Source organism: Benincasa hispida, chromosome 1, assembly GCF_009727055.1.
Source record: "Benincasa hispida cultivar B227 chromosome 1, ASM972705v1, whole genome shotgun sequence".
Classification (NCBI taxonomy): domain Eukaryota; kingdom Viridiplantae; phylum Streptophyta; class Magnoliopsida; order Cucurbitales; family Cucurbitaceae; genus Benincasa; species Benincasa hispida.
In genome coordinates this window covers 4,978,447-5,050,535 of record NC_052349.1, presented here as the reverse complement: position 1 = coordinate 5,050,535, position 72,089 = coordinate 4,978,447, and the positions used below count along the sequence as shown (strand labels likewise).

General features: G+C 32.8%; 4 protein-coding genes and 2 non-coding genes across 8 annotated transcripts; all 6 read left to right on the top strand.

Annotated features, from left to right (window-relative positions):
* Window positions 1-35,200: 35,200 nt before the first annotated feature.
* On the top strand, window positions 35,201-40,812 carry LOC120069560 (AT-hook motif nuclear-localized protein 7-like). Its single transcript, XM_039021352.1, has 6 exons — window positions 35,201-35,531; window positions 36,021-36,444; window positions 38,262-38,329; window positions 39,631-39,762; window positions 39,958-40,119; window positions 40,211-40,812. Exons 2-6 carry the CDS (start codon window positions 36,087-36,089, stop codon window positions 40,520-40,522), a joined length of 1,032 nt encoding a protein of 343 aa, XP_038877280.1. The 5' UTR covers window positions 35,201-35,531; window positions 36,021-36,086; the 3' UTR covers window positions 40,523-40,812.
* A 4,389-nt stretch (window positions 40,813-45,201) lies between these two features.
* On the top strand, window positions 45,202-49,153 carry LOC120086158 (proteasome subunit beta type-1). The gene is made up of 7 exons (XM_039042639.1): window positions 45,202-45,362; window positions 45,454-45,561; window positions 46,516-46,597; window positions 47,452-47,581; window positions 47,656-47,798; window positions 48,574-48,660; window positions 48,749-49,153. Exons 1-7 carry the CDS (start codon window positions 45,316-45,318, stop codon window positions 48,821-48,823), a joined length of 672 nt encoding a protein of 223 aa, XP_038898567.1. The 5' UTR covers window positions 45,202-45,315; the 3' UTR covers window positions 48,824-49,153.
* Window positions 49,154-50,163: 1,010 nt separating this feature from the next.
* On the top strand, window positions 50,164-56,222 carry LOC120086149 (ATP-dependent DNA helicase 2 subunit KU80). Its single transcript, XM_039042626.1, has 12 exons — window positions 50,164-50,349; window positions 51,378-51,470; window positions 51,643-51,694; window positions 51,823-51,954; window positions 52,899-53,302; window positions 53,453-53,739; window positions 53,847-54,042; window positions 54,159-54,365; window positions 55,103-55,270; window positions 55,369-55,692; window positions 55,759-55,889; window positions 55,989-56,222. The coding sequence occupies exons 1-12, from the start codon at window positions 50,335-50,337 to the stop codon at window positions 56,065-56,067; spliced, it is 2,088 nt and encodes a 695-aa protein (XP_038898554.1). The 5' UTR covers window positions 50,164-50,334; the 3' UTR covers window positions 56,068-56,222.
* An 11,126-nt stretch (window positions 56,223-67,348) lies between these two features.
* LOC120071259 (glutathione S-transferase zeta class-like) lies at window positions 67,349-70,514 on the top strand. 3 transcript variants are annotated; one of them, XM_039023440.1, is made up of 10 exons: window positions 67,349-67,530; window positions 67,688-67,787; window positions 68,093-68,173; window positions 68,256-68,341; window positions 68,580-68,651; window positions 69,138-69,191; window positions 69,287-69,362; window positions 69,459-69,520; window positions 69,616-69,675; window positions 70,252-70,514. In XM_039023440.1, exons 1-10 carry the CDS (start codon window positions 67,507-67,509, stop codon window positions 70,273-70,275), a joined length of 639 nt encoding a protein of 212 aa, XP_038879368.1. In that variant the 5' UTR covers window positions 67,349-67,506; the 3' UTR covers window positions 70,276-70,514. The 3 variants fall into 3 exon arrangements, with proteins under 3 accessions (XP_038879368.1, XP_038879350.1, XP_038879359.1); XM_039023422.1 differs by having other exon boundaries at window positions 67,352-67,530; window positions 70,257-70,514; XM_039023431.1 differs by having other exon boundaries at window positions 67,366-67,530; window positions 68,117-68,173; window positions 70,257-70,514.
* A 305-nt stretch (window positions 70,515-70,819) lies between these two features.
* TRNAK-CUU lies at window positions 70,820-70,892 on the top strand. Its single transcript has one exon. It is a non-coding gene; the product is annotated as a tRNA-Lys (tRNA).
* Window positions 70,893-71,006: 114 nt separating this feature from the next.
* TRNAK-CUU lies at window positions 71,007-71,079 on the top strand. The gene has a single exon. It is a non-coding gene; the product is annotated as a tRNA-Lys (tRNA).
* Window positions 71,080-72,089: the final 1,010 nt, after the last annotated feature.

Here is a 72,089-nt window from a genome sequence, read left to right as displayed (position 1 = left end):
ATGGAAAATGGACGTTAAGACTGCCTTTCTTAATGGTAATCTTGAGGAGACCATCTACGTGGCTCAACCAGAGGAGTTCGTAGTTTCAGATCAAAATCAAAAAGTTTGCAAGCTTAATAGGTCCATTTATGGGCTGAAACAAGCATCTCGATCATGGAACATTAGATTTGACAGTGCGGTCAAGTTGTTTGACTTTGATTAGAATGTTGATGTGCCTTGTCTTTACAAGAAGATCATCAACAACTCAGTAGCTTTCCTGGTACTGTATGTGGATGATATCCTACCCATTGGGAATGATGTAGGATTTGTGACCGACGTTAAAACGTGGCTAGCTGTCCAATTCTAAATGAAAGATTTGGGTGAGGCATAGTACGTTCTAAGGATCCTGATTATTCGATATCGTAAGAACAAGAGGTTAGTCTTGTGTCAGGCATCGTACATCGATCAAATATTGATCAGGTACAAGATGCAAGATACCAAAAGGGGTTTGTTACCCTTCAGGGATGGAATCATTTTATCTAAGGATCAATGTCCTAAGACACTTCAAAAGGTTGAGGAGATAAGACGGATTCCTTATGATTCAGCTGTTGGAAGCTTAATGTATGCAATGTTGTGTACCAGACCTAACATTTTCTATGCAGTAGGGATTGTCTGTCGTTATCAGTCTGCGGTCAAGATGATCTTTGAGTATCTTCAGAGAACGAGAGAGTACATGCTCGTGTATGGAGATAAGGATCTAATCCTTATAGGATACACAGACTCTGACTTTCAGACTGATATAGATTCTTGTAAATCGACATCGGGGTCAGTGTTCACTTTGAATAGAGAGGCTGTACTATGGTGAAGCATCAAGGAATGATGCATCGCATATTCCACTATGGAAGCCGAATACGTAGCCGTTTGTGAAACAGCTAAGAAGGTTGTTTGGCTGAGGAAATTCCTTGTAGATTTGGAAGTTGTTCCAAATATGGATTTGCCGATCACTTTTTATTGTGATAACAATGGGGCTGTGGGAAATTCGAAGGAGCCTCAGAGTCATCGTCGAGGCAAACATATCAAATGAAAATACCACTTGATTAGGGAGATTGTGCATCACGGTGATGTGATAGTCACGAAGATCGCGTCGGAGCATAACGTTGTTAATCCATTTACAAAGGCTCTTACGGCTAAAGTGTTTGAGGGTCACTTGGAGAGTCTGGGTCTGCGAGACATGTGGCATCTTGTCTAGGGCATGTGGGAGATGATACTGGGATATGCCCTAGTTTATTGTATATTGTACTTCTATTTATCTTGTATTGTACGTTAGTTTCCCAAGGCATTAGGACAAGTGGGAGATTTTTGGGATTGGTGTCCTAATTCTCCTGAAGTCTCATAGTTTGTAATCTATACAAATTATTATGAATAAAATAAGAGTTATTTTATTTGACATTTATTCATATCCAATAAATAAAGCTCCATGGTTATTGTATGTAAACTTAAGTATGTATATGAGATATACAAGTGGATCATGCCTTAAGTGATAAACTAAATAGGTCTGTAGTATAAGGATTAAGGAGGGATATCTTATCTTGGTGACACTACAGATACGACCCTTTTTTTTAGGTTTGCAAGTGTTGTAAACTACTAGAGATGGTAGATCCTGACCATTCATGTGGAGACATGTGAGCGGAGGTGTCATATACAAAGAGTTTGTATAAGACCGAACCACGAGATGACTAGTCTTTGTACATAACGCCATTGATACTGGAGACTTACATCTCATCTAAACGACCATAGGTGACATGACCTCAATCCTGAGTATTTTGGGAACTTCTACCTTTGAGGGCAATCATTTGATTAGTATGGGTGAGATTGGCCAGATTGCCAACTCAACATGCCTACCTTTTTGGGACTTGTCTAATTTGAGAGTTGGGAACTCAGTTACACAAGATGAAATTCACTCCTTCTCCGAAGCAGGGGTGAGTAGATAGATAGCACCCTTAAGGGCTGATTCCGGGTCTTGAACATAGTGGTCACAGTTTCTCTTTGGAAGAGAAGACTCGGCCACAGTAGGACTATGACTTATGTTCATTAGAGGGATTATTGGCACTTAAGGAGTTAGATGTAACTACATGGGCATAACGGTTATTGGCCCAACTGTACTTATGAGTGATCTGTGAAGGGTTATCACACTGTTAATTGGTTGATATGGACACATAATATATCTGTGTTAAGGAGAGTTCAACTGTCTGTCTTTAGTGGAGTGTTTGGCAGTTAACGGATGGTAGATCCCATGACTAAAGAGTTTAGTCAGTTATTCATGTACCATTAGGGCTTCAAGCTACAGGTCCATAAGGTACTCTTGGTAGCTCAATGGATTCAAGCTGAGAACCAGTTCTTGGTGTTGATTTGAAATGTTCAAATTGACAAGAGGAAATTCGATTATATATGATACAATCGGTATGATGTATGAGATACATCAAGTGAAGGATTAATGTAAATAAGATTTACATTAAGTACCATGAAATAGAAAAAGAGCTATGATTTATATGTTTCATGAGATGGAATATTAAAACTATAGGTTATAAACATACTAGGGTAAGTTGGTTATCATATATATTTATAATAATATTAATTATTGGATAATTATCTCTTTTCCTCTAATAACCCATTGAGTGGGAGGTTATTGGTGGTTTAATGGTAACCATGAGATAAAAGGAAAAATGTTTTCCTAAATTTAGTAGATTGGCTAAAGTTGTTGAAAGGGTTTCCATTCTTGGAATTACTCACAATTGGCTGTCAAGTGGATTAGAATCACTAAACGATAGCTAAAGAGAGACTAAACGATCGTGGAGTGACACTACACGATAGTTCACTCAGCTGGTCATAGCTAAACGATCATATAACATTTGTTAAACGATTGGACATTGTCTATACGATAGACCTCTGTCATCTTCTACTTGCTCAACCGTTTACACGATTGTTCTTCCTCCGATCTCGTCCTCTAACCAAGTCCACACAGAGCCCACACTTCTGGATTCTCACACTGAGAATACCATGGTAGCCATTGTGGTGGTGTCATACTCAACTCAACATAGTTCGAGGTTTGTGGAGGTCGTCCGTTGAGTTTGCAGTGTTCGTGTGGTGATTGTTGTGATCGCGCTATGTTGCAATTGAAGTGTTCGAGTGTTTGTGATTGCTGTCTTGCTAGTTGAACAAGCGTTCATGATCAAGGGAGATTGAAGTTGAGTCTTCAAAGGAATGTATAATTCTATCCATTGATCTTTTATAAAGCATGCTGTAATTTCGTTTTATGCATGACCGGTTAGTTTCCATTTGTTGATTGTAATTATATATGTTCAAATACGAATGGAATTTGGAATGATCATTCCGCTGCTCATAGAATTCCCCATGTTTGATTACCTTCTCAAACTTAATAAACATCCATAAATACACAAAAAGTCTAAGTTCAACGGCAAAACGAGCATAACCAAACTCTACCCACCCCCCATGACATGCCCAACGCTAATAGACAAACAGACAATAAAAACAAAAAATACATCAAAATCCAATTGATGTCGCTCCACAATATCTAATTTTTCCTAAATTGAATTCAATTCTTGCATGGACATCTTATTCGTCCAGAATCATTAATACGAAACTTTTCCACATCTAAAAACTTAGATACTCTTTCTCTATACTCCACTGATAACTTGTTCCTTAGTTTGATCTATTCTTTATTCATCCTTAAAAATAAATCTTTTCTAACTAACTCGTAATTCAAAACAATAACTGGCATTAGAGGACAAAGGACAAAGACTACTCTTAAATCTTCGAGGGCCCTTAAATTAATTAAAACAAAATATTGAAATGCCTTCTCAACTCTCTCTCTTCATCCACAACATTCCATTGTGTTTTCAATTCCCTCATACTACTAATCAGTAGAAATGCATCATAAAATAGCCAAAAAAAAAAACTATTGACATTCAGGTTTAAACTATTGAATGTTAAAAGGGCAAAATAGTAAGTAAAATTGAAAACCAATGTCTAATATTTTATTTATCCAACAAAACAACAAGGTTCAAAGATGTCTTTTACAAGAAGTTGGGTCCACTATCTATTGAAAATATTGATTGTTGAATAGTAGGAGATAGGAGGTGAATCGAAATTCAAATTGCTAAGCAAAATCCATTGGTATAGGTGCAGAGAAGCTTTGTTTTGAATAATGTAGTAATAATTTTTAAATGGAGAGAAATCATACATAAAATTAAATTCATTGGAGAGAAACCATACATAAATTTAAAATGAACAGTTGCAAATACAGACATTAGACCCAAAGTATTAGCAGATATAACGTAATATAAAAAAACATTGCAATTATGGCCAAATTTAAATAGTCTGTCAGTGATAAACCATATTACTGGTAGGAGTCTATCAACGATAGACCATATCACTGGTAAGAGTCTATCAACGATAGAAGTCTATCGCTGATAGACTTGTCTATATTTGTAATTTTTTTAAATGATATTATACACTTGGTTATTATTCCTAAAAATGTTGTCAATTTCAATTACCCAATTTTTTTTTTAAAAAAAAAATAAATGATTTATTAGACAAAACGAAACATTGTTCGACGATTTTTTAAATGTGTTATACTGAAAACAAAATTGAAAGAACCAATTTGTCTAATTTTATACTGAAAGAACCAAAATAAACCATTAGATCGGCTTGAATAGATTTTGTTTTTCGGTTTTTGACCTTTTTGTTGCACTCATCTTCTGGAACGATCATTTTTCATGAAACCAAAACCAAAATCCACGCCAAATGTATCGTATACACTACATCATTGTGAAAATGTTGAGGTTCAATTATTAAGCCAAACTTTAGACTTAGCCATGCTCGGGTATGTAATGCTCTAAGTTGTGAGAATAGGTCGTGAAAGTCTTGATAACTAGTCATGTGTGATTTATAATTGAACTGATCTATTGGACAAGCAAGCAGTATATATTTTAAACAAGACGAGTTTGCAGAGAGTGATAAGTAAATGATGTGCGATACAAATTCTATATTAGTTAGGAAAGAAGAAAATTATGATAGTTGATGAAAGATCATCGTTATTGACATGAGATTAATATTTTAAACCAAATTATAAGCAAAATCCTAAAGACTTATGTCAGGGATGAACAAGATCACAATCTAATACTGCCATCGTAAAAATATAGATGTCACTTGCATGTAAGCATAAGAAATAAGCATGTTGTTCCTTCAACTAATTTATTTATTATATTTTCTTGTTTGTCCCTTTCCCTTTAACAAATATTTTTGAATTTCTCTTCTTCCATGAATTGTAGAAAGGAACTAAAATGTTTATCGGTGAGAGATTTATGCAATATATTCATGCAGGCCATTTTGGGGTTTGTACAATTAATTACAAAGTAGTTTCTATTATTTCAAAAAACTGAAAAACAAAATCAATTCAAGCCGATCTGATGGTTTAATTTGGTTCTTTTAGTATAAAATTCGATATAGATTTTGAAAAATATCATTATAAGTAAATAACAAAAAAAAATTCATAAGGGTAAGAACAGTATAAGAACGATCAAAATCACAAGAAATTATAGAAATTGGAGAGAAGAGAACTCAAAAAAATATGGAAACGATGATGAACTTTCCAGCGGTGAATGAACTTTACGAACGAAGGACGATGGCGAACTTTCCTACCACATCTCTCTCACTATCTCTCTTTCTCTCACACACACACACAACAGACCAGCTTTGCCTTCTAACCACCAGAACTTTTCGACCGACGGGCCAACTCTCTCTCTCTATCGACGGCGAACTACAACAATCCTATCTCTCTCGCGCTTAGGATTTCAAATTGGGGGAAGAATAAGGCAGACGATCTGCCTTCTGCTCGATCTTCTTTTTATATCAGATCTCCTGACGACTATCGAAGGTCGTCCATAACTCCCGACAGGTAATGTCCCACCATCGGGAGATAATTCTAATCTCTCGATGAATTGTATACGTAGTCGACAGTTATTTCTAACTCCCGACGTGCCCCTTACGTCATCCGGGGATACCCTATCTCTTGACGGCAGATTTAAGCGTTGTGAGAGCCTCTTTTTCCTTTAGTGAACAAAAGCGCAAAATGGTGGGGTGTGTGTGAGCTTTTTAGTCATTTACCCATATAGTTATTACTGGTAACTACTATTAGTGATATTTGGCACTAATTTTGTGCCATATCCTTAATATATTTATCCTTGTTCTACATCTTTTATTATTTTAGGTTTGATTGTTATTTATGCAACCAACCCTTCACAATGACAAAACGAGTATGACTCAACTGACATAATGCTTATACTATCAATCTTGAGAATCGATTCCCTACCCATACATTTGATCTAATACTTTTGAAAAAAAAAACAATAACAAATGAGCATTATGGACTAAATTCTGAATTATGGAACGTTTATGGAATAAAATTAGATTTTGAAAGGTTTTACATTTCAATTTTCATAAAAGGAGAGTACTTCAAACAATTTACAAATTATAGTTTTATGTTTTGGATAGTACAATGAAGGTTGATATAATTAGTTCAACCAATTAAAATTTTGATCACCCTTTAATCGATGACATATGTGGTTAACTCCATAAACTCAATATTTATGAATGTATATGACTCGAAATGATTAGGAATTTTTATAGAATATGCCAACTACTATAATATAATAACCTTCAAATATTGCAATATTTATCATTTAAAAGATTTCTAAAAATATTGAAAAGAATTATTTTTCCTATCAAGTAACTTCCATGCATGCAACTAGTTGCCAAAAATTTTTTAAAAAAAAAACGAAAGAAAAAAAATCTATGTATATGATTGATGGTTTAAAAACAAAGTATGAAAAAGAAATAACGTGGAAATATATATATGTGTATGTATGCATGCCAAACCTTTTCTGAAAAACGAAAAATGGAAGGAAAAAAAACTCACTATGCAATGAAAAGTTTATTTTATTGTTTTTATTTATTTTAAAAACAATAATTTTTTAAAAAAAAAATCTATCCGTTAGAGCAGAAAATAGAAATGGAAAAGGGAAAGCAAAGGTGGAAGAAGAAGGAGGTGAGTCACCACCATTCTATTAAGAATTGGTTTGCTCTCCACCTATCATTCAGTGCCATGTGTAATATTCTTATTCCTTGTATTATTATTATTTTATAACAATATTAGGACAAGATGTGTATAAAGGAAATAGGGTTGTAGGTATTCCTTATTCATTCAATACAAGAAGAAACAAAAGGAAAAAGTCCAAAGGACTAAGAAAATTCCCAAAACTCTTCATCTTCAACATGGTATCAGGCCTCATGGTCGACGCCACACTCACCGAAAATTGCTCCTCCGCTGAATCGGTAAAATTCTTCACACTACCTCTCAACCAGCTCTTGAATCAACTCACCACCAAGAAACTCGAACGCGGAAATTTTATGTTGTGGAAGATACTTGCACTGTCGATCCTCCGAAGCTACAAGCTCGAAGGACACCTTTCAGGTTAGATACTCTGCCCACCGATGTTCATCCAGACGACCTCTGAAGTAACGTCCAGCTCTCAAATGGTAAGTGATGACAGAATCAGCTCATCTATTGAACGATAACTCAATCCGCAATATGAGGCATGGCTTACTGTTGATCAATTTCTGCTAGGATAGCTATACAATTCCATGGCTCCAGATGTAGCAGTTCAACTCAGGGATATGAGAATGCCAAGGAACTGTGGCAAGCTATTCAGGAACTATTCGGTGTTCAATCACGAGCTGAAGAAGACTATTTAAGGCAGTTGTTCCAATAGACAACAAAATGTAGCCAGAAGATGAGTGAGTACCTCAAATTGATGAAGATGCACTCCGAAAACCTTGCACATGTAGGTAGCCTAGTGTCGACTAGAGCTCTAATCTCACAAGTCCTCCTTGGCCTTGATGAAGAATACAATCCTGTTGTCGTAGGCATCCAAGGTAAACTAGGTATTTATTGGTTAGATATGCAATCTGAACTACTATCTTATGAAAAACGACTTGAGCACCAAAATTCTATCAAAATACATAGCTCCTTTGCACAACAACCTTCTGTCAATGTAGCATTTAACAGGAATATAAATGGAGGGAAGCCACATTTCAATCCTTCATTCAATGGTAATAGGTAGCAGGGGAACAACTCCAAAGGCAGCAACACTAATCATAATCCATTCAGTGGACAAGGGGGTGGTCGTGGTCGAGGAAGAGGTCGAAATAACAACTCAAACAGACCAACATATCATGTTTGTGGGAAGTATGGTCACTCAGCCCTGGTATGCTATCATCGGTTTGACAAGGAATACTCTTAGAATGCTGGAAAAGGCAGAGGGAATCATAGGTCAGTCGACCTCAACAGTAATACTATCGCCCTGTTCACATCAACTTAGCCCTCTAATCTCTTTATAGCCACACCAGAGACATTAATTGATCCGAACTGGTACATTGACGGTGGAGCTACTAACCATGTCACTCCAGATTATAACAACATCAACAATTCAACCGAGTATGGAGGTAATGAACTGGTCAATGTAGGTAATGGTGAACAATTACACATATCTCACACTGGTCAATCTTGCTTATTTGATGGAAGGAAGGGATTTATATTAAATGATGTCTTGTGTGTGCCTAACATAGCAAATAATCTGATTAATATATCAAAGTTAGCTCATGATAATGTTGTAGTTGTTGAATTTCCCACTGATTGTTGTGTCATTAAGGACAAGGATACGGGCAGAACACTGCTGAAATGGGAGCTTGACAGAGGGTTATATCGACTACAATGGGTTGAAGTGCTACAAGACAACATCAAGAGCCGAGGAACTGCTCTGTACAAAAATAAGAACTCGACTTCCTTAATTCTATCAGGAGTTAGGATCAATGTAGTTGAATCAAAAGTTGTCTGACATAGGAGACTAGGACATCCATCAGTGAAAACTTTAGATTATGTTATTAGAGAATGTAAATTACCAGTAAAATCGAATGAAGGAAAAGAATTTTTTCATTCATGTCAATTGGGAAAATCCTGTGCCTTACCATTTCTTGACTCTCAATCTCGGGCTTCCAATAAGTTTGAATTAATACATACTAATTTATGGGGACCAGCCTCTATTGAATCTACTGATGGATACCGATATTACATATCATTCTTGGATGATCATAGTAGATATGTGTGGCCATATCCTCAGAAATAGAAAAGTGAGACATTGGCAGCATTCCATCATTTCACTCAACTAATACAAACTCAATTCAATTATGGAATAAAGATACTACAATCAGATAATGGGAGAGAGTATGACAAATACACAATCTCTGTGAGTCCAAAGGTATTTTAATCAGAAAGTCCTGTCCCTATACTTCTACACAGAATGGCAGAACTGAGCACAAGCATCGGCACATCATAGAAACTGGACTCACGCTCCTTGCACAGGCATCCATGCCTCTGTCCTTTTGGTGGAAGGCATTTTCAACAGCTGCCTATCTTGTTAATGGCATGCCTACCACAGTACTATAAGGTAAATCACCCGTCACCATAATGTTTGGTTATAATCTTGATTTTCTTAATCTCAGGAAATTTGGGTCTGCCTGCTACCCATACCTACGGCCATATCACAGTAAAAAATTCCAATTACACTCGGAGAAATGTGTGTATATTGGTCCCGACTCATATCACAAAGGGTATAGATATCTCAGTCCATCAGGCCGGATTTATATAAGCAGACATGTAAAGTTTAATGAAAGAAAGTTTCCATTTGCATCCCAGTCGTGCACCACGATCCCCAGACGACAGGTCAAGCAATCGCTAAACAACCATCGTTTAGCACGGTCGCCCAGACAACAGGTCACGCAAAAAACACCATGATTGCTGAGACAACACGATTGCTTAGAACGATCGCCCAAACGACAGACAATGCGATCGTTCAGTCCCCATTGTTTAGAACGATCGTCCAAACGACAGACAATGTGATCGTTCAGTCTCCATCGTTTAGAACGATCACCTAGCCGATAGACAATACGATCGTTCAGCACCCATCGTATAGAACGATCGCACAAACAAAAGACAAAACGATCACCCAGTCTTCATCGTTTAGACCGATTGTGAAGGCCAAAGACAAAATGATCACAGTGAATCGATCATGGACATTCCATCGTCCAACACGATCGTCCAGGCGACAACCCCTCCCATATCTACTCCTATCACTGAGTCATTAATCCCGAGCTCCAACTGATACTCAATACCCTGGCTCAGTCACCGTTCCTCCTTCAAGTAAATCCATACCAACCTACCATCCAGACCATACTTCAAACTCCACAAACCAAACAACCTCACCCAAATATGCGTCTCACCACAGCCCATTGGAGTCCCTGCTTCAAACCAACTCAGAACGACATACCAGTCCAACTATACCACACATATCACATCCTACCAATACCTCAACCTCTACTAGCCCACCACAGCCCACCATCTCCACCCGCCCCCACCTGCTCCCACTCATCCAATGATCACCCGAGCGAAAGCCGGCATTTTTAAACCAAAAGCCTGGATAACAAGCAAAGCCTCAGATTGGTCCCAAACAGAGCCCAGCAGAATTATAGCAGAACTTGCAACCCCTCAATGGAAAAAAACGATGGATGTGAAATAAGACCTGGACACTGGTTCCTCCATTTCCATCTCAGAATATTGTTGGGAACAAATGAATATTTCGACTCAAGCGGGACATGGATGGCACAATGAAGAGGTATAAGGCTCAACTAGTAGAAAAGGGCTTTCATTAACATCATGGAGTCGACTTCTTTGAAACCTTCAGTCAAATAGTGAAGTCTTCAACAATCTGAGTAGTCATCAGTGCTGCTATGTCACACGGCTGGACTCTGAGGCAACTTGACTTCAATAATGCGTTCTTAAATGGAAAACTAGCTGAGGATGTATATATGAGTCAACCACTCGGGTATGTCGGCTCTCATTACCCGAATCACGTCTGTAAGTTAGAAAAAGCAATATATGGTCTGAAACAAGCACCACAAGCCTCGAATACAGCCCTCAGCTTAGTTCTCACCAAATGGGGATTCTATCAGTCTAGATCAGATACCTTCCTGTTCATCTACCGTACGAAGGGCTCTGTCATATACCTCATTGTTTATGTTGACGATGTCATTATCACAGGTAACAATACTCAACTAACAGAACAACTCATACAAACACTTGATGTACAATTTGCATTGAAAGATTTGGGCCAACTTTGGTATGTTCTGGGAATCCAAGTTCACTATCTTGACTCAGGTTTACTGATAAACCAATCGAAATATGTGGATGATTTACTACATAAACTTCAAATGTCTGATGTGAAACCGATGCTCTCGCCAACTATCCAAGGTAGGAAATTGTCAAAAACTGATGGACAGACCCTCTCTGAACCATATATATATCGCAGCACTATCGGAGCCGTTCAGTACTTAATGCATACACGGTCGGACAACACCTATGCTGTCAATCAACTAAGTCAATTTCTTAAAACTCCAACTGATATTCATTGGCAGGCAGCTAAAAGAGTACTTAGATCTATCAGTGGCATAAAACACTATGGACTCTACTTTCAACCAAGCCTGAATCTACATATATCTACCTATTCAGATGCTGATTGGGCATCCAATCTTGATGACAGGAAATCAGTGGCTGCCTACTATACATTTGTAGGGAGTAACATCGTCTCATGGTCCTTGAGGAAGTAAGCGGTGGTCGCAAGGTCAAGTACAAAATTTGAAGATAGGCACTTGCCCATGCCACATCCAAGGTCCTCTGGCTTCAACAACTACTAAGTGAGATGGGGTTACAGTCAAACACTCGACCGACCATATGGTGTGATAATTTAGGAGTAGGAGCCTTAGCTGCCAATCCGGTGTTTCCTTCTAGAACCAAACATGTTGAAATTAATCTTCACTTCATCAAAGACCATATTCTAAAAGGTAACATCAACATTCGTTATGTGCCCTTGGCCGACCAATTTGCTGACTGCCTCACAAAACCACTCAACAACACACACTTCTATACATTACAAGCCAAACTAGGAGTACTTGAAGTACCCTCCAGTTTGAGGGGGGATGTTAGAGCAGAAAATAGAAATGGAAAAGGGAAAGCAAAGGTGGAAGAAGAAGGAGGTGAGTCACCACCATTCTGTTAAGAATTGGTTTGCTCTCCACCTATCATATAGTGCCATGTGTGATATTCTTATTCCTTGTATTATTATTATTTTGTAACAATATTAGGGCAAGATGTGTATAAAGGGAATAGGGCTGTAGGTATTCATTATTCATTCAATACAAGAAGAAACAAAAGGCAGAAGTCCAAAGGACTAAGAAAATTCTCAAAACTCTTCATCTTCAACTCTAACAAATGGTTTTGTAATTTTCCAACCAACAAATAAAATATAAAAAGAAAATAATGTGTTTGAAATTTTAAAATAAAAAAAACATCTAAATTAATAATTAAAAAACAGTAATAACTATAATAAAGATATTTTACCCCGTTCGGTAACTATTTAGTTTTTAGTTTTATTTTTTAAAATTAAGTTTATTTCATCTACATTTCTTGCAATGATTTGCATTTTTTTAAGTATGGTGGTTGAATTTTTAATCATATTCAAAAAACAAAATCAACTTTTTGAAAATTACTTTTTTTTTTTTTTAATTCTCAAAAATTGACTTGATTTTTTAAATCATTGGTGGAAAGTAGATAACAAATGAAAAAAATTTGAAGGTAAAATTAGTGTCCATAAATTTAATTTAAAAAAAACATAAAAAATAAAATGATTACCAAACGAAACCAAAGTTATTTTAGACATTTTAAAAACATACTTTAATTGAGTTCATTTGTCACAAATCTTCACTTAAGTTTTAAGTTTTCATAGAGACTAGATCGAATTGGTTCGAGTTAGCTATGCCCATAAGTCAAGTGACCAACTAACCCTTCCTCGAACAAACAAAATCGTTACAATAATAATACCACTAAAATTAACCATTTTTCAACTTCGAATGAATCTACTTTTAGCTTTTATTTTACTTTTTTCTAAATATTATTATCAATATTATTTTTAATCATTTCCCACCAAGCACATGATATCTAATAATTATCTTGCCTTCAGATTGGTTATCTTGGAGAATTCAAAATCTTAGTAAAAGGTAGGGATACAAAACTATAATCACGATTAAAATAAAGTTCGATTTTTCATTTTTCTAATTGTTGTATTAAAAAACTATACTCAATACCTTTTAGAATTAATATTATTGTCTAAAGTTTCAAGGTATGTTTCAATAATGTTCTTTAATTTTTAAAACCTTCAAATTTACTATTGAATTTTAAACTTGTTTCAAAATAGGTTTTTTTTTTTTTTTATCAACTTTTATGTGAAAACGAAAAAAGAAAAATGAAATGATTATGACTTGTAAAATAGTGGTACTGTGGCATTAGTCATATGTTTTTTTCTTTCGTTTTTTAATTATCGAACTAAGCTCACTTTGATGGTAGAAATGTAACAAAAATTGAGAAGTCAAACCAATCCAAATTGATCTAATGTTTTGGTTTGGTTTTTTAGTATAGAATTGGACATCTTTATTTGCATTTGGAAAAAACCAAAAAGTATTGGTTTGGATCGATTTTTTATTAAAAAAAAAAAAAATTAAAATCGAACCGATCCAATTGTATATATATACACTTAAAAAAAACTATCTTTTAGTATTATGATGCATGTATATTTGTTGTTTAGAAAAAGTACCAATTATTATGAAAGTGTATATGTTTTTTATTTAGAAAAGTGCCAAGAAAAAAAACAAAAATGTTAAATTTCAAAATATTATATATATAAAGAAATATACCCAATTTTAATTTTAAATTAGCAAAAATGATCCATTGAAAATAAAGTGATAATAAAAAAATAAAAGAAAATACAAAAAATCGAGAATCAGACCGATAATAAACTGATCCAAATAAAACCAATTCAATGGTTTTGTTCTTTATTAGACATTGGTTTGGATTTCTTCCTTATAAAATCAATTGGTTTGATTTAGTTCTTGATTGATCTCAAAAACGATAAAATCGAACCGACTATCATCTCTATTTAATAGCTGTTTTAATTATATCACTAAACTTTTTAATATATATTTAAATTATATCAATTCATTCACTTATTCAAATTGAGAGTGAAAACTACTCCATTTGTTAGTTAATTGTTTTTTTATTTGTTATGCAATTAACTTCTAGAGACTGTTGCTTTCAATTGTCCCACTCTCCCACTTTTTATTCTTATTAATTTATTTTCCTCACTAAGTTTGTTTTTTATTGACTCATTTTTCCTTCGAATTTTTCAATACGTTTTTTTTTTAATTATTATTATTATTTTTTACGGTGCGGGACTTTTCTTACACTATGTGGCTTGTGTAAATTAAAGTCCCCACCATATCATTGAAACTCTTCTCCCATATTTGTTTGTCCCTCTAATCGATACCATGTTTTTAACTATGATTAAAATGCTTTTTTATTATTATTATTTTTTATTATTTTATAGCTCACCACGAAAATACACTCAAGAAGCATTTATTTTTCGATTAATCTTCACACCATTTATCTTTTTTTTTTAAAACTAAAAAGCTAATGGAAATATTTCATATGTGGAATGTTTGAAGCAACAAAAATCTAATTCAAAATTAAAACTATTACTTATATCATATGTACCATTATTTTACAAGTCATCATCGTGTCATTTAACTATCTTTATTTTTAATCGAAACATTGACAAGATAATAATTCTAAAACAAATTTAAAATTTAAGGATAGAATACACTTTTCAAAATTCAATAGCATTATTAAAAACCTACATTGAAGATGAAATATAATTGGGTATACTTTAGCCATGCTCATACACCTAATTTAACCTAACAAATATAAAATACTTACAATCTCAATCGAACAGTCTGGCTCGACCATGTGAATAAAAGTGAAAGTGTATTATTTACAGTTTACTATTTATATTATTATTATATATATATATAAAAAAAAAAAAAATCTTAGTTGGGTCATTTATTATTATGATTTACCAGCTGTATTTGCTTTAACGAAAGAAATAAAAAAAAAATACAGAAATATATAATAAAGAAAGAGAGAAGGAAAGGATTGAATAAATGGGAATTTTAAGAATAATAATGGAAAAGATAAATGTGAGACAAAATGGGTGCCTAAAAAGAAGCGCCGAAATTAAAAATAAAAAAAGAAATTATAGGGGTTGGGTTTGGGTATTGTGAGATGCGAGGCAAATGTAAAGCGGAGGGCGGGGAAAGTATGTCACGCCCGCTGCGCCACCCGCACCTCCCGCTTTATTTAATTTTAATTTTATTTATTATAATTTTTTAATTTATTTTATTTTTGAATATATATATATATATAATAATAATATTATTATATTTGGCCCAAAGGGAAGAAAAGGCGGGAGCGGAAGGAGGGAATATTTAAAAGTTCCAGTCCTCGTTTAGACGTATACACGCGCCAAAGCCCCATGAGACGACGCCTACGGCTTCGACCTCCAAAATAATAATAATTTATAAATTTAGTCCATTAAAAATAATAATAATAAATTTTAGGAAATTTTCACACTTTATCGGTGGTAGACTTTTATTAGTTTCTATTACTAACTATCCGTCTCTATTAAAGAAAATTAAAATGTTATTATTTTGTGTAAATAATTTCTCTAACTTTTCTAATTTTGAAAATCTTCCTAAATTTTAGTTTTTTTAATATTTAAAAATCTAACATTTTCATTTTATGTAAGGTAATTATGTATATTTTAAAAAATCAAGTTGAATGATTAATTTTTTAAACAATGCCATTAAATTGCACTTATCTTCATATACACCTTCAATTGTGAAGAAAAAATATATATACATGTCTAAATGCACAAAAAAGGGATGCACCTAATTATTTTTAAAAAAAAATCTAAAAAAAACGTGTATAAAAAATCCAAGTTCTTTTTTTTTTTGTTCTTTTTCATTTTTTTTTTTACATTTTTATTGTTTAATGATTTATTGCACACACCAAGAAATTTATAAAGTAAGCTTTGTAATTTTATTGTGTGTGCTATGTGGATAAAATTGAAACTATATTGTAGTTTTTCAAAATATTTATGAAATATGATATTTAAAAAATGTATAAAAAAATATTGTGATTTTATAATAATTATATTATCTCTCTTCTCTTCTTTCCATTCTCACGAATTCCGATAATCTTTACTCATGATTCACATTTTTCTCTTTCTTCTTTTTATTTCTATTCTCCTTCTTTTTTTCATCTAATCAATTTAATCAATTATAAAATCCAATTATTATGGATCAATCGACTTTGGATTTATTTTGTTAATTTCTTTTTTTTTTTGGAAGTTCTAATTTCAATTTGATTTTATGATAGGGAATGATAGTCCGTTTTAAATTTCATTCGTTTTTTGTGGGAAAAAAAAAAAGAAGAGAGGAAAACAAAAAAGAAAAATAAAAGATTTTGGTGTCAAAATGCTCTTGAATCAATTGGTTAATTTAGAACATTCAAATTGAACCATTTCATTTATATATATTTTTTGAGAAATATCACTTATATACCTTTAAACATGATGTAAACCCAATTAAACATTATGGAAAAATCTAAAAGTGATCAAATATTGTAAATAAAGCAAACTTTATGGTTCGGTACAATTAGAAACAAATGCTAATATATGATTCAATAATTACCAATTACTTAATTAAATTTGTAACATTTATAAACATAAAAGCTCAAATTCGTATTATTACAATTTTACACCTCAATTTGAGTTTTGTTTCAATTGGTAACACTTATTACTTTTTTATTTTAATTTCATGATAATCTCCTCTATGAATTAAAAGAAAACACAATTTTTTTTACCTACAAAATCTTTATTAGATAATTTGATTAAGAATCAATAATAATTTTAATTATAAATATTTCGAATTTGAGTATCGTCTTTCATCATAGAGATCGATTAACAATGGCGGTTGAAGGGGTCGAATCCCCAGTGGAAATATCATATTATATACAAAATGGAAAGTTCATGGATATGTTAGACAATTGTATCTTATTAGATACAAAACTAAAATTTAAAGGTTCATTAGATACAATTTTGAAGTTTTAGAGACTAAACTTGTAATTTAATATTTATATATTAAATACATCAATTAAAGTCTATAAGTAATATTAATTATAAAATTACAACAAAAATTCATAAAATTATTCAATCTAATATATAAGGACATAGAAAATTTTGAAAATATTCATTAAAGTTACTTAAAATATACACTATTCGGTATATCTATTGCACCTCCACCTACTCCTAGGTGTAGAAAATGTTCGAATAGAATCAGCTAAATTTGATGGACCAACATCTAAATCATAATATCCTGAATCAAATGTTGGCATCATCATCATCATCGCACTAACATAACTAGTCTGACTACTTGTCCATGTCATAAGAGGCAATTCTTCCACATTGTGGTCAACCTCGTCAAACTCATATTCTTCTACTCAAGCACGTCCCCCTACGCCTAGGTGGAGGTGCAATAGCTATTTCGCACATATAGTGTATTTCCTCCATGCAACTCTCATACCAAAAATAGTATTTAATTATTAGATTTTGTGTGGGAATAAAATGGATGTTTAACCAAACTCGATAGATTGTTGAAACTAAGTCCACGTGAATGATAAAGTAAAGTATTTAAAATGAGATTTTTTAATTGATCTAATTGTTAAATTACCAAATGTAACCTTATAACCATCATCTAAAAAGGGTAAAAGGGGAAAACAAATATTTCTCCCCATAGCCTTTTTTGAATAAATGTCAATCTCACACAAGCGTTAAAAAAACACAATTTTATAGATAAAATGTGATTTTTTTTAAAAAAATAAATTATTTATTAATGATCAAAATCTAATTATTTAAATGTGAAATTATGTAAGATATTCCAATGATCGTCAACTAAAAGAGGAAAAAAAAGGAGAAATCAAATGTTTCTTCTCCATAACCTCTTTTAGATAGTATTAATAAATAGATATCAAATAGACATAGATAGATATAGATATAAAAAAAAGGTATATTTTAGATAATAATAATAATAATAGACTCATTAAACACAAAAGTGAAATTGTATAAATTTTTTAGATACTTTATAAAAGGTTAAAAAACAATTTAGGTCCCTAAACTTTCATGAAAATAACAAAACAACCATGTCAAACACGCTCCATCCAAGAATACCGTCTCGCTTCATGAAGATTGGCTAACAATGGCATTAACACCAAGTGTAGTGTCTCGATTTGTCAGATAATAAAGATTAACTTATATTTTAATTTTTTTAAGGGATCTTTTAAATATAAACAAATTTTAAAAATATTTATATTTTATAACAAAAAGTTCCAAAATTACAAGCACTTTTGAAACTCTTTGTTATAAAGTCTAAATATTTTTAGAATTTTTCTATTTATAAGAATTTTTCTTTTTTTTAATCTTATAGACAAGTTAAAATTTATTAAAGAAATGAAAATATTATTTATTAAAGTAATCACCATAAAAATTTTAAATAGAAACATATAAATCAATTTTTAATCTAAGTTTTTTAGGGTTTTTAAATATAATAAAAGTTGGAAGATTCAAATCATAAATGTTTAGCACGTAATTTATGTTAATATTATACTAAAATCTATTTAATGTCATATGTAATTTTATTCTTTAAAATTAAAACTCCATAAACAAAATTTAGGTTTTTTGAAGTTTTAAAATAGAAAACAATTTACTTTCTAAAAAAATGAAAATAAAAGTCGCATCCCCACGAGTCCAACCAAGGATCAGGAGGAGGATGCAACTCTGAATTGAAGGCCCGACCAACGGGCCAAAACAGCAAAACTAATATATTTTTCTAGTCGAAATTTGAACTCTCGACCTTCTTTCTCTTCTTTTAGTTTTACTCTTCTGCCATACTATCATATTTTTCTAAATATTTTTAAAATTATTATATTTTTTTAATAATTTTTTCAATGTACAATATTAAAATAAAATATCTATATTGTGTGTGTTTTTTTAGTTTAAAAGATTGTTGAGCTCAACTTTAACCAAATTAAGATTAAACTTATAAGTTAATATTTTTTTTCCGTAGATTTGTTGGGTATGACATTACAAGTTTGACAATTGTGCAATTTGATCCCGAAAAATGCGATGGTGGATTAAATGGTTTAGAGCAAGGTTATAAGTGTCCAATTGAATATGATACCTTTTGCTTTCTATGAATATTGGCTTATGTGCGTTGATGCCATAGTTTGGAGGAAAAACTTATTTGACATTCTGGTGACAACAACGATAAATTTGTAAGTTAGGGAAAGACATAACTTACAAGATGCAAATATTTGTATACCAGTGTGGTGCTTGCCACATAGGCTCTAGTGATTAAGTCGGTCGGTGATGTAACCGTGTAACAAGCAAAGAGTTTGAGTATAAGAGGAACTTACTTTACCTAAAACTATCTTGACGAATTTATAGGTGTAGTTGAACTGTAAACACTCCTTATAGTATCTTTGAGTTGCTTTAGGTTTATTCTTTGACTCATTTGCCTTGTTTGGCATTTTGCAAGGATCAGCCTTTGCAAAGGTCGAGGCTGAGCGCCTTACTTTAACTCTATTTTGGGCCTACATTGGTCACCTTAGGTTAAGGTATGCATGAGGCATGCCCATTAGGTAACTGGCGAGACTTGGCCTCGCATCGTCGCTAGATGTCGTTTATGTCATTTAATCCAAAATCACCCATAATAATGTGATTTGAGCATTTTATTAATTTGGTCCTTATAATGATGGAGGTTTCATATTTAGTTTTGTGGGTTCGGTTTAGTTTTAACTTGATTCAAATTGTTTCAAGAGTTTCAATTTAGTCAAACGTAACCTCGCCAACTATCGTGTTATCATTATTATATTCTATATGTGACCTGTGTTTTCTAGTTGGGTGGCAACGAGTTGATGTTTTCAATATTAGCTAACTATATTATGAGTGTCCATCTAAGTATAGATCAACTAGTTAAGACATTTTATTATCAAACAAAAAATAAAATATTTGAACTCACACTCCATCACACACTGGAATCATATCAATGGGGTATATATTAGCATTTGGGATCGAGTAAAGAGATGGGAGACTTGTGTTGGTTAGTCCAATCATATATGAACCACATGAAAATAGTTATATATAAATTTAAAACCATGTAAATTGAATAGAAACCAGCGTCATTTAAGTAATTACACGTGAGCTAATATTTCATTCAAACCTCTTTAACTTCTATAATTATTTTAATATGGTTTTGAACTTTTAAAGTAACTTATACTTTGGTCTTAAAATTCCGATTTAATAAGTTAGCAAATAAAAGTATTTTAATAAATACAAACATTAGCGACTAAATTATTTGATTTGTATAGTTTTTTTTTTTGTTTTTTTTTTAAGTAATATACTCGATAGTCGATATCGACATTTTTTTTAGTATTTCTAGATGCATGAATATTTTAATTTGCAATTTTACATTATATTCGTCTTATCCTCACATATCTTTTAATTTGTTAGTTTTTGTCGATGCATTATTATAATTGTATAAAAAAGATATTGTTATTTATAAAATTTAAAATAGTATATTTAACCACGTGGAAGAACATCAAATTAAAGCAAATGTATACTTTTTAAACTTTTAAAAAGTATATGATTAAAGTGACCACATTTTGAACACCCAAAATTAAAAAGAAAAAAAAAGAAAAACAAGTAAATATTAGACAGCAATTTTGTTTTTTTATCTTAACCGTTTGTTTTTTAAAGAAAAAAACTAGGATGGTTTTCACCCAACTTCTGTATTAAAGTTTTTACCTCTCTTAAAACAACATTTAAATAAACATATTCCAATCGATAAAATCACTATTACAAAAATTACATTACTTGGCGTTTAAAATTTTTGAGTACTTGACGTTTTTATATATATAGAAAAAATCAAGTAACATGTAAATTTGATGAAAAATGTCAAGAATAACGAAAAAAAGCAGAGGTTAGTAGAAATTTCTGGCTTTTTTCATTCTATTTTACTCGACGCTTTATAGATGTCAAGTAATTTGTGGTTTATTTATTTTAGGGTTTCATGAGATGAAAATTATGGGAGGTTCCCCCAAATCACCCTAAACCCTTCACATCGGTGGTTCCTCTTCACGCCGTTGATGATTCTTTTACGTTGATGGTTTCAATTTACGTCGCCGATTCCTTATACTATTGCTATCAGTTCCTTCATGTCGTTGGGTTTATTCAAATCTGTGCACTTTTACTTCCTTATTATGCATTTCTTAACAAAAAACGTGGTTTTCGCTTCCTCAATCCCAACGACGACTCTTACTATCCTCCTCTCAAAACAAACGACACTGCCAAGACCATTTCGATCAACAATCCAAGACTATGGTGGCGGCTTCGAAACCTCGTCAGCCCTCCATTATTGAGATCGAACGTGCTATTGGTGGCTGAAGGTTCAAAGACATCAACTCTAGGCAAGTCTCGGAGTTCCATTTATCTCTCAGTACTTGTGATTTTGATTTAGTGTTCTTGTTGATTTTCTTGTGCTAAAAATTGGATATGTTGATTTTGGGGCTTAGGACATAATCTATGGTAACTACCAATATTGAAAATATCTCACTAGATGGTAACTTTTTTTACCCCTACAGTCCTTGTGGACTCTAGAAGAGTAAATTTCTTGAAATTGGAAGCAATTTGATATGATCTTTAATTTCAGCCCTCGCCGCTGCTCTCTATGCTTGGCGCATCAGAGCTCTTGTCATTGCTCTCAACCATCGTCTGCAAAAAAAAAAAAAAAAAATCTTTTATAACTCTTAAAGTAATTTTCAAACTCTTTCCTTAGTATTTTTCATTTTTCATTATTTTTTTTTCTATATAGACCCTTCTCCTTCTTGTTTTTTTTTTTTCCCTTTACATAAATCCTTTTAATTTTCTTTTGGGTTTAGAGACTTGAGTAGTAATAGTTGTGGAAGAAATGAAAGAAATGGAAGTGTGAGACGACAATACATTAGATTCAAAGTCCCAATATTAAGGTGGACTTATGAGCTTCATCACTATTCTGTTCTGGCCATTCAAAAACTTGGTGGCTATCAAACTCCATCCTGCTAATGCCAAGGACGTTCCTAGATACTATCCAATTGCAATATTAACAAAGGTGAGCTTGAAAGTGAATTTTTTCAAACATAGATTTATGAGATCATTGAGATATCACTATTATTGTCCAAATTTGTGTCAGTTTGTATGTCAATCATGCACATTTTAAATTGAAGTTCAGGCTTTTCTTGAAGTGTTTGTATCAATATGGTTAGGAGTTTTTGGCTTTTTGTTTTTGAATGGTAAATTACTTGAGTAGTTGAAACTACCCTAGTAAATCTAAAGGTTTAGATCCTTCAAATTCCGTCAAATGTTTTCCATCTTGCACTCAATTTTGTTCGGGGGAGTTAGATTCGGCGAGTATCATAACTTTTTGTCCTTTCAAATTAATTTGGGTGTTCGAAATGTATTATAAGTTATTGGAATTCTTTGGTTGTTATGTTTGGGTCAATTTTAAAGTATTCAATTAAGGTTCTATAGGTATTAACATGCTTTGAACTGTTTCAGACTCAATTAAAGTATGTTAAATTAGTCTTTAACTTGTGAAAACTGATTGTTTACAGTTTTGAACTTGTTTGGAGTGATCGGTTAACTCATGAAACCAATGTAGTTCTTGCTTTGGTGAAATTTGAATGCAAATGTTGTTTTCTTTTGATATGATTTTAGTTCAGTATAATTTAAGTTACCATATTTACTTCATAACTTAACCTTTAATATTTGTATTGTTACATGTCTTTCGAATATTTAGGTGCTAAAAGCAACAAGTTCAAGGTGAGCTACATTATTCTCGTGGAGACGGGAGCATAGTGAGTAAATTTTGACTATGACTACTTCATCTGACATTAATAGTTGTACTTTTTGGAATTGTTCAATATGATTGTAGTTTTGGATATGTGTTCATATGGGATTGATAGTTAGTTATACTTTTGAAATTGTTTGTATGGAGTTCATAGTCTTCAAAATTAGAAATTGTTCATTTGAATTTTGTTATGAACTTTGTTAACACGAGGTTGTTATATGACGATATAAATGTTCAAGATATATGAACTTTCTTATGTTGGTAAAAATTTTGGGTTGATTGTTACTTAAATTTTCATATACACGTGTCTGTTTATTTGGGTGATAAATGATTATCATTTTCAATTAAATTATATCATTACTGAATCTCAAAACAGGGGAAAATTTCACGAAATGACCTGAAACCCAAAAACTCTTCTACCATTGACTTCTTCTTAAAAACTTTTCTACCACTGACCTTTTTCCCATGCGAAATTTCAAAATTACCCCCGGATTTTAAAAAGCCTTCAGACCGCACGATGAATGCGTCTCTACGAATGCTTTAAGCGAGCATTTAGATATTACTAAGTGAACGTTTAGCTAAATGTTGTGCGATCGTTTGGCTAACTGTTACGCGATCGTCTAGTTTTTGTTATACGATCGGTTAGGTTTTGTTATGCGATCGTATAGAGAATACCAAGCAATCATTTAGCTATCCACTATACGATCGTTGAGATATCTATTATGCGATCATATAGTTTTTGTTAAACGATCGTTTAGAGAATACTAAGCGATCGTTTAGCTAACTGCTAAGCAATCGTTTAGGTTTTGTTATGCGATCGTTTAGATAAACTAAGCAATCGTTTAGCTAATTACGCGATCGTTTAGATATCCATTATGCGATCGTTTGGCTAATACTAGGCGATAATTTAGGTTTTATTATATGATCGTTTAGATAATACTAAGCAATCGTTTAGCTAACTGTTACACAGTCGTTTAAATATCCATTATGCGATCCTTTGGCTAATACTAAACGATCGTTTGGTTTTCGTTTAGATAAATTTATGCTAAATTTGTAGAATACAATTGGTGTTGTACATTTAACTAAGCAAATAAATAACTACGCAGTCGTTTAGATAATTTTGTGCTAAAATTACATATTGTACAGTATAATTGGTGTTGTACATAATATAATTGGAGCTAAAATTACATGTTGTACAGTGTAAATTTGTACAGTATAATTGGTGTTAAAATTACATTTTGTATAGTATAATTGGTGTTAAAATTACATTTTGTATAGTATAATTGGTGTTATATAGAAAAATCGAAGCGAAAGCGAAAATTACATATTGTTTAGTCTAGATGGGTCAGTGCCAGGTGTTATCAACGTTTATCTGCACGTTTTTTTGTTATGTTCTTATTCTTGAATTTGTCCACCAAATTGGTCTGAATATGGTATATACACAGTGTAGGAATGTATCAGCAACAGAGGAAGCAACAAGGACCATTTAAGCACTCTAATTCATTAATTTTGGCAAAATATAAAGCATGCTCTTGTAGAAAACAAGTGAGTTTCATGACATACCTTTGTAGAATTTCTTCAAATCTCGATCTCCAGCTGCAATCTTCTCCGAATCTTGTTGCATACCACCTCAGGATCTTCCTCACTATTCTCTTGGTGCTCCAGATTGAGTTGTGGGACTCAAAACAAGCTTGAATCAAGGGATGATGGAGAATTGCTCACAGTAGTAATCTTGTTGAAGAACAATTTCTTCAACACGAATTTTCTCTTGATTGCATGCCCGAAATTCACTTTAAACTCTTCAATATATTGTTGACCATCATGCAAGGAAGAGAGTGCATGAGTTGCAGCTCATGCTTGGAGTAACACAAGGCAATGGTGTTGGATTTTTGTGTGAGTAAGTAGAAGATGGATAATGGAAAAAAAAGGTTTTTCCATCTGTGTATTGTTTTTCCTATTTTTCAATTTTATCTGAAAATCAAAAACTTAGTTTTTTAAAATCCATTTTGATTTAAAACTGAAAATTTTAATTTTATAAAATTAATTTTTAAATAAAACTTAATTAATTTAATATCAAATATTAAATTAATTTTTACACACACTCATCTTTATATATTTAAATCATATTTAAATATAAATTCCCATATTCCGTTTAATTCTCAAATTAAACCCGTAATTATATCTCATATAATTAATAATTTCCATAATTCTAATTTGAACGTTTCAAATTAACTTATCACGCTATATTAGCCCATACTAGAGCTAGTCCAATTACGAGTTAGTAGAGGGACCTCGCGGACCTACAGATCATGGACTCCAATGATTCGAGATTAATTGACTAAACTCATTAGACCAGATTAATCCTCATTCGTTAACTAATGAGTCACCCTACTAAAGCTCATAGTTACACTCCCCTCACTGTAGATATATTATGTCCACATGATTTAATCGTAATCAGCAAGTCGACCTTTTACAGGTTGTTTGTAATAACGGTTGGATCAAATATATGTTTTACCCCCGAGATTACATCTTATTCCTCAAGTTCCTACTGATCCTCTAATGAACAACTAGTTTGTGATCCAATCATTAAACCAAACTCTCTCAGCCCAATGAGAGGATGGGGCCCCTTGTTCAAGACGTGGATTCAGTACTTGAGAGAACGAACTTTCTCTTATCCCTAAATTGGGTAGGCGTGAATTTCGTTTTGCACCCTATGTCTCCAGCTATCTATTAGGTCTTACCCTTGAAATGAGAGTCTTATTGAGTCAGCGCTGTTGAGCCAACCCTCTCCTATGTAAATCTAAGGGTAATCTCAAATAAACAGGAGTTCGTAGTTAGCTCAGGATTAAGATCGAGTTACCTAGATCACCTAGCTAAAATAGTCAGTCTTATACAGTAAACAATATTATAAAGTAAGAGTGACTAATTTCATGGTCCGATCTTGTACAAACCATTTTGCACAATGACACCCCTACTCTTCATGTCCCAACATGAACGAATTAGGATCATTTCGTTTGTAGCACTTTACAACTCCTTGTAACAACTACAAAGCAAGCCACATCCAATAGTGTTACCATAATAAGGTACCCAACCTTATTCATATACTATAGATTATTTTGACTATTTACTCAAACCTGATCCACTTTTATGTCTCCACATAAGGTTCAAGTACACATCCAATAGTCAAGGGACTTTTAAGTTTATTGGATTTCTATTCAATAACACCTTATTGAATTTTTCAGAATAAGTGTTGAATCGATATGGCAACCCTAGAGGGGGTGAATAGGGTTTAATTAAACTTTTTTTTAAAAAAAAATTAACCAAATTAAACTAATTAATACACTTTTTATAAATAATAAGAAAAATTCAATTTATGCAACAAATAAGATGACAAAAATGTGATAATTTAATTCTATCAAATATTAGCAAATAAATCAGAACAAACTAAANAATAAGAACAAACTAAAACATACAATAAATTGCTTAAATTAATTGCAAAAATAAAAAGGAAAAAGATAGAGAAGAAGACACCGTAATTTTTATAGTGGTTCGGTCAAACTCGACCTACTCCACTCTCCAAGCGCCTCTTGGGAATTTGAATAAAATCTTTCTGACTCTTTCTACAGATTATAGCCCAACCGTTACACCACTGCTCCTTTTACTGTTTTAGCTCCGATTTGAGTGATTCAAGAAGTGTTGGAATCGCTGTTCCGAGCTCTACGCTATAGACATATTAAAACACTAAGATTTTCAGTAATTAAAAATTGAGTTTGTTGTCATCAAAACAATGATTAATTAATTAATTGAAATTATTAATTTGAGATTAAGGGCCAAAAAGTCAACAATAAGTTCATTTATTTACAAACCACGAGTTTTTGGACATAAAAGCCAACACACAGGGCATGAAATACATCTGGGAATATCCTTGCAACCGCCTTTGCAATTGAGATGTGACGATATGATATAATCACTAGATTGGGAACGTCTCCTGTTAAAGCCTTCAAACGAGTCATGAACCAAGTCCATGATGTGTTGTTCTCACTATCTACAATACTGAAGGCGATAGGATATATGTTGTTATTTCCATTGATACACATTGCTATTAACAACATACCTTTGTATTTCTCATGTAAATGGGTCCCATCAACAACGATTACTAGGCCAACAGATTGTAGCAACATTTGATGTGTATATCAAACATATCCGGATCGATACTTAGTCGTTGGTGCATCGTACTCACCAATTGAATTGATAATAAAAAATGTGAAGTAGAGCCATTGATCTACAATTGGATAAACAAATCATTGATAAGTGAACGATCGTATATAAATTACTATGCGATCGTGTATAAATTACTACAGGATCGTGTATAAATTACTACATGATCGTGTATAAATTACTACATGATCGTGTATAAATTACTATACGATCGTGTATAATTTATTGCACGATCGTTTAGTAAATTATAAGCAATCGTTTAGTAATATATGCAATGAGTGTAATTATACATGATCGTTTAGTAATATATGCAATGAGTATAATTTACTACACGGTCGTTTAACATTAAATTACTACGTGATCATTTATAATTTACTACACGATCGTGTATAATTTACTAAACGATCGTGTTGTAATTTATGAATGATTGTGTAGTAATTTATAAACGATCCATAATAAACGATTGCATAGTAAATTACTAAATGATCGTTTATAATTTACTAAACGATCGTTCTAATTTACTAAACGATCGTATAGTAATATAATGTTAAACGACACTTATTATGAAAGCGATATGAGAGAAAAAATCGTACATTGAATGAAGGGTGAAGAAACCTTTGAAGGAAGAAGCAATGTGGACTGAATCCGACGATGAACGCTACGAGAGAATCCGAAGATGTTGGGGTGAAACTCTAAGAGAAAGCTACAAGAGAACAATGAGTGAATTTCGTGGGGAGTTCGACGACAGAAAGTGAATAGTGAGAGAAACGTTCCATTCTCTTCAGAATATTAGTTAGGAATAAATGTTTTGGTGGAATGTTGGTGGTGTATTGAATGCACATTGAATGAAATGGCTAAAGAAATAGTAGAATGAAGAAGAAATGTGGAAGTCTAAAGGCTTTTTAAAAACTAGGGGTAATTTTGATATTTCGCATAGGGAAAAGGTCCATGGTAGAAAATTTTTAGAAATAGGTCATTGGTAGAAAAGTTTTTGGGTTTTGGGTCATTTTGTGAAATTTTCCCAAAACATGAGCAATTATAGGCAACTCATAATAATACAATTTTTGTTTTTTTTTTTTTAAAAAAGGCACATACGAACTTGACAAGCAAAACATAACAAGTATTCATTAAGTTGTCTGTTTTTTAGTGTCAAGAAGAAATTACATTTGACAAGTAAAAACCGTCCAGTTATAAAAACCTTGATTCATGATAAATGTCAATAATTTAGATACTTGACACTTAAAATAAGTCAATATATCTCGTATACTTGACAATTATAATATATCAAGTAAATTATAATTTGACACTTTTAGCCAGTAAAAAATTTCTCTTATTCTTGACATGGGCTTACTTGAAGTTTTTAAAAACGTCAAGTAACACTGATACTTGATTGCCAAAAACCATCAAGTAACACAGTTTTTATAGTAGTGAATGCTTGTACTATGTACTTTAAAGTGAGAGATTCGATCTCCCTACCCCACATGTGGTTATCACTGAATTATTAATCAAATTAAAAAATAATAACAATAACAAGTCTTAAAAATAACTGTTTTTAATACTTGTCAATACTCTATTAAAAATCCAAACTCTTACCCCTCTCAATCTTGAACACTTACTATATATATGTTAAATTGAGTTATGCTCGCTTTGACTTAAAAATCATTTCTAATTTAACATGAGGTTACAAGTGTGTTTGATTTAACTTTATAAATATTTAATTTTAAAAATAAATCATTTTAAAAAATTGAAGTAAATAGCTTTTGAAATATTTTCAGTGTATTTTAAACAAATTTTATCAAAAGTCTAAATAGTAATGGTTTTTTTTTCAAAAAAAAAATATTTTTTCCTTTGATCAATCTAAATGAATTAAAACCCCTTATTTTTCCTCAAGGTGTTTTCCATCCAAATGAATTAAAATATTTCCATGTAAAAGGAAAATTAAGATTTTTCCAACCAGAAGAGATGGGGTTTGGACATATGACGTGGAGGCTGATAATACATTCTTGATGTAGGTTGAGATATACTATTTTTCACTTTATAAACACAATATTACAAATGTAGTCATGAGCTTTCAAACTAAATTTGACGGATCCACTAAATATAAAATTGAAAGTTATTGATTCTATTTTATGTTTTCAAATTCAACAAATATTGTTTAACAGACAATTCAAATTATGTTTTCAAAAGCCATTTTTGGATTATGTGATAAGAAAAACAACGTATATTTTGAAAACAATATTTTTATATTTTTATTGTATCTATATTTTGAATTTTAAAATTTAAAATGCATAATTATATTAATTAAATATAAGAACATTTAAAACTACAATTTATCATGTTACGACATCACTATTTTCGTAATAACATATAATATGTATTAGGTAATGTGTTATAAATTATATAATATTACAAAATATAATCATATAACTTTTTTTTAACATAAATTATATTCATACGTAAATTGATAACAATTTATTATCAACTAAATATTAGTCGATAATTATAACTAATTGTATGATTTATAAATATAACCACTAGTGGCCACCACTGCGAGTCAACTCTTGTAACCATCATCACCTTCGACCACTACCACTACTGGTCAACTCTAATCATCACCACAAACTCCTATGACTATTATTTATTGTTTTTTGTTTCTTGTATTTTTTTCTAACACCTTCACATATTTTATAGTTTAAATATAATTTAATTATGTAAAATAAAAAATATATAGCATGTATTGAATTATAAAAGAGAATCATAAAACATTTACATTATCAAATACACACAAGTCCCGATGCAAAGCTAATAACTATCATACAATCGTTTCTATCATTCATACGTTGCTAAACTTTGATATGAAATATTATTTCTTGATCAATCTATTTTTCTTAGATGACGTTGACTCAAATCCAATTGAATTGTATTGTTATGTAAATATCGTGGTTGTAAAATATCAAAATGAACAAAATTAAATGTCCCAAATAAAATTTATGTATTACAAAATTCTAACTAGTTTTAATTGTACTATAAATAATAAATTCAAATTTAAAATATATATAAATATGTCTATACAAAATTTAAAATTCAAAATTAAAAAAGTTTGAATATATATTAAAATTTTGGAATTTGAAAATCAAAATGATGTATAAATTTAAATATTAAAAAATTTTAAATTTAAATTAAATATATAAATATAAAAAGTTGATAAAGAAAAAGATATAAAATAAAGAAAGATTTGTAAAAGAAAAAATATATATATAAAAGAAAGAAATGTAAAAGAGATCCAAATTAATATAGAAAAAAAATGAAATATAAAAAATGAAATTCCTGAGAATCAAACCTAGGACATATAGTCCATGAAAGAGACTTGGGTTTGCCACATTACCAACTAGCCAAACCAACATTTCGTGCCATAATAAAAACGAAATAAATAAAATGAGAATGAAATAGAAATAAACTATTTTTGGTAATTCTTCAAATTTGAAAAACGAAAACAGTTATCAAATATCATAATCTTAAAAAATGAAAAACAAAAAACAAAAGAACCTTATCCCACGGACAAACCAAAATAATAATCATCTAAAAAAAAAAGAAAAAATTAGACAAACCTCACTCAACTTGCGTGGACTAAACTTATATTTGTTTATTTTATTATTTTGAGATTGGCAAATTTTTTATTTACCATGTAAATTTTAAATAATAATTAATTATTTAAAAAAGCTTAGAAAAAAATCCAAACTCGTGAATACAGATGTTAATTTATTGCTCAACCACCTATCCGACACCCCCGATTTTGTCTGTCTTCAATTTGAGAATTCTCCCAATCATATCTCGCCACCTCCCCCACCCCAGTCATTTTTTATTTTAATTTTTTAAACCATTTTTATTTAGGAAATTCTTAAATATTTAAAATTTTCTACAAACACTTTGTCTTTTTAAAACCTTTTGCCATAAACGGTAAATATTTTTAAATATTTTTTTAATATTTAAAAATATCCCTTTTTATTTATTATATTGTTATAACGTATAGATGAAAATCGATATTGCGATTTAAATGACAAGTTATTTTCTCAAAATTACCTTATTAATCAAATATGCAATTTGATATATATGCGTTAATATTGAATTTCATCTTTCACTTTTTTTTTTATTTGAATAACGAATGACTAAATTCAACTTTGAAAAATATTATTTTAATGTATTATATAGGCTTCATCATTTTTATATGGTCTTCTAATAGCCTAATCACGATTTGTCATACATTTTCTTTAATTTTATACTTAGTTTGGATAATAATTCTATTTTAAATTAAGCTAGTATAGAAAGTAATTCATATATGTGTGCATGTATGAGAAAGATTGAATTAATATATCAAACTTCTATTGATGTTATGACAAATTCTGTAAGTTAAACGGAGCATTTTTCAGCGAATAGTACATTATTGTCATCCCAAATGACAATTGCAATTGCTTCTTCACCTATAGTATATTATGCTTTTATTTGTTATTTTTTTTTTATCAACATGAATAAAATTTAAAATTATTTGACATATGTTTCTTCATTTAGAGTTAAATATTAAAATTTTCATACTATATATTTGTTGTACCGTAAACACAACTTATTCCTTCGGTTACTCTTTCCATTTTTTTTTTTCATTTTTTTTTCAAGCATGTCTAAGTGATCATTAGGCTGGTTCGATTGTATTTTTAAAACAATCTTTTTTTTTCCTATAAAAATGGTTAACTAAAACAATCAAATTAATTTTTATAAAAGGACATTATATAAAATGGAAAAAGTTAAGGGGAAAAAAAAGAAGGTTGTGAACCGAAATTAAAAATAAATTTCAACGTGGCAATTATGCCATATTGTGCGCCAATTATTATCATTATTAGGAGTAGAGTAACATCCGGGAGGCAAAATCTCTTGGATATGTCTATAATCATACTAATAATCTTTACTTTATTTCCTTTAAAAAAAAAAACCAAATGATAAAAATACCCCTAAATAATAGTTGTAATTACAATTATATCCTTAATTTTTTAATAATAAAACTGGACCCCTGAACTTATAAAAGTATTAAAATTGAGCTCTTAAACATACAATAATTGTAAAAATTAAATCCACAAATGATAAAAGTTGAACCATCTTATACAATTATTACAATTTATACATAAATTCGAAGGTCCAGTTTTAACATTTGGATACGACTCAATTTTTAAATTTGAAAATTTAAGGATATTATTGCAATTAATCGTATTTTAGGGGTGATTTGTGCAATTTGTCTTAAAATAATAAAAATAAATTAATAATAATAATAACAACTCTTTGCTTTGTTGACCCAGGTCCACACTCTCATTGGTTGTAACAAATCTATCCTTCACCCGCAGGTGAAGTAATCGAGTCATCACTTTTTCATCTTCATTCCGACCCAAAATATAATTTCTAGTTCGAAAAATAAATTAAAACCTACTATAATCTCTTTACTAATCTTCGATTGTATGTCTAATGGAGGCATGAACGTTCAAGAATTGTCTAATAAATTCCAATATATTTCTTTTTATGTATCAAACAAGACCTTGATCTTTAAATTTTATGTATAATAGATTTCTAATATATTCGATAATTTTTTAAATTTACGAGCACATCTAACACAAATTGAACGTTAAGCATTTATTATATGCAAAATTTGATTATGGTTTTGGAAAAATAAAATGTTGAAGATGTCATTGACTAATTAGATACACACCTTATTAAAAGTTTGGAAACTAGTTTAATACTTTTAAAGGGTAGAAAAGCAAGAAGTAATACAAACCTACATAAATATATGATATCTAACGCATCCTCTAGTTATTAAAAAGTTTTGGTCGACACATAAGAAGCGAGTGAAAATATTATCTATGATTCATATTGTGAGTAGAACAAATATGGAATACAAATATTTGAAGATATGGTCTCAAAAGAGTAACACATATTATGTTGAGATAGATTGATATTAACATTGTTTTTAAAGATAAAATTCATTAAAAAAGTTGTCCACCAACAGTCGAATAAAAAACATAATAATCTTTGATTATAAAAGAGGACAAATAGAGATTTCTATTTATCTCGGGGAAACACTCCCCAAACAAGGTGAGAATCTTCGATTGGACGAAGAACGTGGAAGGAACGAAAAGAATTTTCTCCTCGTTGACTAGACGGAAAGAGGGACTATGATTAAATTCTCTGTCATACTCCGATATATATATACATAGCTTCAACCATAAGTATTTTTCTAATTTTCACCTCGACCTTTTATATTTAATACATTTCTAACATATAAATGCTTTAATACTTACTTCCTTACTTTTAAGATCATTATGTTATAATATTCAAGTTGAAGGTCAAACTATGATATTGTAGTATTTAAGATTTAACTTTTAAAAATGTATGGATTCAATGTTTTATCCATATATTTACAAAAAAAAAAATCCCGAACTCAACAACAATCCAAACAAGGCACTGACGGATCCAAAATTTTTGTTGATAGAGGGCTCGAGTCCCCTTGAACCGATACTAAATTTACTCGTAGAACAAGACTACGTGCACCTATTTAATTCTTTCAAATTGTAAATTGAGCAAATAATTAAAGTCTGTTAAACGTTGATGGAAATAGAGTTAATAGGTGGATAGACACACACATGTCGCATGCTTTGAAATACTAGTGGTGCTATATTATATTATTGTACTTGTACTTAAACGTTATGCCAAAATATTGGCTTCTTTTCCCCTTCAAATAAGATTGATAATTGCAATTTATCAAAGTTTGCTTCAAATATAAAGACATTACGAATCAGTAAACTCAAATAATGTAATTTATTACCAACTTGACATAATCAATACACTCAAATGACATAAAAAGTCAATTTCAATACGACAAAAGTATCGTCTAATAACTTTTATAAACAATGCATTCAATGATCAAAAAAAGTGTATATAGAGTTTAATTCAAAATACAACCATTAACAATAGTCAAATATACAGAATCAATATGAATACATTCAACAAGATCGTATCAAAATTTCGAAGTAATTATTAGAGATCTTAGACTGATAAAAAAGAAACGTGCATTTTATTAATGTAGATAATAACTATTAATTATTTTACGTATTTATTGTCAATACTTTCATCAGTACCATTCTCATTTGAATATAATGTGGTTTAAATGTTATCAGTAGTCGGCTAATTAGCAAGTCTTAGATTTCTCGTCATATTTCGAAATGTAATATTATGATGTTTTTTTTTTTTTTCAATATAAGCTGAAGCACGGTCTCCAAAATTAGCAAGTTTGAAATTTCTTACCATATGTCGAAAATCGAAATGTAATAATATAAAATAAAAAACAATGAATTTAAAGTTAAAAATTAAAAATTAAAGTAGTAAAAAAGAAAAATGAAGCAAGAGGATTAGAGGGGAATCGGATGGCAAGTTTAGTAATTAAAAGCGAATTCAACGGCAAAAAATAAAAGAAAGAAATCTGATTTGTTGGGAAAAAGACAAAAAGCAGGTCAGCGGCAACAAAAAGGTCGGCCCGCTAACACTAACCTTTGCTGCCTTTGCAGCTTTTAATAGAAACAAAATTAATGTATTTTAACAAATTCGTTTACTTTTTCTCTCCCTTATTCACATCACTTTTCTTTTTTCCGTAAAATTTTTAACCCATTTCTTTATTATTTTCCATTATTATTTTAACTTTTTCTTTTTCTCAAAGTCATCAATCTACATAATTTTTTTCCCCCTCCCTTATCGGACGTGAAATTTTTCATTAACCAGATTGTAATTTTATCGGGTTTAGCGTTTGATTATTTTAAAAAATACAGGGGGAAAAAATCTTGATCTTATAAAAATTAATTATAATTTTTCTATTCTCCATTTTCAACTTTTTTTTAAAAAAAATTATTTTTTGAAAATTTTATTTTGTTATTTACTTCGCTTTCCCTTTTGCTTTCTCAAGTGGTTTGTGTTTCAGACAGCTCTGGCCTGGAACCACTGGCCGGTCGTTACTTTCCGGCGGTTGTTATTTTCTCAGGAAACAAACAGATTTTTAATTTTTAATTTAATTTAATTTATTTTTGTTCTTCTGAAATTTAGCGATTGTTTCTTCTTCCCTGTATCTCGGAAGAAGGCCTTGCTTCCGAAAGCAAGGTAAAAATCCTGACAGAAAACGAAGTCGTTTTGGGGCAGTGCAACACTGTGGAAGGAAGTTATTTCTGTCATAGGTCGTGATCTTTTAGTTCATCGTGAAATTTCTCTTCATGCTTCCATTTTTTTCTTCATTTAATTGCCTTTTGATCCTCTATTTGCTCTAAAATGTCGAGTTTTAACTGTTTCTTTTTGAATTTCTGTTGTTTGGTTGTTTGGTTGTTTTTTTTTTTTTTTTTTTTTTTTTGAATTTTGTGGTTCAGTGTAAGAGTTTAGATCGTTAAACGGCGGCGGAAAGTTCCGGCCGGAATCGGCGGTGGATTTTTCTTTCATTTTTTTTAGAAATATCCTGCATGATCTTGTAGAGTGACTTCCTTTTATTATTTTTATTTTTTAAGATTTGATTGGTTATTTGATTTTTCTTCCTTGTTCGTGTTGTTCATTGTAGAGTGAAGGGGATTTTTCGTTTTTATATGTTATCGTTCTTGTTCAGTCTTCAAAAGTGAGGAAGAAAACTATTTGTTTAATTTTGTTTTGGTATTGACTAATCTTCTTCTTCAAAGCAGGAATGAGCATCTAAATCCTGCACCCAAAAAAAGAAAAAAACCCCAAAAGATTCGAAGTTCAAAGCGATGGAAGAAAGAGAAGCCATAAATGCAGGAGTAACAGTGATAGGAGCCGAAGCTCCGTCGGCTTATCACGTGGCTCCGAGAACCGATAACCCGCCGCCGGCCGCAGGCGGCGGTTCGCCAACTGTCGCCGCCTCGCCCGTAAGTGTGGGGCTGCCCGGAAGTGGAACCACAGGGAAAAAGAAGCGGGGTAGACCTAGAAAGTACGGCCCAGATGGAACGGTGACCATGGCATTGTCGCCATTGCCGCTTTCTTCCTCAGCTCCGACGGCCGGCGGCTTCTCCATCACCAAGCGCGGGAAGGGCCGGCTCGGCGGCTCCGAATTCAAACATCACAAGAAAATGGGAATGGAATATATAGGTAATGGGCAACCAAAGTTTTTCTTTAAAGAAATTTTCAGTTGGGATCATTAGAGCTGTAGAATTACACTAATTTTTTTTATTTAGTCTTTGTTGAGTTTTTCATCAAAATTTGCAGTTTGCTTCTGTTTGTGTATAAAAATCGAGGCAGGTTCGAGATTTGGTTTACTTAGATCTCTGAATATCATGAAGAATATATAATATCTTCACTTCAAAAAAGATTCCCATTTGAATTTTGCCTTACAAAATTCACGTGGGACCTTACTTGTTGGGATATGTCCTTCAACATATAAGATGTGTACGGCTGCTTTTATACTGAGATCTGACCTTTTAGGGGCTCTTCGAATATTCTTCTCACGTATTCTTTTTTTGTTCGTCATTTCCTTCAAATTCCCAACAAAACTGTTATCTTTTTTTGTTTTGTTTTTTAACCAATTTATTTGTTCTCTGTAGATGTTTGATCTGTAAATTAGTTTAAAGTGGTAGATCATAAGTTAATGCTGAGCGATCGAGCTTTTCTCAGAGTTGTTTTTGGCCGTACTTGGAATATAGTTGTAGATTCGAATCTATGTTACATGAGCTGAAAGTTTTGTGAAAAATAGAAACTCTTTCTGCCTCACGTAACGGTTAGAATGATTTGACTCCTTTGAAAGTTACCAATTACCTGGATCAATTGTCGTATCTGAACTTTCGATTTGAGTTGTACGTAATCGATACTTTTCTTGATTGGAGTTTGATTATTACTATGTTCTGCATAAGACATTAATGATGAAAAATTAGTGTGTGAACCCTGAAAGAAAAAGATCAAGTCCAACTTAAAGTGTAGGTGATGTTAGAGTAAGATATAGTTAAAATAGGTCAAATCCAATTATAAGCAATTTAAACATCTTCCATTCTTAGATGATCATCAATATCAAAATCTTTTGGGTATTTATAGTAGGTCGAATTCTCGAATATTGTTTAAATTACTGAAAAGCCCTTTTAGCCTTTCGAGATTGGTTTAAATTGTCGTCGCGTCATGTATCCAGCTATTTTTGTTTTCTAGCATGTCTTCTACTTCTACTTTTATTAACTGTTTGTTTTCTTTAAAATTGTTGACCGTGGTGTTTACAAATTTAATGTATTGAATAATGGTATATGTGGAAGATTTTGCTGCCACCATTTGGCTTATCTCTTAGGCTCGAAATCTCTTTCTTGTTATAAATATCGTGTTTGTTATTTCATGTTAAAAATAAAGAAAACAATCTCGTTAAACATTTTGTTTAAGTTCTTTTGGTTGAACTGGAGAGAATCCAATTGAAGAAAGCAGTTTTAGCCTTCTCTGGAGTCTATTGCCTCAGATCTCAGCTACTAAGATCATTAAGAAGAAGATAATATGACCCGAGACAACCTGAGTTTTTGTTGTGATCGTTCATCATTTATACTTATTATGCCTTGTGGTTATGGCTTCTCGAGGAACCCAATATTTTGGTGTAAAAACAGAGGATTTAACAAATAGATGGTTTATCTAAAGTGCTTTGATCATGGTACCTAGTGTGGGATCTTTGTTGTTCATGCCAGTCTGTTATTAGTAGATGAGCTAAACGTGCAAGTAATCTAGCGTGCTGGCAAGTCTTTGGTTTTTCGTTTTCTCTTATAAACTCTTAGTTTGTTGTCAGGGATAGACTTTGTATTCTATCTATGGAAAAGGAGGGCCGTTTTACTTCTACAAAAACACGAAACTGTGGAGCATAATTTGAGCTCTTTGATTTTCTTCATCTTATTGGCTTTCAGCTGTTGGTATCTGAAATTATATTTGTTCTCCATCAATTATTACAGGAGAATGGAATGCATGTTCGGTGGGTACAAATTTCATGCCTCATATCATCACAGTCAATGCTGGCGAGGTACGTTCATTATGGAAAATAGAAATAAAATGAATGTTTTCGTACTCATACCTAATGTCTGCTATGTATCATTGCTACAATTATGACCCTCATACTTCAACCAAATTTGGTGGTCTCTATCCTCAATTTTTTTCCTTACGTCGAAACTCTTGAGAATTATAAGGTGTTCAAGTTTCAAGGCTTTGGATATGGTTTCTCTTGAACCTATTTTAGCTTGTAATAGAAGTTTCTAGTGTCTAACAAGTAAAAGTATGCCTTCTCAGCTAGTTTGATGATTTGGTTGTAAACCTTCAAATTCTTTCAATCTCTTAGTTCAGTGGATGAAGCCTTAAAACGTTGTTAGGATTTGTTTTAAAATACAAATTTGTTTTTGGAACAATGTTTTGGCAAGAACATGCAAGTGTAAGTAAATTTTGTTTTGTTTTATTTTTAAAAATTAGGGAAATTCTTATAAATGGAAAATCCAAAAAATATTTATACTTTGGAACTTTTTGCTATAAAGATGTAAATATTTTTTTATATTTAAAAGGCCACTTAAAATTATTCTTTTATTGTGTTTTTACTTCTTTTTTTAGGGTAATTGGAGTATTTTCCTTCAATTTGTATCTTTATCTTGTGGTTTCTAGTGGACAATAGTTTTAACTTGACTAGTGAATTGATTATTTTTCTTAAAAAACTGTTTTGATTTGATAATAGTCTCCCAATCAAGCCATGAGGTTCCATGTCTATTACCTGTATAATCTCTTTCAGTTTCTAGAATCTATATTTCTGACTTGAGATGAAGTCATTGAATGTCCCCATGGATTTTATTTATCATCGGGGCTGTTTTCAAATAAAGGAAAATGAATAAACTTATTTACAAATATAGCAAAATGTTACAATCTATTAATAGTTTTACCATTTAAAACAATTACCTTTATTATTATTATTATTAGGTTAGAAACCAAACTTTTATTGAGAAAAAAGGAAGGAAATACAAGGGAATGCAAAATGGGTCTATAAGAAAAAGAGAAAAGGGCAAGATAGTTACCAAAGAGGGGATTTAGTCCAATAAAGTCGAACTAGAATGAGAGTTACAAAAGAGTATTAACCGGCAGCCATATGGAGGCATTCCATCTCCTCATGAACTTCCTCACACAATCTCTCCACCTCGTAAAAATTTTGTTAGTTTTTTTCCAATCCAGATACCCCAAACAATAAAATGACCTCATGAATTATTATTTCCCGCTCGGCTCTCTCTACAGATGATATAATTGACTAACGTAGTTTTTCTTTTTTTTGGATGTTTGGCTGTTGAAAAGGACGTCACTATGAAGATCATATCATTTTCCCAACAAGGTCCTCGAGCAATCTGTATTCTTTCTGCTAATGGTGTAATTTCGAATGTCACTCTTCGGCAGCCTGATTCCTCGGGTGGTACTTTAACATATGAGGTACACCAAGTCAATTAGTCTTCTACTGGCGCTTGCCAAATTTTCAATAAATTAAAACCATTCTAGAAGATGATAATGCAGGACCGAAAATCAAAATGGGAGATTGTCTTATTGAATTGTTGTGCATGTAATAAGTGGCCTTTGCATTGTTTCTGTCAAGATGATTAATAGGGATTATATATTTGTCACTGTCAGGGTCGTTTCGAGATACTTTCTTTGTCTGGATCATTCATGCCTACTGAAAATCAAGGAACAAGAAGCAGGTCGGGTGGGATGAGTGTCTCCTTGGCAAGCCCCGACGGTCGTGTTGTCGGGGGAGGGGTAGCTGGTTTACTCATAGCTGCAGGCCCAGTACAGGTATCAAACTTCTTTTTATTACCACAATTTGAAGAAGCAAAACATGTAGTATTTCCATGGAATACTTGTATTGAACTTTCCTCTAAATTAGGTTGTAGTAGGGAGTTTTCTACCAACTAGCCAACAGGAGCAGAAGGTAAAGAAACAGAAGCCCGAGTTGGTACCAGCTGCAGCCCCTGTTGCCGTCCCGAGCACGGCACCAGCTCCCACTGTGCCAACTTCCAATGCCGATACAGATGACAGTTTAAATGGGAACGGTCTGCAAAATCCCGGGTCGTTAAAACCGACCGGTTTTGCTCCTTCGCCTTTCCAGAGAGACAATTGGGGTACCAATGCCGCTGTTCATTCCTTGCAGGAGCCGAGAAATTCCGCTACCGACATCAATATATCTCTGCCAGGCTAATCTAATTAGTTGCTTACCAAAAAAAATTGCATGCTGACCACATTGATCTTATATGATTTAGGCCTTTCTGATTGTTCTTACCAAAATTACCATTTGAGATTTGACTATGATCCACCACCACAGTGAGCATTAGGGAAGTTTTTATCGCCAACTTTCCATGGTTAGATTCACACATTTTTCTTAATTATGATCAATTAGGACATGTCTGATTTAGTTTTTGGTTTTTCTGCTGTACCTGTTATTAGGATGATGGATGTAATGAATGAATGACCTCTGGCTTTTTTTCCATCTATTTTTGACAATTTTGTTATTTTATGGACTTTTTTTTTTTGTATGTTTCATTATTATTATTATTTCTGGAAGTGAATGCTGCAGATTTTGTTTGGAAGTGCCAGGTGGTTTCTGTTTCTCTCTAACATATTTCCTAAAATGCATTCTCTCTTTTTCTCCAGTTTTTTCTTGTGATAAATGCCAATTATGTCACAAGAAAAGTAGGGTTTTTCTTCCTTTTCCAACAGCCAATGGTTTGGGTTCCATGTGATCATCTTTAACTCTCTTTTTTTTTAATATTATTATTTAAATTATCTTAAAATGAAGAGATTCGTATGGTTTTTTTATTTTTGTTTTTGTTTTTGAAAATTAAGTTTATAAATATTACTTTTCATTCAAATTTTTTTGTTTTTATAATTAAATCTAGACACTATTTTTCAACTAATTTTTTTCATTTGTTTTTTTACCCATGGTTTAAAAATCAAGCTAAAATTTGAAAACTAAATAAAGTAGTTTTTAAAAAGTTTTTGTTTTTGAAATTTGACGAATTCAAGTATTATACTAAAAAAAATATTCAAATTATTATAAGAATTGAGAATGAAATAGATTTAATTTTTAAAAAAATCAAATGATTACCAAATTGAACCTTAATTATGAATTTTGTTTATATTAATTTCAATTGAGTTCTCATGATTTTAAAATGTTCAAAGATAGTTCATATAAAGTAACAAAAAAAACCAACTTACCCACACACAATATATATATATTACTTCAAAAATAAATATTAATAATGGGATTGGCTTAGATGGTATTAATATTAATATTACTATTAATAATATTGTTATTCTTGACCTCAATGAATGAAAAGTAACACAAAATCAACTAAGCTAAAAAAAAATCTTATAGTCAATTTAAACTTAAAAATATATATTCATAATGATAATGGTCAATCTTTGTTGCACTTATAAATAGAATTGGCCTAGTTATATTTTTATTCTCAAGTCATACAAGAGTTTTAATGTTGGACTAAAATTCTTATTTTCTTTGACTAAATATGACCAACAAAACTTAAAATATCCTATTCACAAATAATACGATATTGCCCCAAAAAAGAGGGGAAAAAAAAACGATACATTGAATATTTGGTACACTTAAATTTATAGTAGGTTTAAGCCTAATGATAGAACAAACTATCAAACTAATATTAAAGAATGGTGATCTTTTTACTACAACCATCGTGGAATAGTGGAACCAATCTTTGATCCTAAAGTAAGAGTGCATTTTAATTATTACGGAGTAGCTTGAAACTAAACTCACTTTAAAAAAAAATAGAGATAAAAATATTAACATTCGACAAGAAGAGATTTATAAGCTTTTCCTAAACCAATTTCCATTGAAAATTAAAAAATTGGTTGGCGCATGAACTTTGAGATTTGTGTTTATTTGATCTTATACTTTCAGAATGTTTAATAAAGTTTAAAATTTTTAAGTTTGTACCTAATGATCCCCACATTTTTTATATAAATAATTGAATTATTAATATATATTTAAATTTTATGTTGTAATGAAATCCTAAACTTTCAATGATAGGCCCCATTTGGCAACCATTTCAAATTTGATTTTTGATTTTTGAAAAATAAACCTATTTTCTTTTTTTTTTTTTTTTTTTTTTTTTTTTTTTTTTTTAATACCATAATTTGCATCTTTGTTAAGTATAATGGCTGAATTCTTTTTGTTAAGTATAATGGTTGAATTCTTAGCCAAATTAAAAAAAAACTATATATATATATATTAGTTTATAAAATTTGGTTTTATTTTTTAAACCATTGGTAAAAAAAAGTAGATAACAAAGTAAGAAATTTAGAGGTCGAAATAGTGTATATAAGTTTAATTTTCAAAAACAAAAAATAAAAAATCAAATGGTTACCAAATGGGGTCTTAAAGATTAAATTTATAATAGTGAAAACTTTATAGACCAAATAGACACAATCCTCAATATTTAAGGACTACAATTGTAATTTAACCTATATAAGCTTAATCTCTAAATTTTGAGATTTGTGTCTAGGTTCATAAACTTTGGTAAATGTCTAATAAGCCCCTAATGGGTCATTCAAATTTGAAAATTTTAATTGATTTATTATATATAGATCCGAATTTTATATGGAAGCTTAAACTTTTGATTTTGTATCCCATAGATCTATGAATTATGAAACATATAGAAGTTTACAGACTAAGTTTGTAATTCTGAAAGTTCAATGACTGAATAAACACAAATTTAAGGCTAAAAAACCAAACTTTAGTTGTTGTTCCTAGATCACCCATCCATCTTAATTCTACCTAAATTTTTTCATAGAAACACTATAATCAATATAGGATCGTATAACAATACTAGCAAGTGGACATGATTAAAGCTCATAAAACTAATAATTCAACTTAGATTAAAAAAGGACAGTTGCAGATATAATAATCATGTCCAAAATACAAGCAGATAGACTACATTGCGAAAGAATTTGTGATATAACAAACTTTAAATCTAATTCTCGAAGTCTATTAATGATAGACTATATCGTTGATGAGAGTATGTAATTGATAGAATATATCAATGATAGATTTTGCTATGTTTACAATTTTAAAATATCGTTGTTCACTTAACTATTAACACTAAAAGTACTACCCATCGTACCTACTGATAAAAGACTAGAGATGATTGTATAAATGGTCAAAATGGAATGATTTTTATGAAAAATGGCCACATATTTTTCTTAGTGAAAATGACTTAAGGACTAATTCTAGGACTATTTAATTTTTAATAATGGACAAAAATGCCCCCTACATAATCCCTACAATTATGCTATATTTTTAAAAAACTGTCTAAAACAAAATCTAACAAACTAAACTACCCCAAATCTAACCTTAATTCTAAAAATAATAATATATAAGATACACAGACAAAACTAAAGTGGAGATACATAATCTAAAAAAACATAATTAGGAATTAATGGTTGAAAACAAGAAAAAATAAACCTTTAATTTTCACCCCCAACTTAATATTATTGATCATCAATAATATTTTATTATAATTAATAATTTTAACACATAATAAGCTAATACCATATATTCAAAATAGCTATCAAATGCCTTTTACTATCAACTCCTAAAATTATTTCATACTAAGTCCTAGAAATATCTTCTACTCATAAACAATTAAAATTCATACTTTGAATTCATATTAAAATAAACTTAAATCTTCGTTAGACTAAGTCATATAAATACCTCGTAGAAGCTAGAATCACCATTTCTTTTATTAATACTATGTTGTAATTAAGAGCCAAATTTTTTATAAGACTGAGTCACTCCAATATTGCAATTGCAAATACTGTGTATTAAAAGACCGTCAACTGAACCACGCAAAATACCCTACACTAGACTAAAGTATTTGACGTGAATAATATATTTTGAGAACAAGTTGTTCAAAAGCTAAACAACCTTTTATTTATGGAGCACAATCGATCCTGACTATGGACAGAGGAGTCTAGTACACAAGAATATATGTGAGGGCCACATCTTTCATTTACACCATTCATGATCCAATTAAATACTTCGGTATATGAATTATTCTCACATTAATTGTGGACTACATCAGTTATCATCCTCCTCCTCCACAACGTCTCATGTCACCTACTTTTACCACAAAATTTCCGTAAAAATACTAATTCTTTAAATCCTCAATTTCATCTTTCATTTCCACTGGCATCAGTTTAGATAATAAAAAAACCATTAAATACCTTTTAAGTTTGGATGTGTTTCAAAAATGTTAATTTAGTGACCAAGTTATCAATCAATTGTCTTTAAAAAAAAACCATGCACAAAGGATCGGGTTTATACTTCAATCAACACCTCATGTGACCATGGGATAAAATCGACACAGGGTATATGGGTACTTAAACTAGAGATAAAAAAACGTTTAAACAAAAAAGAACTATTAAATGATTAAATAATTAAATCTCAATTTTTTAAAAAAAACTATCGTCTTCATACATATTCATATTTATTTGAAGATTTCTTTTAAAACTACCAGTAATTTGAAGAATAAAATCTATGTAAATCTCAAAAGAACGTGGATCTACCTAATTGGGAGCATGTGGTGAGGGGTAAAATGGAGAAACAAAGATCAGTGGTGGGCCCCTAAAATAACAGAATGGCCATTAATCAATAATCCCAGATAAAAATGGCCAATCCAAGCCTGAAAAACGTTGGGCTTTATTGTGTGAATGTCCAAGCAACCCAAATTTGTTAGAACAGCCCACCCACATCTATGGATTGGGCCACTCTAAAACGCCGTCGTTTTGGTCATTCAATTCACATCATTTTTTTTTTCTTGAGCGAAAAGACACCGTGAGATCTAAAGAAAAAAAAAAAAAAAAAGCGAGAAAGCTATAAACCCAGAGACCAAGTTTTGTGCCTTTGCTTTGCTAAGTTCCTCTTCTCTCAAGAACGCCTTCGTTTCATCTGACCTATTCGCCATGACGAAGCAGCAAGCTAACTGGTCTCCTTACGACAACAATGGCGGGTACTTTCTATTTCTCTCTCATTCTCTATACAGTGTTTCGATGTTTTTATTATCTGTTACAGGTTATGAATCACTGACAAACTTTGTGCAGATCCTGTGTTGCGATTGCCGGTGCCGATTACTGTGTAATCGCCGCTGATACTCGGTTGTCTACGGGTTACAACATTCTCACTCGTGATTACTCCAAAATTTGTAAGCTGTATGTCAATCTCTGACCGAATTTTAACTTTCTTTTGGAATTTGAATTCTTAAGCTTAGTCGAGTTTCGGATATGTTTCCCGAATTGTACGGTTGTCTACGGCTACGGGTTTAGTTTACGTTTTTATGGCTGTTACTCGGCGATAGACTTCTGGCTTTTAGAGTTCACTCAGGGTTATAGTTGGGTGGAGTTTTGAACGAAATGAACGGTAACTTATCTGAAAATTGTGTATTGGTGTGTAATAATATGTGGTTTAGCTTGTGAATGAAATTGGTGCCAGCTTACTTGAAGTGTGTAGCTGTGCTCTTGGGAATTTGGTCATTTCATGGTTTTGGTTTTGCCTCGGAAGGGTTATGAATCGGTTGGAAGCATTGAGGAAATGTTATGAAAGTAATGGAGAAGCATTCTTTTAAGGATTGATGGATCCGTTGGATGCTGAATTTACTGCTTAAACCTGTTGATAAATGATTTGGGAGACAAAGTATCCTGAATGGCCAAGCCTTAGTTCAAGGAGCTAATTGGTCTATGATACTCCCGTTTGTAAATGTGGAAGATCCTTTTTTGGTTGAAGGGAAAAAAACAATTATTTCTCAACCCTTGAGGGTGTTTTTGGATTCCATTGCACAGGGGTATAACTAAATTTTGAATGAAATTCAAGTTGGTGATATAAGTAATGGTCTGATGTTTTGTATTCTTTTGTTATGTTATGTCATTGTCAATTGATTTCCTCAATTTGGTCTGACATTTCCCCAGATTTGTTATTGTACTTCACCTTCATCTAATGTAAATTTTTTGATCACGCTGCTTCCATGACAAGGGTTTTGGATCATGCATTTTTTATTCTATGGATTTGATGTTACTAGTATACTTCACTCACCTAAAAGCCCACTTTTCCACACACATGCATACATTTTACTGATGCGCTTATTTATGTTATGACTATTGATGTTGCAGGGCTGACAAAGCTGTGATGGCCTCTTCTGGTTTTCAAGCTGATGTGAAAGCCTTACAGAAGGTTTTGGCAGCTAGGCATTTGGTGAGATTTCTATCTGAATGAAAATATCTTCTTAGTTTGATCTCCGTAATGCATATTAGCCAAATGCTATGCTATAAGGCTTCATTTACAAGGCTTTGAGTTTTTGACACACCTAATTTTTTTTATTTTATGTGAGTTTGATATTGTGTGGGTTACTATTTTAACCTGAAGATTGATCTCCTTCATTATATGACTCCTTTTTGTGATTTGATATCTGGTTTATAGTTTCGTTTCTATTAGGCCTGGATTGTTGTGTATATATATTATGCACTGCACTTGTTATTGTTGCTTCTGCATTGTTGAAATTGTAATAGCATGGTTTTTAAGATTTCAAATACCATGCTTCCCATGTGACATTTTGTTCCCATCCTTCTGTATATAGTCAAGATGTTCATTTGCATTTTCGACATCACATTTGATGTTTTGATCTTATAATGATTTTAGGAGCAAAGCGACTCTTATCTTAACTTTTCTTTTTGTGATTTTCTATTCTGTAATGTTTGTTCTTTTAACGAGTTTTGCGGTTTATTATGTCCATTTTAATATGTGTACCCTCTTTCATGTTCATCTTCTGATTCTAATTCTAATTTTTTCATGCATCAAACCAAATTGGTTCTTAATGGAACCTCATTTTTCTTTTAAAATGTACAATGAATACTTCAAAAGTTGAATTGAAATTTGTGGTGTAAATTTATTACTTTGACTCTGAATTGCTCTAATTTTGGGAGAAGATGATGCACAAAGCATCTTGTCAATTTCAGTTTTCAAATTTATTTTGTATAAGATTTCAGGTTGGAGGATTGGAATATGATTCATTATTTTGATGTCTCATACGTTACTTCCTCTACTTTCAGACCTACCAACATCAGCACAACAAGCAAATGAGCTGCCCTGCGATGGCTCAACTGCTCTCGAATACATTGTACTTCAAACGGTTCTTTCCGTATTATGCTTTTAATGTTTTGGGCGGGCTTGATAATGAAGGTACATGACTTCCCTGCTTGTGGTTCCAGTTTTATGTCTCACTTTCCCATGAAGTTATTCTCTTCTTGAAACAGGAAAGGGTTGTGTGTTCACCTACGATGCTGTTGGGTCTTATGAGAGAGTTGGATACAGCGCCCAGGGGTCGGGGTCCACCCTCATTACGCCCTTTTTAGATAACCAACTGAAGTCTCCCAGCCCTCTATTATTGCCTGCACAGGTATGGTCTCTCATGGAAATTACATTTCGGCTCAAGAAAATAAAAAATGGTGTTGATGGTTTCTCCCCTTTTTGAAAGCTGAACGGAATACTTGGCAAAAATAGACCGAACTCAATGGATATCCAAGCTTAACCAAATATTTATTATCGTTATTATTATCTAACCAGATATCCAAGCTTTCGTATTAGACAAGAATATCGATAGAACCATTGGGAGTAAGAAAACTGGAAAAGGCTCTATTGGGTGATAAGGAGGGAAAATGTAACAAACTTGCACATCCAAGACCTCTCATCTTCCCAAAAATACATTAGTCCCATAATTCTTGTATGTATATACCATGCATGACTTTGATAAAGAACTAAAAGGTTAGCAATCCATGGTGGGCATCTATCAGGATTTAATATTCTATGAATCTTTGATATCCAAATGTTATAGGGTTAGGCAGGTTGTCTCGTGAGACTGTGAGATTAGTTTGAGGATATGGGTTGAGGTGCATGTAAGCTATCCGGACATTCACAGATATATTAAAAAAAAAATATCATGAAGTGTAATTGAAAGGAGCCCATTACCCTCCTCCCCCTTAACTTGTTTACTCTCTGTCACGTAAGGCCCCCACGTGTGCCCGTACTTGCACACGGGCTTTACTTTGCCTATATGGTATTGGTAGTTCAAAGTTGAAACCGACAGTTCTAACTCGGGCGGGTTGACTTTGTTTTTGGGATGCATTTCTATTCTCTTTGGTATCTCTTTATCTCAACCAAATTATGGTGAACAGGATTCTGCCACGCCTCTGTCAGAAGGTGAAGCAATTGACCTGGTGAAAACTGTTTTTGCATCTGCTACTGAGAGGGATATCTACACCGTAATTCTCTTCCACTATTTATATAATATCCTTATTCTGAGTAAGCATCTACGTAGATTCCAATTCTGAGAATTTGTTTTATTAACAGGGCGACAAACTCGAAATCGTCGTTCTTAATGCCGATGGTATTCGTCGCGAATATATGGATCTCCGAAAAGATTAGTTTGGTGTTGGCTTGATTGATTGAATGTTGGTGCAACCGTACGAATTCCTCATCGGCAGTAACCGTCGTGGAGATTATTGCACTTTGATATTTACAGATGGCTAAGTTTTAGTTTTTCTCTGTAATATGACTTCTGTTTCCAGATTAAAATCTCTTTTGTTGACATGGGATAGTATTAAAATCTGCAGGGCTGTTGGCTGATGTTGATCGATCTCCCCCTTTTTAAAAATACTTTACTTCTAGAAATTCTACAAGTAGTATATTTCATGAGAAAATGGATTTGAATCTTAATACAAGGTAATAGAAGCCGGGTGGAACACAATAATTTAATTCTGGTTAACATATTGTTTTGATTTAGAATGTCTTTGTAGTGCTAGGTCTGGAAGCACTTGTATAAAATAGGCTAAATTATGACAAATATCAATGAATTTGGAACTTTTCTCTTATTCCTACATTTTTAAAAGTTGCAATATTACCACTCAACTTTCATAAACGTTTCAAAACTACCATTGGAGTACAAATTCTTTAACATTCCAAACAAAAATCAGGATTTAGAACTTGACCTAAAACGATGTGGTGACTCAAATTTTCGTGTTATATCACTTGCTATATCATTTCATATCTCAGTTTTTATATAATTTTTAAAGAATTTCTAATTTAAGGGTATTTTTGAAACGTTTATAGAAGTCTAAGGAAGATATTGCAATTCTTGAAGGTACAAGGTATTTTTGAAATAAATAGCAAAGTTCAATGAGATAATTGATTAAAAGACCCAATTTTAGACCTCAATGGTTTTTATCCCACCTTTTCAAACTTAAGAATTTTGCCTCTTACTTCATCACTAGCCAAAGTTACAAAACTGTCATTAGTTTTTTTCCCTTTTCTCTTCTTCTTCGTCTCAATTTTGCTTCCTTCATTTGTCTTGGTCATTCTCCATTTATTTGTGGTAGTTTATGATATTATTGAGATTATTAAGTTGTGGCGATTTTCACATTACTTTTTTTTGGTTAAAATTAATGGCTGAATCAACAAAAAAAATAAAAAATAAAAAAAATGAACATATGTTAGAATTTAAATCACTCATACAAGTCTATCAAGTTTAACGAACTAAAATTTATATTGAAAATTAATTGATGATTTTTCTAAATAAAATATATCGTTTTCTTCAATTTCTTGAAATATGTTTAATATTGTTGGAAAAATATTTATGTGCATCCAACCCTTGTTTTTGTGCATTTACTCGATTGTCTAATTATAATGAATTTAAAGAGATATTGCGTATCAAGTATTAGTCATAAAAAAGATTTATTACATAATAATTAGAATAAGTCAATAAAAAGGAACTTCGAAATTCTTGCATACATTAACAATTGGAGCGAAAAGTTAAAAAAGAAAGTAGAGGGAGGAGAGGGAAGTGCAGGGTCGAATCATTTAAATTAGTCTATGCCTGTGCTTCTGCTCCATTTCAAGCTTCTGCACCAAGCTTCTCTGCCACTGCAATTCTCTCTTCAATGGCTCGCAACAGGGTAAACTATTTTCTTTCTTCTGCCATTACTTCGATGTTCGAGTTACTTCTTCTTCTAATTCTTGCGCGACCAAACGGAACTGGTTTTTATGGAGCTCGGGTTCAGTATTTCAATCGAAAGAAGTTGAGTTTTATTTTGATCCTCACATAAGCCAAGTATGATTGGATTTACGTCTAGGGTTTAGGTTTTGTTGTCTAAGTCGTTCATTAGGATCCAGGATGTTGGCTCGTGTTTTTTATAGGTAACCGAGTGCTGTTAAACCCGAATGAACGAGGATCTTTCTTCTTCTTTAGCTTCAGAATTTGACCGTGAATTTCATAGGAAAAATTGCTCACTTCCAAAATTTTGCTTGGAAAAGAGACATCTCCTAGCTTATTTGTTGTTTGACCAGAGCAAAATACTACTATACGCTAAATAATTGCAATATTATTCATTGACCTTTTGTAAATGTTTCAAATCAATAATTTGAGTGGAATTCAACAACAATTTTGGATATAAATTAAGACCTGGAATGGGTGTGGCAATCTCGGGGTCTCAATTTTCATTCAAGTTCACCGCCACGTTATTTCAGGTCTTAATTTTCATCTAACGTTCGACTCCAAGGGTGGTTTTAAATGGTTATGAAAGGTTAATAGTAATATTGTAACTTTTGAAAGAATAGAGGTATTTTTGAAACAAAGGACAAAGTCCAGGGGTACCTTTTGTCATTTAGCCTATTTTAATTAATAACTAGGATATTGACACTCTTTGGTATTAGGTTTCACTGATACTTGGTAATTTGTATGTTCCTATGGGCTACAACAAGGTTTTAAGTTTTCAATATGAAACTTGAATTCAAGACCTAAGAGGACATCTCCAACTATTTCACCCTGTATCATTGGTACATCCTTGCAGGTGTCAATGAGCTACAACTTACAAAAAACTTTTAAAAGTTGTAATTGTACTGCCATCTCAGTGAATCTGAACATGTCATGTTTTTATTCTATATTCATATTTCTCAATTCAAGGATTTATGTTATATGGAGTAGGAAATCTTGGTGCTGGTGCTGGATGTTGGTCCATCAATGCACTCTATTCTCCCCGAGGTTGAAAAAGTGTGTTCAATGCTAGTAGAGAAGAAGGTATTCTGTTAACAGTTTTCTCTAGATATTTATTAGTTTCTAACTTATTTAGAGTTTTTCCTTCTGTCAAGGACTAATGAGTTCGTTGTGAACAAATAATTTTTCACGTATCAGAAATTCAGAACATATTTTCTTTAACTATTTTAGTTAATTGTACCATCTTTTGATGCAGCTAGTCTACAACAAATATGATGAAGTAGGAATTGTTCTATTTGGAACTGAAGGTCTCTCTCTCTCACAATTTTTAACGTTTATTCTCTTAAATGTTCATTAACAGATGTGTTCGAAAACTTGTTCGTATTTACAAAATTTTACTGTACGGATTACTTTACCTATGCAATGATATTTGCAGACACTAAAAATGAGCTGACAGAGGAAGTTGGTGGATATCAGCATGTGGTGGTTTTACAGAACATGAAAGTGGTTGATGGAGATCTTGTTGATGTTCTAAAACGGATCCCTCGAGGAACTGTTTCTGGTGATTGTATCCAACATTTTAATAGAATTCATTGTTCGTTTGTGTTGATGGAGGATCATGCTTTGCTTTCTATACCTGTATCATTTTATAATAGATTATATGCTGCTTGAAACTCTGATCTTTTTGTTTCTGCAAATTGGACCTCTGCAATGTTCCATTCATCATCGAAAATTCCTTTCGTTCCATATTACTTTACACTTTTATTTATTTATTTTTAATTTATTTAAATAAAAATAATATCAGGATTGATCCCTGGCATTATGCTTATGGTCTACTCAGCTATTCTTAGAGAGGCTGTTTTGTCCACCCCTAAGCCTAGCTCCAAGAAACAACAAACGGTTTAAGTTATTAATTAAGACCCCGTTTAATAACCATTTGGTTTTTAAAAATTAAATTTATAAACACTACTTTCATTCCATCTATTGATTTCTTTATCTTGATATGTGTTTTTAGGAGTGTTTTTAAAAACCAAGCCAACTTTTGAAAACTTAAAAAAGTAGTTTTTAAAAACTTGTTTTTGTTTATGGAATTTGACTTAGAATTCCAATGTTTAGTTAGAAAAATGAAAACAATAGTAAAGAAGCTGTTACAACACAAACACCATTCAAAAACCCAATTATTATCAAATGGGGCCTAAGTTTCAGTCGAGGGACTTGAACTCAGGACCTTAGGGGTATCTATAAAGCATCTATGCTGTTACCACTAAGCATGCCCCCTGAGGTTTTCTATGATCCAGCTTTAGTTTGCTGCATGATGGTGGCTTGACTGTCATAATAATTAGTAAATCACAAATCATTTTCCAAAATGATTTATTTGTAATGCTACACTAAGGATTTTATTAGCTTAATGTACAGCGACAGACATAACATAATTTGTTCATGGTTAGATTATCTGAAGTTTCTTAAATTGTCTAATGTTGATATATTTGGTACCTTGACATTTGTTGGTAGTTCTTGACGCCATAATTGTAGGAATGGATATGTTGATAAAGAAATTTGGAGTGACAGAAAAGGGGAAGAAACGCTTGTGTCTTGTTACAGATGCTCTATTCCCTATAAAAGAACCTTATGAAGGAACTAAAGAGGATCAAGTTACGACCATTGCACAACAGATGACAAAACATGGCATGAGAATGGATAGTGTTGTTGTGAGAGGGAGGTTCGGTCAGGATGCAGATGAGAAAATGATGAATGAAAATGACAATCTTTTAAACATATTTTCAGAGAAAACAAATGCAAAAATGGTGTATGTGGAGAGTCCAACTTCATTATTAGGTGCAATCCGGACTCGAAGCATAGCGCCTGTGACAATTTTTAGAGGCGATCTTGAGATAAGCTCCATTATCAAGATTAAGGTGAAGTGTTAGGTCTTTAACATGACTTATGCCCAACATTTTCAGCTACTCTTATCATAAAATTCTGCTAGAGTGTTCAAATTTTTTGGTAGAAAAATTAAGGGTAGCTTCCATCTCTTTTACACATGATTGATGCTCCAATTTAATCAGGTATGGGTTTACAAGAAAACATCAGAAGAGAAGTTTCCTACTCTGAAAAGATATTCTGATAAAGCACCTCCAACTGATAAATTTGCCACACATGAAGTCAAGGTAGATTATGAGTACAAAAGCGTTGAAGAACCTAGTAAGGTAGTGCCTCCAGAACATAGGATTAAAGGTTATCGGTATGGACCTCAAGTGGTTCCGATATCGACTGCTGAATGGGATGCAGTGAAGTTCAAACCAGAAAAGAGCGTGAAGCTACTCGGATTTACAAATGCATCAAATATAATGAGGTGGATTCTAACTGTTTTGAATTTTTCTTTACCCTATCATGTAAAGGAACATTTTGTACTCATAGTTTGTGTTTTGAACTCTTCTGGTTTGCTTAATTATTTTGAAGGCACTACTACATGAAAGATGTAAATGTCTTAATCCCTGAACCGGGCAATAAACGAGCCATTATTGCGGTTTCTGCTCTAGCAAGAGCAATGAAGGAAATGGACAAAGTGGCGATAGTGCGATGCGTTTGGAGACAAGGACAAGGGAGTGTTGTTGTGGGTGTCTTGACACCCAATATATCAAAGAAGGACGGTATTGTATGTCTACTAAATACATTTTTGTATTCCCTTATTGAGTAGTCTTTGTGTTATATATATATATATATATTACCTTCCACATTAATTTGCTTCATTGACGATCGTTTTTATGGTAGGCCGATTCGTTATACTTCAACGTACTTCCCTTTGCGGAGGATGTTCGGGAATTCCAATTTCCATCTTTCAGCAATTTGCCAGCCTTGATGCAGCCAAGTGTAGAACAGCAAGAGGCAGCGGATGACTTTGTTAAGATGCTCGATCTCGCACCAGCTGGACGAGAGGAAATTCTACAACCGGATCTCACACCAAATCCTGTTCTGGAGGTATGTATACCTTTATGTTTTCAATTATTTTCAATCATTTAGGGCTTGTTTAGTAGAGAATTTGAAAACAAGGGGTACAATGAGAATATAGTTGTATTTCTTGTTTTCAGATATGTGTTTGGTAGCAGATTTAAAGATTTAATTCTAATTTAAACAATTGTTTAATATGTGTTTGATATTATATATTTATTAATCACAAAACTAGTTGTAGTTGCCCACTATTATTTAGTTGACAATAAAATATAGATTATCAATTTATAATATGATTTATGTTAAAAAAATATATATAATTATTCTTTTGTAATATTATATAATTTATAATACATTACATAGTGCATATTATGTTTTTTATAGAATAAATTGAGTTTATAACATGACATATTGTACTTCTTGGGCTAATAAATATTTTTTATCATTATTTAATATAATTTTGCCTTTTAAAATTAAAAATTCAAAATCTGAATAGTGGATACAATGAAAACATTGTTTTAAGAAGGATCACAAAATTCAAGAACAGTTTTCAGAAACAGAATTAGAGTTGTCTGTCAAACACAGATTTGCTGAACTCAGTGAATCTGAAAACATTAAACAAAATCCAGATTCTCTGCCAAACAGGCCCTTAGACACTCTGAAATCACCATTTTCCCTAATCTTGATTACGAGGCTTCTTCTGTTAATGGGATTTGTTGCTTGCTTTGCCCTTGAAGTGTGTGTATTCATCAGTCTTGTGTTGGCAGCGCTTCTATCGCCATCTCGAGTTGAAATCAAAGGATCCAGATGCTGCTGTACCTCCACTTGATGGAACTCTCCAAAAGATTACCGAGCCAGATCCAGACTTGTTTTCTCAAAACAAATCTGTTATTGATACATTTCACAGAAGATTTGAGCTTAAGGAGAACCCAAAGGTAGTACATCAATGACTTTGTATTCGATACTTGATACAATTGAATTATCCTTGAAGTCTTATCTTACTCAGAAGTTTTATATATGATCTAAAATGCAGCTAAAGAAACCGAGAAGGCATTATTTACGCGAAAAAGCATCCGGTTCAAGCGATAAAGAGGATAATGATGAAATTTCTGCTCAAATTGTTGAATCTGTTTCCAATATGCCTATAGTTAAGGTCGAAAAGATTGGAGATTCAACTCCACTCGAAGATTTTGAAGCTATGATGTCTAGAAGAGATAGTCCAGAGTGGATCAGTAAAGCAATAATTGGCATGAGAAACAAAATATTTGATCTTGTTGAGAACTCCTCTGATGGTGATAACTATCCAAAAGCTATCGAGTATTTGCGTGCGCTTCGCAAGGGTTGCATTATCGAACAAGTATGTTACACCCTATCTGTCCCTTATCTTCATGCTCAAGAATAAAACTACTCATGTTTTGTACAGGAACCGAAGCAATTCAACGATTTCCTCCGCCATCTCCGTAAATTTTGTCTGGAAAAGAAACTTCATAGCTTCTGTGAATTCCTTGCATCTCAACAAATTAGTTTAATCTCCAAGGAAGAAGCCGCTGACAGGTTTGATATTAATTTTCTTACTGAAACTCTTATCTGCATTGTTCTTCTTATGAAGTTCTAAGTTCTTAGTTTGCTTTGGTATATTTCTATGGTGAGCAGTGAAGTAGCAGATGATGAAGCTAGAAGCTTTTGGGTTAAAATGGAGCCTAAATCAGAGCCTAAATTAGAGCAGTTCTAGATAATGTAGCATGTAGATATGTAATTTTGTGTATCCATCCAATGTTAGAGCGTGTTTACTAGTTATGTCACCTTAAAAGAAATTATAAAAGGAGGTATATTGTTAAAACTTCCATTTCAAGGGACAATGGAAATTTTGTTTCCTACACTTTTAAATTCATCTCCAAATTCGTTATGTTTAGAATATAAGTTCATGTAGTGTTATTTATTCTTATTATTTTTTAATTTATACTTAAAATGAATCATTTTTTTTTAAAAGGAAGTTGATGTGATAAGAACATGGGAAAATAATATATATACATATAACTCTTTTCATAAATAAAAAATTACTAATATAGTTTTGAAATAACTCTTTTAAAATAGTTTGGCATGTAAACCAAGTATTGAAATATCTGTTGATATGATAAATGGCTAAAAGGTTAGGGTTTAATCTCCGGTGGCTACTTAGAAATTAATTTCCTACGAGTTTTCTTGACATTCAAATATTTAGGGTTAGAGGGGTTGTTCTGTGAGATCAGTCTAGATGCACGTAAGCTGGTCTAAATATTCATGGATATCTAAAANAAAAAAAAAAAAAAAAAAAAAAAATTCTGTTGATATGTCAATATTTTTATTAATATATTTATAAATGGGAAGATTTCACCATTGATACTACAAAGGAATTTAAATATGATATTTTTTATAAATACAAATAAAACATAAAAAAATCTTAATCTTGATATGAATACTAATACTAATGATAAAGTCAAATAAAAATATTTTGGTTTTCGAATAGATGTTTAAAATCTAATATTTACAGTAGATTGAACTAAAATGTTTTAGTTTTCAAATTTTTAATGCGTCTCGTGTAAACGCTAAGCCTTATTTTCCTATGTAAGCATGTTTAAGTTAATGTATTGAAATATGGTTAGTTCTATGTGTAGGAAAGGGCTTAGGAGTTTTAAAGGAAAATATTCTAAGCGTGGAAGCCTAGGCTCTTGGGTAGAAAGGGGTGTGAGGACACCTAGAAGTAAGAGGGAAAAATGGCTAAGTGTGTGAGACATGCGTTGAGTCATGTTGCGCTCAGTGAAGGCTAAGGCATGGGGTGATGCGACAACCTAATTTGTCTAAGGAGGTTAAGAGAGGCGCTAAGGTAGTGGCAAGGGGGGCCGCGGGGCGCAGGGTGTGCGTTGCCTAAGGGCCAAGTCTAAGCGTGAGCTTGTGAGGTGATGGCTGAGAGGTTAAGGCCTACGGGACAGACAAGGATGTGTGTGTTGGATCAAGGGGATGCTGAAGAGTACATGGGAGGCTTAGAAGCGTTGATGTATAGTATGCATCAACGCAATGGCCTAAGTCGTGAGGGCAGGATGTAGAGGCTGGGGATGCATTGGCCGAGAGAAGGGCTTATGCGTTGCGAGCTGGCTTATGCAATGGTATCACCGAAAGAACCCTGTGAAGGGGACTGTAGGGGAAGTGGATCATCCCAATTCCCAATCGTTTTTGAAAAACAAATTTTACAATACATGCATTAGGGAAACAATAAATTATACAACATGCATCAAAAGAAAAAAGAACAAAAAAGGTTAGGAAACCTTACCCTTGAAGATATTCTTCAGTCGAATCCCACTAACACAACCACGAAAGAGTCCTCAATATTCACTGGTGAGAATCTAGGAGGTGTAGGCGCTAAAATGTTTTGGGATTGAGGGAGAAGGAAGAATTTTGAGAGTAAAACTTGGGAAGCCAAAAAACTTTATAGAGAAAAACCTTATGTATCTCTTTTCTTTTCTTTGTCTTTTTGCATGTATTTCAAAGAGAGACCTCCACCTGAGTGGTAGAGAGAAAAAGGTGGGGAAGGAGTTATAGCTCCATCCCTTATTTTAAAAATTAAATAATTAAAAAAATTATTTAATAATAAAATAATTAATAAATAATTTTGATTCATAATTAAAATTATAACAAAAATATATAATAACCAACTTATTATATATTATGCAATCATATGTTATATCATATATAATTACATAAACTTAATTATATCATATATAATTAATTTTCTCAATTAATTTGAACAATTCAAATTAATCCAAAACTTGATTCTCATAAAATATGATGAGTTAGCGAGGGGACCTCATGGATCTGTAGCTTGAAGCTCAAACGGTTCATGAATAATTAATTGAACTCTTTAATTAAATTATCCACCATCCTTAACTGTCAGACACTCCACTAAATACCGACAGATGCACTCTTCACACTATAGATATATTTCTGTGTTCATTGGATATAACCAATCCACAATATGACGACCATTCACAAATTGCTCGTAAGTATAATTGGGCCAAATTACCATTTTATCACTATAATTACATCTAACTCCTTAAGTACCATTGATTCCTCTAATGAACAACAAATCACAGTCCCACTATGACTAACTCCTCTCGGGCCAGAAGAGGTATGACGCCACAATGTTTAAGCCCCGGAATCAGCCCTTAAGGGAGCAATTTATCTACTTTCCCCAACATTGGGGAAAAAGTGAATTCTGTCTTGTGTTGTTGTGTTCCCAGCTCCCCAATCAGATGAATCCCCAAAATAGTAGACATGTTAAGTCGGGGATCAGACCTCTCTCACCCACACAAATCAAAGGACCACCTTCATAGGCAGGTTCACAACTCACTCAGGATTCAGGCTGTTACCTATGGTCATCCTGATGAAATGGAAGTCTCTATTAAGAATGATGTTATATAATGAGACTACTCATTTCGTGGTTCGATCTTATACAAACTCCTTTGTATAGAATATCCCCACTCTCATGTTTCCATATAAATGATCAGGATCATATCATTTGTAGCACTTTACTTTACAACAATTGTAACATCTACAAAATAGGTCATCCTCATAGTGTTATCAGGATAAGGTATCCAACCTTATCCATTTACTACAGACTATTTAGGTTATCACTTAAAACACGATCCATCCGTATGTCTCTACATACATGTTTTAAGTTACGAGATAATCATGGAACTTAGTTTATTGGTTTGTGATTAATGCAACAAAAAATTGGAATAAAATATCATATATTTTACCAAATAAATAATGAGTTTGTACATAACATTTACAAACTATAGGATCCTACAAGATTTAGGGCATCAAACCCAATAATCATAACCCATGCGCTGGTAAAGAGATGGAAGAACTCAGCCTAATCATCAAGCTCAGTGGGCCCGCTGTCAAGTTTAGATGCCTTAATTAAGCTTAGTGGGCTAGTTTTCACCCTAAGCAATGAAGATGATCATGCACTCCCAATTATATCAGGGAGGTTGAAAGAAGACATCGACTTAGCCTTTCCATTTATGCCAAGGGAGAAGGATTGGTGCTGATTTGAAGCTAAATCGACGCTGATGAAGAACTGGGGTTGTTGAGAGGAAATTCCCACGAATTCAAATTAGAGCTTGAAGAAATTCCTAAGTGTCTTAAGCTTTTGAGTGTTCTCGGGCAAGATAGGAAGATTGATGGTTCTAAGTGCAATAAAAGGAATCTGAGGCCCAAATTTTAAGGTAAGTAAGTGAAGACATTTATGAACAAGTTCGTAGAAGGAAGTTTTCCGAAATGATGCCTGAAAATTAAGTTATTCATGCTAGAAATTAAAATTTGGAAATTGGTGGTTAAATAAGCAGGCAGCTGCTTCGCAAACAACTGGCAAGCCAGGCTTGGCATTGGCACACGCATACATATGCGAGGTTGAGTGCAAGGCATAGGCGTTGGCGAATGTACATGAGTGTGCGAGGTTGAGCGCAAGGTTCTGCCTATGGTATGTGCGAGAAGTGAGTGCACGAACATGCTATTACTGAAGGCGCTAAGGGACATGTAGGTGAGCGCACGACACGTTGGCACTGTAAGCATGTCCTAGTGCATGAGTAGGCACTTGTGGCCACGTACCACCTATTAGTTGATAAAAAGGTAATTTGGACTAAGTGTAGGATGAGTTGGGCTAGATGTTGCGTTGATAAGTACGGGAAACATCCTAAGTTTGACGTTGAACTTATTTATTTAAGTTAAGCTCAAAAGTAAACTAGTGACATTAACCAAAAGTATTTATAAATGTCACAGGGAAATTACCAATAGAAGAAGCCTATTACCCTAAGGAAGTAGCCCAAGATTATGAATGACAAAGTTTATAGGTATTTTCTCTTATAAGTTTCCAACGCATGTTATACTATTGAGCCAGTTCTTCAAATGTTTTCCTAATGATGTGCCAAGTATGAGCGTAGGTTTATGATAAATTTTCTAAGTAAACATGATTTCTTAAGCTCTACTTTGACACATGCCCTAGTATGATAATAGATATATCAATGCATGGTTTAAATTCTCTAGCAATGAGTTTTATGAAGCATGAGTCCACTAGCATTCCTTACTCATGTTAAGTCTTTTATGATGAATACATTAAAGGTCTGTTTTACTGGATTGTTTAATGTTTCAAAGTTGAGTTTCCTTTTTTAGAGAATGATTTATGATGATATAATGAGGAAACCTGATACCGAAGGACCAAAAGAAGGTATCTGGGCCCCCTGGTACCTAAGATATGACGATATTCAAGGCATTACCACATGCACGTAAGGTATTAATTGACATTGGTTGTGTTGAGAATACTCCACACCAACTAAGGACTTCGAATTTGAGTGATTAAGCGAAATGGCTTTCCTCAACTAAGGTTATGTGATAATAATTTCTATTTAAAGTCTTTAGAGTTTAAATGTTTTATTTATTTGATAGTATTGAGTATGAATGTTTAAAACCCTGAAGTTCTATGGAAGTTAACATTTACTTAATATTTACTTAATAAAATACAAGGGAAAGAGTTCTCATACCGGTTGAAGACTCTCTTCAAATGTCGAATTTAAAAGCAGCGGAAGAACCTCTACGCAAATTTTATCGCCCAGCAAATCAGTCACTGCGGCAGCACGATCGTCTACAAGAAAGGCAGCAACTCGAACAAGCACGAATAACTAAACAGCAGGGACGACACCACCAGTTGAAGCCCTTGGTATTCTCGGAGTGAGAATCCAAAGTGTGGTCTTTGGTGAATTTGGTAGAGGTAGGAGAAAAGACAGATTGTGTAGACGATAAGCAAGAAGGAGAGAAAGAGCTATCGTATAGCAGGGATGCTTATCGTTAAGATGAAGCTACACGATCGTTTAGAAAATGTGGCACACTATACGATCGTTTAGGAAAGCTAAACGATCGTTTAAGGAAAGGTGTGTGATCGTTTAGACGCTGGTGCGTGATCGTTTAAACGATGAGATACTATCGTATAAGCTTTCAAGCTAGGCGATTGTTTACGTTTCCACACCGATTGTGATTTTTCGAACTTTTTGCAAAATGAAAACAATTTTCATTTTATTCATCAGTTACCATAACCGAATGCGGCTTCTCCCACTAATGCACGATTGAGGAGAATAATACGACCAATTATCTCATAATTAACCAATTTAATAATAAATGAATATAATAATATTATATTCTTACCCTATAGTTTGATATCATATATCTACTATAGTAATTTCTCCTCCACTTGATATAAATCATATTTATATCTAATTTCCTCCAAAAAATGCATATCATACATTTAGCCAATTATATCATGTATAATTAACCAGTTCAATTATATCATATACAATCAAATTCCCTCTTGTCAATTTGAACATTTCAAACTGATCCAAATACTAATTCTCGACTTTATCCATGCTACCTAGGGGACCTAATAGACCTATGGCACGAAGCTCCAACGGTTCGTGAATAGCTGACTAAACTCTTTAGCCACGAGATCCACCATCCGTTAACTGCCAGGCATTCCACTAAAGACCAATAGTTGAACTCTTCTTACCACAAATATATTTCTGTGTCCATTGGATATAACCAATCGCGAGTACGATGACCCTTCACAGATGCTCGTAAGTATAGTTTGGCAAATTTACCGTTTTGCCCCTATAGTTACATCTCACTCCTTAAGTACCACTGATTCCTCTAATGAAAAATACAACATAGTCCAACTATGTATGAACACCTCTCAGGCCAAGAGAAGGTGTGTGGCGCCACATCATTTAAGCCATGGAATCAGCCCTTAAGGGAGCTATTTATCTACTTACCTCTGCTTCGGGGAAGAAGTGAATTCCATCTTGTGTAGCTAACTTCCCAACTCCCAAATCAGACGAATCCTCAAAATGGTAGGTTTGAATCGGCGACCTGGCCACTCGTACCCATACAAATCAAAGAACCGTCCTCAATGGCAGGAGTTCCCAACTCACTCAAGATTGAGGTCATGTTACCTATGGTCATCCTAATGAAGTGAAGTCTCTATCATGAATGGTGTTATATAACGAAACGTTAACACTTCATGGTCAGGTCTTATACAAACTCTTTGTATAGGACGGCCCCTGCTCGCATGTCCCCTACATGAATGATCAGGATCAGACCATCTGTGACAAGTCACAACACTTATGACCATTTCACAAAGCGGGCCGCATTCATAGCGTTACCGGGATAAGGTTTTCCTCCTATATCCATATACTACAGACCATTTTGGTTATCACTCAAAAAATGATCCACTTGTTTGTCACCACATACATGCTTAAGTTACATACAGATAACTAGGGATTTTATGTTTATTGGTTTGTGGTAAAGCAAATAAAACATACAACTGAGCAAAATCAAGATGTAAAGTAAATATCATATATTATACAACACAAGCGTTCATACAAACAGTTTACAAACTACAAGACACGAGACTTTAGGGCATCAACCCCAACAATCTCCCACTTTCCCTAAAGCGAAGTGGGGTGTACATAAAACTAGTACAAAACAATAAACTAGGGCATAAAAGCCTAGTACAAGAAAATCTCCCACTTGCCCTAGTCCAGCCGCGGGTGATCTTGTAGACCCATGTTCTAAAGGTGACCCTCAAACATTGTAGCCATGAGAGCCTTCGTAAACAGGTAAGCAACGTTGTTCTTCGATGCGATCTTCGTGATGATCACGTCCTCTCGATGCATTATCTCACGGATTAGATGATACTTCTGCTCTTGTTTGCTGCGCCTGTGACTCCTCGAATCCTTGGAGTTCGCCATTGCCCCACTATTATCGCAATAAAGGGTAATGGGCCTAAACATATCTGTAACAACTTCCAGTTTTGTTAAGAACTTCCTGAGCCAGACGACCTCCTTAGCAGCTTCGTAAGCCGCTACGTACTTCGCCTCCATAGTGGAGTAGGCGATGCACCCCTGCTTAGTGCTTCGCCACACTACTGCTCCTCCGTTAAGAGTAATGTTATATTTATCAGGTGCCTGAAACTATTCATACAAGTGGTTACCATAAGAGGGTTGGTAACTATTGTCTTCACATCGTCTCCTAGGATAGAAGAGGTTTTAAAAGGGGGTGTGACAAGCTAGTATCAGAGCCTAAGGTTTTGGGGAGTGAACTCATGCATTATATTAGGATGTGTCAATGTTGTAATGTCCCTAATGATTGTACTTTATTTTAGGAAGGATGCCAAGAAGAAGTGGCAGATAGCGGATTGGGATCATGACCCTACTAAAGATTTCAAAGTCAGAGGGGATTCAAACTCTACGAGAAAAATTGAGAAGGTGTAATGTTAATAGAGATCCAGTAGTACAGGAGACTACGTTTGAGGGTGAGTCTAATACCCCTCAAGATAGGACAGATTCTCAGATGGAAGACCGAGTGTTTGGTAGGATTGGCCAGAGGCTAGTGGCGAGTGTAGAGTCCGTACAGGCAGATCCAGAGAAGAAATATGGCATTGAGAAGCTAAAGGCCCTAGGTGCTACGACATTTGAGGGTATGACAGACCCAACAAATGTTGAGGTTTGTCTTGATCTGATAGAGAAAGGTTTTAATGTGATGAGATGTCCTGACGATCGGAAGGTCAGTTTAGTTGTGCTTTTACTTTAGAAATAAGCTGAAAAGTGGTGGAAAGTCCTAGATGCTAGACAAAGTAGTTCTAGAGCTATGACCTGGGAAGAGTTCAGAAAAGCTTTCGAGAAAAAATATTACCCTAGTTCATTGAGGAAAGAGAAGAGAGATGAGTTTTTTAGACTAATTCAGGGATCGATGACGGTTTCTGAATATGAATAGAAGTTTACTGAGTTGTCTCAATATGCTCTTCCGATTATTGTGGAAGAAAAGGACAAGTGCATGAGATTCAAGAATGGTTTGAGATTCTTATGCCAGTAACTTCTACGGGTAACTAGACAGATTTCTCCCAATTAGTCGAGACAACCATCAGAGTTGAGAGGAGATTAGCTAATGAGAAGCAGATGCATAAAAGGAAAGAGGAATCATGGATGTCTCCCAGAGAGTCGAAAAGTGAGAGTTTCAAGCCCTTCTTCTCTAGACAGTCGACTATGAGAGATCAGGGAGCTGCGAGTCGGTAGAGGTCAAACAGGTAGAGATCAAGACAACTAGCTGTTTCAGTTGGAGGATCCAAGGCAGGATGTGCTAGCGAGTCTATTGCTAGAACGGTTAGCGAACCCCCATGTGCGAGCTGTGGTAAGCATCACTTAGGGACATATTACAGTGGGAGAAACATCTGCAACTGGTGCGATTAGATAGGTTATTTCAAGAGAGATTTCGATTAGTTAGCACGGGAGACTCAGGTGGAGCAGAAGACGATTTCCTGGACAGTAGATCAACTAAGAGAAGTTGAAGCCAGAGGTAAGGGTTCCCGTGGCGTCAAATAGAAGAAGATAGTTGGATGACCTCAACAATAAGATAGAGTGTATGCAGTGACCCACTAGGAAACTAAGGAGTCGCCAGACATTGTGATCGGTAGAGTAACTCTTACATATGTGTTGTCAGATCCTAGTGTTACTCATTCATTTGTTTCTAGCATGTTTGTATTGCATATTGATAGAATGCTAGAAAGCGTGCTAGATGGGTTATTTATTTCTATGTTTGTTGAGGAAGTGTTAGTAGTAAGGGAATTTTATAGTGATTGTGAAATAAAACCAGAGCATGTGGGTTGATCTAACTCCTCTAGAACTACTTGAGTTTGATGCTATCTTAGGCATAGATTTTCTGAGTAAATATTCTGCCTCGGTTGATTGTTATAAGAAAGAAGTAGTGTTTAGAAGACCTGAAGAGAGGGATATAGTATTTACTGGAAGCAGGAGAATTCTTTCTAATAGCTTGATCTCAATAGTCAAAGCCAGGAAACTGTTGATTAAGGAATGTATAGCCTATTTGGCACATGTAACTATTTCGCAGGATAAGAAGTTGAGCCCGAAGATGTACCAGTGATTCAGGAGTTTATTGATGTATTTCCTGAAGAGTTGTTAGGTTTACTACCTGACAGAGAGGTTGAGTTTACAATTTATTTGATCCCAGGTACAACCCTTATATCCCAAGCACCATATAGGATGGTGCCAGTTGAGCTGAAGGAATTGAAAGTTCAGTTACAGAAGTTGGTGGACAATGGTTATACCAGACCCAGTGTGTCACCATGGGGAGCACTAGTTCTATTTGTGAAAAAGAAGGATGGCACTCTCAGGTTGTGTATTAATTAAAGACAGTTGAATAAAGTAACAATACGGAACAAGTACTTGTTGCCTCGTATTGATGACCTATTTAACCAGTTAAAGGGGGCAACTGTGTTCTCCAAGATAGATTTGAGATCAGGTTATCACCAGTTAAAAGTTAAAGAAGCGAATGTTCCTAAGACGACTTTCAGAACTAGATATGGCACTATGAGGTCTTAGTCATGTCGTTTGGTTTGATGAATGCCCCAACAATGTTTATGGATCTCATGAATTAGATATTGCATCCTTACTTGGATCAGTGTATAATTGTTTATATACTGTGGTACATAGTTTTGTTTATTTGAAAATCATGAGATTTTAAATTGAATTTGAATCGATCACATTAATTGAGAAGTATCGATTTTTGTTAGAGAGCTTCTGTTAAATTTACTTAAATGAAATATAGTCAATCTTACTAGTATATTTGATATATTTGTTAGAATATTTACAAACATCTAAGACAAATGTTCTAACGTATATTAAAAAATAACAATGAATCTAAACTATGTATATATGGGATAATAAAACAAAATATAAACAAACTCAAAATAAACAATAAACTGTAACAAACAAACTCAAATAAAAAAGACAATCATATAAAAATTACATTAGAATAATATATATATCAAATATTGGGGAAATATATTACAGACACATAAACGATGACTAATTAGGACATACATATCATAATACCTCGGATATATGCCAAATAAACAATGACATATATTACATGAAAACAAATAGTATTCAAAACAAACAATGAAATATATCCCATTAATATAAAAAATCAAACAAATGGAAAAAAATAAACTATATTAAATGCATTTTCTCCCTCCATTTGAAAATGAAAAAAAATCATATTAAACACATTTTCTCTCTATAATAAGTTTCTCTCTCTATCATTAAAGAAGCTTAGTAAATAGGGAAATATATAAATATGGACACAAATAATAAAAAAGGTAAATTTGTGCAAAAATGATATCAAAGGCCTTAAAAAATTCAAATTTAAAGACATTTTTGAAATATATGGCCTAAAGAGGATGTTTTATGTAAAAATGTATTTTAACCCATTTTTCTTTAAGAATATTGAAATAAGGCAAAATATACTTTTCGTCCTTTAGGATTGAAATCGATGATTGGTCCCTAAGATTTCAAAACATACACTTTTGTCCTCCGATTTGCAAGATTATTCTAAATTATTCATGACTTAACTTTAAACTAATAGAATGCCAATTAATGACGTGAATAGGATGACGAGACTACTTCATTTAATTATATGGCAAAATCTATTTGATTAGTTGAAAAATAAATTGAAAATTATTTTTTAAAAAGATAAACTACTAAGTGAATTAAAATTGTTTTAAGTATATTAAAAGAATGTAATCCAATCCAAAATTAAATCTTCTTCAACTTAACAGTTTTTGAAAAATTAAATTTTAATTTATTTTCCAACTAATCACCATGTAGTTAAATGAGATAGTCTTATCTTTCCATTCATATCAGCACTTTAGCTTAAAGTTAAGTTATGGATTATGTACAATCGTTTTGTAAATTTGAAAGACTAAAATATATATTTAAAAATCTCAGAAATCAAATAGACATTAACAAGAAGTGTATTATGCTCAAATTAAAAGTTTGAAGTGAAAAATCATACAACTCTATAAGTTGAGGAGTTAAAAGAAAAAAAAAAATTTCCTTTCATGCTCGTCCGGCTCTCTCGCTCGTGACTCGTCCTACCCAAAAATCGTTACCATCGAGGCTGCAGCTTCCGTATATAAATACAGCACACGCCAAATTCAGCGCAACAGTATTCAATTATTAACCGCTTTTGTTCAAGCAGCGTCTCCTGCTGTTTCTTCTTCTCGTTGACGATCATGGACTTCGAACCTCACGCTCTGGTATCTTCTCTCTCTCTCTCTCTCGAGCGCGCCCATTTCTTGAAATCGTTTGATCTGAAGATAAGTTGATTGCAGAGAGACGGATTCACTTTCTTAACTCGAAATCTTTAGGAAATGTAGTATAATGTTGTTCCTACTTTTGTTTTTGTCATTGCAGAAAAGCTCCGACGATTCGTTAACGTCATCGAAGCTGATTCTTTATTCTTTCTGGCGGAGCTCCTGCTCGTGGCGTGTTCGCTTTGCGTTGAACCTCAAAGGTTTTTATTCTTCTTTGACTTTACTGGAAAATTCATCTTCGAATTTGAAGTACAGAAGAATTAGAGTTTGATTTGTTGTAAAATTCACGGTTATCTTGTTTAGATCGAGTCTAAGCGGATATGAAGATCATGATTATAAATCGGACGAATGATGAATAATTTGAGTTTGAAGTATAGATGAATTCGAGTTTGGTCTGCCGTAGAACGCATCATGACTTTGTTTAAATTGATTCTGAGCTGAAATGAAGGTCGTGATAGTAAATCAAACAAATGAAAGTTGTGAAACTTGATACTTCTGTTAACAGAAATGTTTCCCGACTGTTGCTTAGGGCTTTCTTACGAGTACAGAGCAATAAACCTTGGGAAAGGAGAACAATTAAGTCCAGGTAAATCTTGAGATGGATGTGTTAGTGCGAATCGATAGAATAAAAAACTGCTGAACTATTTTTTATTCCTTCCGAGATGCAGATTTTGAGCGCCTAAATCCTCTTAAGTATGTTCCTGTATTAGTAGATGGTCCGGTGGTAGTTTCAGATTCTTACGCGATTTTGCTGGTTAGTATAAAGAGAAGGGAGATAATCGACTTTGTTCGAGTCCGTGACGAAGAACAGTGAACTTGTGTCTTAACCACAATGGCTAAGCAAATGCCAGTTCAGAAGGTTTTGGATTCTCACGGACTTGAATATACTAGTCATCCTTCTTTTCTCGTGCCTAAATTTGATCCTCTGTTGCTTTTACTATCCTAGATTATGCTTGTAACACTAATGCTCTTTTCTTGTTGTTATTGTTTAGTATCTGGAAGAGAAATATCCACAGAAGGCGCTGCTGCCTGCTGATCTTCGTTTAAAATCTCTTAATCTGCAAGTAAGATCAGTACTGCTTAGCTACAAATTGAAAAGTTTAAAAGAGAGCTCTATAGATCTATGAAAAATGTCTTCTAGCATGTAACTACTTGTTCTTACGGTACTCCTACAGGCCTACAGTTATATATATATATTTATTTATTTATTTTCAAATCCACTGACTGAATTTTAAAATCTTTAGGAACATTTAATTTTGCATCATATATATGATATGAGATCCTAGTTTCTATGTTTTGAGTGGTTTAATCGGCAGTGGATTGGCTCGCATCAATTAAATGATTATTTTTAGCTTGTTACATCTTAACACGAGCGCTATTAAGTCTTGTGAAAATTGAGCAATAAAATCTGTGATTTCTGATTCTCAGAAAAGCGGGGGAAAATCTATAGTTCTGTGCGAATAAGAACTCACATATGATATAGTCTGGTTATCTGTGCATCATTATGGTGATAGGTTCTTATCAAAAAAGATAAATGTATCATGTTGCAGGTGGCAAGTATCGTCAGCTCAAGTATACAACCTGTTATTATGATGGGATTGCTGGTAGATTTTATTTGCACATGATTCATTTGCACTACCTGTGTACATATATATCTAAAGTTAATCTAGTCCACGTTTATATATATATATTTGTTTAGAAAACTATCGGGGAAAAATTTGGTCCAGAAGAGCAGCTACCATGGGCTCAGTCCAATTTAGAAAAAGGTCTCAATGGTACGTTTGTGAAGTTAAATAAAACTACCGCACTAATTCATTGTGTGTGCAAGAAAGTGTAGTGGTCCTCAATTTTTCATCTGTTGTGTATTACAGCTCTTGAGAAACTGCTGAAGGATTGTTCTGGCCATTATGCTTTAGGGGATGAAGTACAGATGGCACGTTTCAAAATATTCTCGATTCTTTTACCAATTAAGATTTCAACTTTCGAAGTTTCATCGTCACAGTCTTAATCTAGTGTTGTCACATGCAGGCTGATGTATTTTTGGCTCCCCAAATTTCAAATGCTATTGAGAACTTCCACATTGACATGGTATTGTATTTTCTCCATTCTTTTTTATATCTCACTCAGCGATTATTACACATTATGAAAAATGAAAAACATTGTCCTTTTTCCTTTTAAGTTTATATCGAACATTTGAAAAAAAATCAAGAAACAAGGCGACCAAATCCTTTATTGTCACTAGGCATCACATTGATTCTTACAAATTGTTAGGATTTACTCCACATTGGCTTAAAGACATGTTTGGATTGACTTTTTATGTTAAATTAAATTAGAAAGTTAATCCAAATATGCTCCAAGTATTTTGATAGCAAATCTTGGTACAGCTAATTCATCACTTCTCAGAGGTTGACAATTTGAAGTTCTAATGTAAATTTGCCGGTTGCACTTGCATAGATCGTACGCTGCAGTTACAAACCGCCCATCCCTTTTATTTATTTATTTTTTTTTGAAAAAAAATTAATTCTTTGATTATATTTTAAATAAAAATAATTTAAAACTCATCTCTAGATATTCTTGGTTAACTTATAACATATAAGAAATTTGGAAGAAGAAAAACATAAGTCTCGAAACTCTCTCACATAACAAATTTCTGCTGTTGGATAGTGCAGTCTAAGTTTCCAACCTTAGCAAGGATTTATGTATCTTACAAGAAGTTACCAGAATTCCAAGCCTCGTCACCAGAAAGGCAGCCCGACGCCCTCCATTAGGTCGTTTGTCTCCACATTATTGTACTATTACACATTTGACATTTACTTGAACTTGTAATTAGTTACAATAACTTGTAATTAGTTACACTTGCAAATATGGAGATAGATAACTTTCTTATCATGGAGATAAGTTAATTGATAGTTTCTCTGAAAATTTCATACCATATGTTATCTCCAGTCTCTTCTTTGTCCATTTAAATCCCCATTAGGTTGCCACGATGTCGAAGCGCAAAGAACCTTTTTGATATGATTAGTTCATGCGATCTAGTCCCTATATAACAACAGGCCCGTCTTGGTAGAGCGCAAGGCTCTTAACCTTGTGGTCGTGGGTTCGAACCCCACGGTGGGCGAAGGTACTCTTTTTTTAATTTTTAAAACTATTTGAATATTCCTTTTTGGTTGCATAAAGCGGTTCAAACTATACTTGTGTAAAATGCTACAGGTTAAACCAGATTCTCAAAATTGCCCGTCTAGCTCAGTCGGTAGAGCGCAAGGCTCTTAACCTTGTGGTCGTGGGTTCGAACCCCACGGTGGGCGAAGGTACTCTTTTTTTAATTTTTAAAACTATTTGAATATTCCTTTTTGGTTGCATAAAGCGGTTCAAACTATACTTGTGTAAAATGCTACAGGTTAAACCAGATTCTCAAAATTGCCCGTCTAGCTCAGTCGGTAGAGCGCAAGGCTCTTAACCTTGTGGTCGTGGGTTCGAACCCCACGGTGGGCGAAGATAATTATTTTTACTATTTCGTAATTTTCTATTCCTATATTTAAAATATTTAACTATGACTAAAAAGGGAATGGCTAAAAATGGCTCAACAAAATCGGTTGGTAGAGTGGAAGCCCCCACGGTGGGTGAAGGTAATTATTTTTTATAATTTCATCTTTTTGCATATTCTAAGTTATGGTTTTTATTTCTAATTCTCTTCCTTTTTACAAATGCAATTAGCGGTGAGAGGCCAACTTTAACATACTAGTTGTTTAAATCGAGCCCTGCCTGTGGGCGAAGGTACTATTTTTTATAATTTCATTTTTTTACTACTTTGAGTTATGGTTTTTGTTTTAAATTCTCTATCTTTTTACAAATGCAATTAAAGATGAGAGGCCAACTTAAACATACATAAACTAATTAAAACATACATTTTGACTACAAAATTGAAGGTCTAGATCTCTCGTACAGGTTGTGTAAAAAGAGTTGGGGACTAGAAAATCCCTCCTACTTGTTTTAATCTTAAATTGAGATAGTGTAGGAGGAAATTGCTCACAGTATTTGAAGAGAAGATGTTATTGGATTTTATAAATTCTGAACACCCAATGAAAAATGACAATAATATTTTACAAATGTTCTGCGGTGCCTTTCTCTTTCTCTTTTTCTTTTTCCTTTTTGGCACTTGATTTCTGTCATTAGATAGAACTATATATTTTCTTTGGTAGTTAAAAGATTTCTGATTTTGCAGTTTTCCTCATTAAATGTAATTGAGTTTGACAAAAATATTACACGATTAGAGAATATGTTATCTGGTAATATTTGAAAAATCTGGACAAACTATTGGGGTTAAGTTTAGTTTCTAGTTATGATTAGGCGTTGCTCTCGACATCCAAAAACGAGGCCCGTCTAGCTCAGGTAGAGCGCAAGGCTCTTAACAAAGAAGAAGAAGATTAGAGGGAGAAGTATGAAGATAAACAAAGAACTTCTTCATTGAATTGACGAAGATATCCAAATAGTTTATATTTTTG

What these genes read in the sequence shown, in the direction of transcription:
- LOC120069560 (XM_039021352.1), top strand. Translation starts at nt 36,087, where the DNA reads ATGGAAGAAAGAGAAGCCATAAATGCAGGAGTAACAGTGATAGGAGCC. An exon ending in TCACAGTCAATGCTGGCGAG is followed by an intron (nt 38,330 to 39,630) that starts GTACGTTCATTA and finishes GCTGTTGAAAAG; the next exon opens with GACGTCACTATGAAGATCAT. An exon ending in GTGGTACTTTAACATATGAG is followed by an intron (nt 39,763 to 39,957) that starts GTACACCAAGTC and finishes TGTCACTGTCAG; the next exon opens with GGTCGTTTCGAGATACTTTC.
- LOC120086158 (XM_039042639.1), top strand. Translation starts at nt 45,316, where the DNA reads ATGACGAAGCAGCAAGCTAACTGGTCTCCTTACGACAACAATGGCGG. An exon ending in TACTCCAAAATTTGTAAGCT is followed by an intron (nt 45,562 to 46,515) that starts GTATGTCAATCT and finishes TTGATGTTGCAG; the next exon opens with GGCTGACAAAGCTGTGATGG. An exon ending in TTTTGGCAGCTAGGCATTTG is followed by an intron (nt 46,598 to 47,451) that starts GTGAGATTTCTA and finishes CTCTACTTTCAG; the next exon opens with ACCTACCAACATCAGCACAA.
- LOC120086149 (XM_039042626.1), top strand. An exon ending in AGGGTTGCATTATCGAACAA is followed by an intron (nt 55,693 to 55,758) that starts GTATGTTACACC and finishes TGTTTTGTACAG; the next exon opens with GAACCGAAGCAATTCAACGA. An exon ending in AAGGAAGAAGCCGCTGACAG is followed by an intron (nt 55,890 to 55,988) that starts GTTTGATATTAA and finishes TATGGTGAGCAG; the next exon opens with TGAAGTAGCAGATGATGAAG.
- LOC120071259 (XM_039023422.1), top strand. Translation starts at nt 67,507, where the DNA reads ATGGACTTCGAACCTCACGCTCTG. An exon ending in CTTTGCGTTGAACCTCAAAG is followed by an intron (nt 67,788 to 68,092) that starts GTTTTTATTCTT and finishes TTCTGTTAACAG; the next exon opens with AAATGTTTCCCGACTGTTGC. An exon ending in TAGGGGATGAAGTACAGATG is followed by an intron (nt 69,521 to 69,615) that starts GCACGTTTCAAA and finishes TGTCACATGCAG; the next exon opens with GCTGATGTATTTTTGGCTCC.